The 60,948-nt window shown below is 27.4% G+C and overlaps 5 protein-coding genes across 5 annotated transcripts; 4 read left to right on the forward strand and 1 right to left on the reverse strand.

Annotated features, from left to right (window-relative positions):
* The first annotated feature begins 6,273 nt into the window (after window positions 1-6,273).
* On the forward strand, window positions 6,274-8,257 carry Osi8 (Osiris 8). Its single transcript, XM_088191795.1, has 2 exons — window positions 6,274-6,883; window positions 7,283-8,257. Exons 1-2 carry the CDS (start codon window positions 6,467-6,469, stop codon window positions 7,634-7,636), a joined length of 771 nt encoding a protein of 256 aa, XP_088047921.1. The 5' UTR covers window positions 6,274-6,466; the 3' UTR covers window positions 7,637-8,257.
* A 33,748-nt stretch (window positions 8,258-42,005) lies between these two features.
* LOC148232176 (uncharacterized) lies at window positions 42,006-44,561 on the forward strand. The gene is made up of 3 exons (XM_088191515.1): window positions 42,006-42,334; window positions 42,402-42,663; window positions 43,960-44,561. The coding sequence occupies exons 1-3, from the start codon at window positions 42,197-42,199 to the stop codon at window positions 44,265-44,267; spliced, it is 708 nt and encodes a 235-aa protein (XP_088047641.1). The 5' UTR covers window positions 42,006-42,196; the 3' UTR covers window positions 44,268-44,561.
* A 5,014-nt stretch (window positions 44,562-49,575) lies between these two features.
* Window positions 49,576-51,569, forward strand: Osi10a (Osiris 10a). The gene is made up of 4 exons (XM_088192478.1): window positions 49,576-50,001; window positions 50,071-50,255; window positions 50,854-51,075; window positions 51,142-51,569. Exons 1-4 carry the CDS (start codon window positions 49,670-49,672, stop codon window positions 51,390-51,392), a joined length of 990 nt encoding a protein of 329 aa, XP_088048604.1. The 5' UTR covers window positions 49,576-49,669; the 3' UTR covers window positions 51,393-51,569.
* Window positions 51,570-54,147: 2,578 nt separating this feature from the next.
* Osi10b (DUF1676 domain-containing protein Osi10b) lies at window positions 54,148-55,306 on the forward strand. The gene is made up of 3 exons (XM_088193200.1): window positions 54,148-54,579; window positions 54,642-54,793; window positions 54,864-55,306. Exons 1-3 carry the CDS (start codon window positions 54,207-54,209, stop codon window positions 55,062-55,064), a joined length of 726 nt encoding a protein of 241 aa, XP_088049326.1. The 5' UTR covers window positions 54,148-54,206; the 3' UTR covers window positions 55,065-55,306.
* A 3,314-nt stretch (window positions 55,307-58,620) lies between these two features.
* LOC148232179 (uncharacterized) lies at window positions 58,621-59,844 on the reverse strand. The gene has a single exon (XM_088192117.1). The coding sequence runs from the start codon at window positions 59,748-59,750 to the stop codon at window positions 58,950-58,952; it is 801 nt and encodes a 266-aa protein (XP_088048243.1). The 5' UTR covers window positions 59,751-59,844; the 3' UTR covers window positions 58,621-58,949.
* Between the last annotated feature and the right edge of the window lie 1,104 nt (window positions 59,845-60,948).

A 60,948-nucleotide genomic window follows, 5' to 3' on the forward strand; every position in this document is an offset into this window, starting at 1 on the left:
TTTGCGGATTAAAAGTATTGTTTTCATAAGCGTGTTATATTATAATGGAGACTTATGGTGTATTTTTTTTATCTCGAGCTTTGCACCTATTGGCACATAAATTAAAGAAGGTTGTGTATTACTGTTAAATAAACATGCGACTTGCTCCTGTCCAGTAAATAGAGACAGGTCGTTTGTTAATATTTACCAGATCCAACATAGGAACAGACGATCTGTTCTTAACTACCGGTGGATCAAGCGTTTTATTTAATATTATTTAAATATATGGCTGATATAAGTGTATTATATCTTATTAAGTGTGGTTTTCTTTGAAGACAATATCAGTACAGAATAATTAAAAAATAATTACTATTTATTAAAATTGTATTTGTTGTAATTTTTTATTACACCTTAAATCTATTTTTAATCTAGTACTAGAATACATACAATATTTCCGTGATACATATATCTATATAATTTAATTTAATTTTTTTATTATATTAATAATTTATACATAAATAGAAATGTAGCTAATGTTAAATAAAAATAATATTTAAATACGTAATTATTGTGGAAATGTTGATTTTCTGAGGCATAAAGGGTGTTAATGTAAATTGAGAATTACGTTCAGTAAACGATCAAAGGTAAATTTAACTCAATTCAAGAGTTCCTTGGGCGGTATTTCGTTGATTATTATTGGTTTGCATGGAGTATATAATTTTTGCTTGTTCATTCATGAATGTTTTATTGAGTTGAACGCTTATCGGCAATTTTCACGTATCAAAATTCGGCCATCACTCCATCATAATTTGAGCAGCGGCGAATTCACCGACCGAATAATGTAATTATTTTCAAGATGCGCTGAAAAAATTACAATATTTGTTACGAAGAGAAATATGGTAAAAAGGCGGCCTCCGATGGCAATTAACCCACAAAAAAGAAGCTGGCGAAGAAGAAGTGTTAATCTTATGCAGTGTGTGGCCATGTGAGATAAATAATCTTAGTTAGAGTCGAATAAAGGAAGGCAAGGTACTTATCAGAGTGGAAAAACGAAATAAAAGTTACACTTGAGAATAGTAGTCTAGTCTTCGACACTTTTTCTGCGTCAGTTACTATTTAGACTTTTACTTTTCCCTCGTAATTTCTCTGTCCATCACTGGAAACTGTCCTGACTACTGAGAAAGCTCATCGCTTATCACAAACATCGCTAATTAGATAATTGAGTGAAAAAATCACAAACTCGTGTATACATTATTGTTTATGTTAACGCATTATAATTGATTGCGCTGATTATATATCGCGGATTAATAATTACAGCACAAGATTATGCAAAACGGCGCAATGTTAAAGCTTACTTACAATAATAATATTATCGGTAAACAAATACACGATAAAAAAATTAGCATCAATTAAAACATTCACTGTAGAAAGTTCATAATTTTGCTCAGTACTAGTACTGTATTTAAAATTTGATATACACGACAGCTATTACTTTATTCATAACTCAGATACCAATAATAATACAAATCATATATTTATGTCAATATAGAAGCGAATATAAGGTGTTTATATGCACAAATCAGCACGCAATATAACTCTATGAATGTGCTCTTTCTACTGAAGCTCTACACGCTCTATTTCGAACACGCTCCTACGTACGTATTAAATTATAAAAATAATAATAAAATTTATGAAACTTTTTCACGCGATCACAAAGAAAATATGCTTTAATGTATAAAAAGCGCATTTATTATGAAGCTTTTGAAAACAGCGCACAAAGAATTGATTAATATTAATTTATTTTAATTTAAAATATTTAGTTTATATTTCATTGTAAAAACTATATATACATATATTTTTGTATATTATTTCATATATTGATATAATAAAAAAATATTAATATTTCAATCAAAAATATATCACTGATATTTTTTTTCGTCCAATTAGATTTGTTTTTGAGATATCTATGATTATGTTGTTAAAAATACTGGGCCATATTAAAATAACTTTATCATTGATTGAGATAAAATGGAACACGAACCATATGACAGTACTTTATTTGACGTAGATAATTATTAATTATGATTGAAGAATTTATACAAATATATTTAAAACCTAAGAACAGAGAATTTTTTAATGTGCAATATTTAATTGTAGAAAACTTATATAGATAATAATTAAATATAAGATTTCAACAATTACCATAGGTTTATTTTTTAAGATATTATTTTAATTGAGGTATTTTATAATACAAATATTTAATATATATTTTTTTAATTTTTTATAAGATTTCAGTTTAAAATGTATTTTGATATACATTAGTTATTAAATTAGATAACTTACATTTGTAGATAATATCTGTTAATAGACTTTTTTCACCAAAATTTTGTTTTAAATATGTATTAAAAATAATATACTTAAAAAATGCAGTTGAAATACCTTAATGAGTTTTTGGCTTGAACTAATGTTCTGAAATATATTTCACAAAAAAAAATTTAAACCATCATATTATGAATATGTTATTGGTGTATTTTTTTCGTATAGCATTTATCGTTCTTTTTATAAACTAGAAATAATTTTTTGTAGGACTACGTGTGACGTGTAGTAAACTTAATATTTATTATAAATGTAGGCAATTTGTTATTTATTTTATATGAAGTTTCTTTACTTTTCATAAAACATGTGTTGCAATTGATTTAAATTATTATGTGTATGTGATTTAATACCATATATACTGTAATTTACATATTATATATAGTAAAAGTCATGAAATCTGTATAAGATTGTATGTATATTAATTAAGCACATCTTTTTAAGTGACTTTTTATACCCAACATAATTAGGGTTTAATATATATTTTAAATATAATATAAAATATTGGCAAATAAATATTAAATATTTTTATTTATTAGTCAGAAAAGTGAGATTTTAGGGAAAGATTAACTTATGTTTACTAATGAACGTAATACAACGTTGTAAATTACCTTCTACAAAGCTACGAATAATTTATATTTTTTGAGAAATATAAAAACTGTGCCATAAAAAAATATATTTATTTTAAATATCGAGATTAGGGATTTCTCAAAGAGATTTATTAAAAAACGAATTATTCTTATATTTAAGTCGTTATTTTTGTGAATATTATTTATTTACTTTTTTGCTAAAAATATGATTAGTGTGTTTAAATCAACATATATTAATACATCAATGATCACACAACTCTTTTTTATAAAAATATGTGACAATATAAAATCAACGCTCGTGGACCTAAACGAATTTTAAGTTCTTTAATTTTTGGTCAACTGTTAAAGTAATACAGTACAAATAATAACTAAAAATAAATCTCTGAAGATTAATATACAAAAAAATGCGGTTAAAACCTTTCTAAATTTAACTATTAAGCTTAAATTAATATAACCATATCTAACATACGCATATTGAAATAAAACAGTTAGAATATCATTTGATTTTTATTACATGATACTTTATAAACCGATTTTATTGTAGCTTAACCTAATCTACAAACCTCATATATATTTAAAAACAATCATTAGTTTTTAAGGGCATGTTTTACACAAAAAAATACTTATTATACTGATTTCAGGACATTTAAAATGTTGCGCATAAGATCCAAACTTGTAAAAAATAGTTGGACGGCTTAAGGGTTAAATTTAAAATATTTTAAATCTAAACCCTAATTTGAAAAATATTTGCTTTTAATAAGATTTAATGTTATTAAATTAATTATTCTATTTAAAGTGTTTGATTAGTTTTATAATTAGGCTTTAAAATTTTACACATCTAATGCTCGTTAACCTGTTAAATATCACAGTTAGCTTCATCAAGGAAGTAATATATTGATCTCATATTAATCACGCGATTTCAAATACATATATTCGTATTCCCATTAAGTTTTAATTGAAGTTTTTATTTAGTTTAACGATGGCCGAAAAGCGTATATAATAAGTTAACTACACAGTTTCTAAGCGGCTCGGTTAATTCTTCAATTCATATGGATCGCATGCAGCCGGTAGAAACAACTGAGATATGCAATGAATTCGGCGTGCAGCGAATTAATTTCAGACCTGAATTACTCTAGTAATTGTCATTTTTTTACATTTAAACCAAGAGTTGTTTTCTACAGAATATCTTTATAATATGCCAAAAGCCGTATGTGTGTTTTCAGTACGCTAGTATGTAAATTAAATCGATGGTAAAAAAATTAAAGTCGATCGAATACAAGTGGGAAAAATTTCTAACATTGTCCATAATGTCAATGTGTGTATTAAGCGTATGTTAGACTTTCATATGAAACTCACACTCGTCATTATCGTTTTTAACGTGTGAACGATTTCGAAGATTGTGATAGATCCAATTCACCTGTCAACTCTTGGCCGTCATTTTTTGTTAGGTTTGCATTTAATATATATATAATTATGTGTGAAACGTGTGTGTCGAATATGGTTATCTTATTGATTGAGGAGTTTTTATTGTTTTTTTTGCGATATATCAATAAAATAAATGGTAGGAAATAAAATGTTTTATTGTCTATTTCTATCATATAAACGTGGTTTATTATCTTACTGTTTTTATCATAAATTTTACATGAGGCAAAATTTGCGGCACTCAAGAAAAATGATCACTGAAAGAGAAATACTTTGAAATCTATGAATTGGATTGTGAATATTAAAAAATATTATATCTATATGGTATTATTTTTAACACTACAGTATTTTATATAATATTATTAAATTATTATAATAACTTACGAACATATAAAATATCCTTAATATTAAAAAATTATTTAATATACACATGTGTTTATAGTTAAAAATTAAAACAAACTATTAGATTTTTAACACAGTATTTTTTGCAACGCAAATTTTTATTGTGCCTTATTTTAAAACGATTGATTAGAATAGTGACTGAAATTGAAAAATAATGCTTAGTACTTCATATCTTTAAAGACAAATTAAGATTTGATTATGATTATTTTTTAAATTTAATCTTTAATATATATTTAATTATACCTAGTTAGATATTTAAAAATATAGTTTGCACAAAATAATATTTATCTAAATTTAATTCAATTCAATTTTTTTTAATAATAATGCAATATATAAATACATATTTAATTAAAAAGTACAATTTTGTATTTTAAATGATAATAGGAAATTTTTCAGATCACTTTAAATATTTTTTGTAACGATAATTTTAGATGGTTTATTGTTTTATAAGCTTGTTATCATTTTTAATTAATGTTATTAACATCAAAATGTACTGCATGTTTCTTTTATCATTTAAATCAATCTTACATTTAATTTATTTTTAAATTATATTTCATAAAATTATTTATGATTTACTAAACACAATATTTATTAGCTGTATTTAATTTTTTAATTTAAAATAATTAATGCAATATTTTATTAAGAGTATATTTTAACATTATTTTAAAAATCTACATTTGAAAAAATAAATTAATAATAAATATCTTCATTTTTAATGATACACGTAATTTTTATATTTAACCCTTTAAATGCTATGACGATAGTTGTTGAAGTCATAATAATCAAAATGTTAAATAAAGTTGAAAACTTGAGCTATTGTATTTTTTTTTTGGATATTTAATCTTATTGTTGTGTAGCATGAACTGATTAATATATGATATAGTAGGATTTTATAAGACATCGTAGCAGCTAATGATCAATATCACAAAACAGTAATTACGCAAATTGTGCTTATAAAATGGTAAAATAAAAATTATATAATTTTTACCTAGGTTAAGGTAACATTCGTGGAAATTATGATCAGTTGTAAATTTTTTTAACGCTTAACTAAAGTGTCGTAGTAATAATAAGCATACATTACTTTTTTTTTAAATTAACTATAACAAAGATTATGTATTATTTATTATAAAAATACATATAAAAATTTTAATTTTACTCAAAAGACTTTAAAAATAAATTATTTATTAAAATATTTTGATAAAAAATACTAATTTTGTTTATATGGTTTGATTTTTAAGATAAGTAAGTGATAAGTTTATTAATTTTTTAACAAATTGCACCTTTATTTAATATCACGTTTCAATTTTATTTTGTTGTCAAAAATATTTTTTTATAATTGTATTCATACAAGTATAAAAAATAGTATTTGCATAGAAAAAAATTGAGTGTAATTAACAAATTAAGCAAATTTAAGTAAACAATAAATAACATTATTCACGTGAAATATAATTGAAATACTAATCACAAGTGTGTATATTTTATCCCCGCACAAAGTCCACTATCCACTGGTCCAGTGAAACCGTAAGGCAACCAGATAAGCTGAAGTGTACAGAGAAGAGGGGAAGGGGGGCCTGATATGCGACAAACCCGCGTATAAAATAGCATGTATTGCCTTCAATCGACACAGTCAAGTCCAAGGCTTCGAAACAGTAACAACTGTATTACGTGGTGGAAAGTAGACCATAAAAATCTCAACAATCATGTATCTCAGATGTTTTGCATTCTTTTGCTTGGCCTCCGTCGCCATCGCGAGGTCCGCCCCCAACTCTCAGAACGCCATCCCACAGGATGAGGCCCGAGGAGCTGAGTCTTACATGGGAGACTTCAAATTCTTGTTCAGAACGTACCAAGAGTGCGCCGCCAAGGACCTCTCATCATGCTTGAAGCTTAAACTCGTGACCGCTTTGGACCGCGCCTCCAGGACATACAGTGACGTATCTGTGATCGACGGAGTGACTTTAGTCAAGGACGCCGATGTTCCAGTAGAAGACTCTCCTGTAAAATCCGAAGTAGAATTGGAAGCCACCCTCCCAAGGAGCTTGAACGAAAAGGAAGACACCTTGAACGGCTTGATCTTGGAAAAGATCGGAAGCTTCTTCAGCACCCACACCCTCCAGGTGAATATCGTAACATTATCTAACACGCCATAACTATAATGTAAATTGCTTTTTATGTAAATCGTTACGAAATTATATGCACATAATCCGTGATGGCCCGCAGCGCTTTCGCCTAAGACGGGTTTGGCGCTTAGCATGCGTTCATCTCACTCGGTCATTTTTAGCGTCCGAAAAGCAATTAAACTAATTAGTTTGATAATTCAGAGCGTTTGAGTCACGCTTTATAGAGCCATTATCATTATTAATCATCGCAAATGATACGTTCTAGTAAATTTAGCTTTCGAGAAACACGATCGAATTAAGCTCGCATCTGAAGCGGTGCACATCTGCATACGTAATTAGCAAGATTGAAAGCGCATAAGAGCGATTAATATATTTGTATTATTATTTTAATTACAGGTAAAGCTCCCATCTGTCGATGAAATCCAACGTTCTTTGTCCGAAGAAGGCCGTGGCAAAAGGAAGAAGATCGCTCCTTTCGTAATCATGTCCTTGATGATCGGTGGTACTTTGATTCCCTTGGCTTTCGGCGCTTTGGCCCTCCTCGCCGGTAAGGCCTTGATCGTTTCCAAGCTCGCATTGGTCTTGGCTTCCATCATCGGATTGAAGAAGCTCGTTTCCGGTGGAGGACACCACGAGTCCAACCATGAGGTCGTAGTCTCAGCTGGACACGGAGGATCAGGATGGGGAAGGTCCGCCCAAAATGCCCAAAACAAGGCATACTCCGCGTACTCACCCAAGAACTCATCATAGAAAATAACCAGCCAGTGCCCCGTCGATTCGTATTTATTAAATATCTCTAAGTGAATACTTCGATTTTATCATATTTAAAAAAAAATAATATGTATTACATATTTAAAAAAGTATTCATAATAAGTACTTTAACCAAAAAATGATAATGAATCAGCAGCGTCATTAAATTATTATCTAGAATAGGGCGTATGAAGCAATTCATTATTTATTTATTTATTTATTGTATTTATTGTACATAAAATCCAAATATGGTTGGAATAAGTTTCGTTTAGAAAATTGCTACGCATCATCTCGATACTTTGTGCAATAACTTTCTCCTTACTCGATTTATGACTGACGATCAAGACGCATATGTACGTTTTTTATATTATTATTTTTTTGGTTTGACTTTGTTTTGTGTTCGTTTTTGTTTGTTTAAGTTTATATGTTTTAATTAAAAACAGTCATTATTTTTAGTTATAATGTTTATGCGATGCCAAACTTTTATTTTTAAGTTTTTTTTTTATTATTATTTTTATTTTATTTTTGTTTAACTCTTACCATTTTAAAGACGTTCTTTACTTATATATGTATCTTGATGTGCAATTATGTAAAATTAAACGATTTATAAACAAAATAAAACACCTCTTTCTATTCATTAATAATAACGTAACGTGTTGAGCGCCTAAACGGCAATTAAATCAGCAAGACAAAGTAAAATAGTCAAGATGAATTGGAGTAGATCAGAGAGCAAGTAGCCATACAACAATTTCCTGTTTGCCCACATCGACGAACAGCATCTACATACATAACTAATCTAGGTTACCCAAATGGCCATGTAAGAAACGCTCGTTTAGTTCAAGTTCTATGGCATGTGAGCTCCGAGAAGCGTGCCGGATTTTATTACACTCAATTGAAACGATTATATGTCGATTTGTAGTACAACAATACAAAAAAAATTGTCCAATGCTCGCGGTATCAAGAATCGCAGAAAAAATAAAGCAGATGCTAAAATCGAAAATAGAAATTGATTTGAAATTTCACCATGGATGATTTCATTAACCTATTTGTTCTTCGTGTGTACATTATAAATATTAATAATAATAATAATCATAATATCTAAAAAATGTTTTATTTTTAACTGCATTTATTATTGAGATATTAAACAGTTAACCATCCACAAACTGGTTTAAATAAAACTAATATAAAATTCTAGTTCAATGCTCACTTACTCAACGAGCGTTTAAAATGATAAAAAACGGCATTGTAAAATTAGTTTTCATTAAAATTCATTAGATGATATTGTAATGCAAAAGAAAGTAGTCGCGAAATTGGTACACTTTTTTTTCTTGTAAGGCGATTCGTAAAGCGTATTAGAAACTCAATTAAAAATGCTCTAGAATAAGAAATAATATTTCATAAAAAAATCTATTACATGCAATTAAATTAATTTACACATTGAACACGCTTAATAAAATTGTAGTAACTATAACTAAAAGATAAGATAATAATATTTAAATATTATTAAAAAAAGATCTAGGTAAACGAGCAAATTAAATTTGTATATTAGGTCTCCTGATTTTATATTATTGTATATGTGCATGAGTAAATAAATTAAAACAATACAAACTGAAATATTATATTTTGACTGCAGTAAAAAATTAAAACTATCAATATAGTTATAGAAAGTAAAACAATAATTTATTGTAGTAATAAAAAATATATTTTCTGTATACATTGTAAGATGCTTTGAAAAAAAGTGATGTTACAAAAGTATGTACAAAATATATTTTTATCGTATTATTTTTAAACTAAAAATATTTTAAAATTAAAAAATAAATAGTTTGATTAGAATTTTAATTTTTAAATTATAAAATAAAATAAAGCATAACTATATAAATATGAAATAATTGAAAATGTAATGACATCTCTTACATTTGCTTGATATTATAGCAACGTGGTTTGATTCTTTGCTGATAATAAAATATTTTTCTTACACGTTTGTATTTTTTTAAATATAAGATCATCAAATCATCTCAAAAAGGAACTAATAGATTATTATAGGTACATATATTTTTTTTACCAAATTAATATTTTTAATTAAATAAAATTTAATGCACTTCTTTAAAAAATATCTTAATAATTAAAATATTTTTGAGCGTTAAAAACTTAATATTTTATTTTAATTTAGTATAAAATATTAAATTGATTTTTTGTATATTTTATTATAAATGTATTATGTTTTTAGAATAAATTTCTTTGTATTTCTAAACAAGATTAATTTTAAGATAATTTTTAATAAAATGAATAGTTATAATCAGTGTGTGAAGAAAAATCAAATTATTGTTATACTTTTTCCTAAAATTTATTTATCTTGATATGATTTATGTTTTATTTTTTGTAAATATATTTTTAAATTACATATTTAACTTATTTTTATAACAAATATTTTCTCATTCACAAATTTAATAACATTTTTTATTATTATAAATAAATAAAATTTATTCTTTAATAAAGAAGTCATTTAAAGAAAATTTTATTTACAATGTCTATATTTAATAATAGTTATAATGAAAAGTTTATACGAAAGCAAATAATGTGTGTCACGTTTACTGGTTAGTGTTATACTTAGTTATGATCAATTTGCTTTAGAATTATCGATACTTATCTGCTAAGTAAATCGTAAAAAATAGATCATAGTATTTTTTTTTTTAAAAATATTATAATATTTATTATTAATTAAAATTCTAATTATTTTTATATTTAAAATTTAATTAAGGTAAAAAACTATTGAAAGTGATAATCGGTGCAGGTAAAAAGGCCTTCACGAATGCCTTAATACTGTCATCACGTAATGGGGTTATTTGAACGCGGACTTTGAATGAAACACGAGGAAAAAAGTGTCTAGACGACACACCGCACTCAAACATCGCATATATCACATACACACACAATATGTAATCATTTTCTATTTTAACATTTTCGATTCATATATTGGCGCTGATGAACTTGCGAGTACTAAATGTGAGCTTTGCGAAAGTGAAAGCTCCATAGTGAAAGCAGTGAATCTGGTGACTATAACATGTACATAATACACTATATCGCGGGCCGGACGTGCAAACGCGATATTTTATTGTTATAAAATCATAAAGGAAATTATTATATTGTTAGAGTGATCTAATGTGATTTTTTAAGTCTAGCAATGACGTGTTTTACTGGAAAAAAAATCTACTTTATCTATGGAAAGCAATTAAATTTCATAAAGGTGACTATAAATAAAATAATATGCTCAAGTTAACATTTTCTATATTCATAATAGAAATTTGCTTTTAATAAAAACTTATGTCATAAATTATGTAGATAAAATTGATTTACTACCAAAGTTCATTATTTTATGAGGTTTTATTATTAGGGCCTTGCACCTGCATTTTTATTTTATTTTATCAGCGATGATTTTCACTTATAACCAAATTTATAAAATTGAATACGCTTTTCTTATTATATAAAAAGATATTCAGGAAGCAAAGATAAACTTTCATTTTGGAATACTTACAAAACTTTATAATTTTAATGCATTTAGTTATTAACCGTTTAATGCCTATAAAAAATATTTTTTTCTTAATTTATTTTAATGAGGTAATCAGTATAAAAGGACAATCTTCTACTACTTTTTAATAATAACGTCACTTTTTTTTTATTTTAACATAAATTAGTGATAAACAAAAATAAAATAGTCATTAATTTAACAGCAGTTTATTCTAAACCAGCAAGCTTTTTTGTGCGGCCCAACATTCATAATCATTAATAAATATTTTCAAACATATAGATTAGTTTTCAAAGCCTTAAGTTGTACTGGAACAAACACTCCCTTGGACGATTAAGAATAACTCACCACCATAGTAAACACATAGAATTTGTGACTGTTAAAGGCTATTTTATAAACTATAAATTAAATTTCTTCAATGGTTGGATTGTCTTCAAAACATTTGCAAAGAAAAATATTTTGTCGTGCCAAATAAACATGGTATGGCGATTTTAATGTGACCAGACGTCTATCTCAAAATTTTTCCCTCCTTTGTCCTTTATTGAATATCCGAGGTGGAATTTTTGTAGAACCCGCAGAAATTTGTCTTTATCCTTTTTGAACAAAAATTTTAAGATGTCCTTTTAATTTTTAGTGCTTTTTTATATTTTCAAAACCTAGTCACCTAAGGCGACTTGCTTGATTTGCCGGGAAAATAGTGTAATAAAAAAATACATAACATTTTTCGTCACTATACCACAAAACACAAATCATTTAATACTTATTCTGGTGGACCCTTAAGATGTGAAAACTTAACTTTCTTTAAAAAGTCATTGCAACTACAACAAAATATTATGTCAGTGGTGATATCACACAATGTAGTAGTGACAAAAACCTTTTTGGTACATACTTGGTATACATATGAAGTCATTTACTGACGCAGAGATTCTGAAATAATGTTTTATTAATGCGTATAAATTCTACACCAGTTAAACCCATTGAAAATATTGAAAAATACATTTTTCATCGCATCATAAAATATTTGTAGCATTGTGAATATTTAAGTTTAGCTTTGGATTCAAGTACCGACTTTGGATTCAAGTTCATTAGATATTGCCAGGGCTAGCCCAAGAATATTCAGCGGCTTAGGGTCTAAAAAAATGTCATCGGGTATTCTTTTTACATTTAAATAAGTGACCAGATTTTAAAAATATTAACGGAAAACAAAAAAAAGGTTATCTGGAAAATTATGGTTCGCTTAGCAGGAGCTCAAATAATATTTTCAAGGTGACCATATATTTGTTTTTAGAACTCATAACTTTTTTGCCAGTTGAACGGTGCTGCTTGTGCTTATACAAACTTACCACCCCCATTCGCAGTACATGGCGCCCCATTCTAAGTACTTGGTGTCCCTCTGGCTGGCCCTAGATATTGCACTAAATAAAATTTAATTTATGAAAGATTTTTAAAAATTCTTCCTATGAAGAATCAGATCAATGGCACAAATTGTCTCGATATTATTATTACTTGGAAAAGAATAATATTTATACTTTTACTATTTTTTATCTAATCTTGTGATTACTATAAGTCTTATTTATATTTTATATTTCCTTGTAAACTAGAAAATGGTTTTAAATTAATAACTGAAACTCAATTGTTGAAGTAGGTATTTCATTGTATTCTTATTTTTGTATTGAAAAAAAAAACATTCTTATACAGTAATACAACATAAATTATATTTAATGTCTGGGTCGTAAGAAAGCTTAGCTTTGGTCTTTAACAATAGATAGTTATTAATTTAAACATAAGCACACGTCAAAATATCAACAATTATCTATGGCTAGTAAATATAAAATATCATCTTAATTAACCCAAAAAATTATGGCAATTTAACAGATACTCACAAGTATCAATATATATATAACTATAAAAAATTGGGTCTTTTTTTTGCTTTGAATTAACTTAAAATTATTTTAATATAATTTACTCTGAAATAGTAACTTATTTTTAATTCGAAATTTAAAATAGTTAGATTTTATTGATAATTATTTTAAGTATGGTTATCTTAAGTTTTAGTACGATGTGTCAATATAAAATATAATAAATTATTTTTCTCTTTGTTTATATTGAGATAAATTTTAGAATATTCATGTATATTTTTATTTACAACTGGACTTGTACAATTTTTTCCTTTATTTTTGTAAGGGCTTAAGTTTTAAAATTTATTTATTGTCAAATAATATATACTAATGCTTTAACAACTTTATTTAATGCTACAAACAAATTAAATTTTTTAGCGAGATTTTAGCTATAAGATAGCTTATCGTATATGAATGAATATTATTATTTTCCACAAAGCTTTGTTTTATTTTTAGTAGATTGAATTTTTAATTAGATGGTAATGATTTATTGTTTTAGACTTTGCTGTTAAATAATTTCTTTATTTTAAAGTAAAAATTAGTAATTCTAAGCACTTTTTTATACTATTATGATACTAGACAATAGTTTTTAGGTAAATTAATATACTTTAAAATTATACGGTGATTTTAAATATGTCATTATTATTTTGTATACAGTTTTACTGTTGTAGTTAAATTTCTTATTTATAGATTAGTATAACGTTTTATATTTACATTTTTTTGTTACAGCATCATAAAAAACAATTAAGAATGCAAAAATTATAGACATCAATTTTATAATGCAAATTTCAAATAATAAAGTTTGATTTTTGTGCAAAAATCTAATACTTAAAGTTAATTTTAATATACAATTTTCTATAAAATTAGCAATTAATAAACTTTTTTAATTTTATCCTAGTGTTTTAAAGGATAACGATAAGCAAGATTTATAAAATGGATTTATTACAACGAACTAAAGTGTGCTAGTATTATTTTTTGTATAATATTATATAACCTAGTATATAGATTATTGGTATAAGTCAATGACTAATACTTAAAATAACTAGGCTTAAATATCATATAAACTTGTTGTTTTCATATTTCTATTGTAGAAGACTAAACTTAGTAATTGTTGCTGATTTTAATTTTGATCGATCATCACAGTTTAAGTTATATTAGCTTTTTTTATTAAATTTTTGTAAACGTTATGATTAATTTAAATTAAGCTAGATCACACATAATAAGTATTAAAAGTTATTTAATAATAGGTTACTAAAAAATATCATGTCCTGTAGATTAAAAAATCACGTACCTAAAGTTATCAAAGCATATTTAAGAATATTTCTGGTTTGATGCTGCAACATTTTTAAATATCACTCTTAATAAATTATGCTTTAATATATATTTATTATGTTAAAACACTATATAAAAAAATATTGTAAGTAAAAGTAATTGTAAAAAATAAAATTAATCCTGCGCTCCTTCTGATGCTGCAATTTTTCATATAATTAAGCATTATTTTAACTAAAGAAGAAGTGTAATTATCTATTTTAGTGTATTTACATATATACTAACTACCAGGAAAACGATTTTTTGATAATATGGTGATGATATGTGTTACGATTTATTCATAAAAATATTTTCCTAAAAATTAATGAAATATATATAATTAGTTTTTTAATTAAATTATATTTTATATAAATACCGATTGATACAAATTTTCAGATTAAAAAAATATAATGTTTGTAAATATCAAATATATATAAAGTATTTACCAAAATTGTTTTGGTGGATTAGTAAAAATAATAGTTAAAAATAAATTGTTTTATTCTTTCTGAATAAATATATAAATAACTTACTAGATAAGTGCAACGGTTACATACATAAATGTGTAAAGCAAAGTAGTAGAAGATATCACAAACCATCGTGTTCTGAAAATAACAGAAAATATAAAATTAATCTGATATGTGGCAAATCTCAATATATAATGAGAACTATATGCAAAAATGTAAAATGCACTCAAGTGTTGAGAGTTTTAAAAAAACTCATATTTAATAATGTGGAAGTTGGTTTTATTACATTTTTAATCAGGTACAGCAAAAATATTTGTATGATTAGAAATTGCCTGTCTATTTAGTAGATATTTATATAATTAATATTTTTAAATGATTTTTAGATGTTTTTATAAAAGAAAATTATTATACAGTGCAATAATATCTGAAAATTAAAGCTATTGTTAAAAGAGTTTTTTTTAGATTATTGTAAGAAACTATTTAGATCTATGTTATAATTATATAATTCAGAGTCAGTTATTCCAATTTGGGTAATTGCATATTACACACCTACCACCAGATTGTAATAAAAATATTTACCTTTGCTTTATTATTCATTTTTGATATATTAAATATTAAATTGTTGTTATCATGCATATTTTTGAAACATATTTCTAGTTTTACTAAAATTTTAAAGTTAACAGACTTAATGATAAAAGATATAAATAATAACGAAATCCATAACAAGCAATTCTGAATTAATCATACTCCGCCATTTTGCAAAAATATTAGGAAAAGTCCTAGTATGCATAATTTTAAATCGTAGCAAGATATTGGTGATATAGAGATATTTATGGGTAATTTATAAAAAATTAACTTTATTAAGTTTAATTTTTTAACTTAATTATTTTGTTGCAAATAATCGTTATTTAAAAAAAAAATTAATAAAACTAGCTTTACAAGTAATTTAATTATTAGTTGTAATTCAACTAGATTATTTTTCTTAAATATATTTTTTCAGTGATTATTTATAAGTAAGCCCTTGATACGTGAAAAAATGAGCTTTATAGTAGCTCACGAGTAGTTTTGTAAATTCTTTTCGTATAATTGTAATGCTGTTAATATATAATCAAATATAAATTAATATGAAGATAATCTGCCTCTTCGATACCTGCCAAGTGTATAAAAACAATTTGCTAATTTCGGAAGGCTTGGAATGCTTTTAAATATATAATAAAAAAAAATCTAAATTTAAAAAAATAAGCATTATGATTTTAGTATATTGTCTAAAAAATAACTAGAAATTTACTTTTACATTTACTCAATTAATTAACTAAGCTGCGAATTAGTTAATCTGACTTCTGAATTTTTTGTTGAGTCTCCACGCATACACGCGTACGTATCATTTGAAATTTGATTTATCTGCACAAATATAAAAGCGTGAAAGTGGTCCGGCGGTAGTTTTTCCGCGTATTATTTTTTTTAAAGCGACCGAACGGGGTTATATTGACCCGGCGGCCTGTCCAATGACTGTTTGCCGCCCGGTCGCAACGGAAGATCCGGCAATGGCGGATGTAAAAGCGAATTAAGCGGCACACACCGATCTGCATAAGCGATTGGAGAGACTTGTAACTCACCTGAGCGATGATATTTAACTTATTATTAAACTTGTAACGAAATGGAGATTGGTTTCACCGCAAACAAGTTCCTCGCCGCCGCCGCCGCCGATCAATTTTAATTATGATTAATTACCGCCAGAAACAAGAGCGCAGGAGCCTGTTAGACATATTGGCGGACAGTGACAGGGTTTTCCAAATTAAATTTTACCTTTACATTTTTTTTAAATTTGAATATCGATTTACTATTTATAAATGCAATAAATTTTATACACTAAACTTAATTACAACTTGCAGGTTTATAACCATTTATACTCTACAAGAGAAATTTAGAAAAATTATATAAGACTTATATTAATAAAAAAAATACATGTAAAACAAAACCTTTTTCAAATTAGATTAAAAATACAAAAATTCCGGACGCGGTCGCTTTAAAATGAAACGCTCTACGTTTAATTTGTGATTCTGTTAATCGTACCGCTGTGTATTAAGAGCGTACAATAAACAATAAAAATATATTTCCTTTGTTTATTTTTATCAATTTTTATTTTTATTATTATCTTATATATAATTATATTATTAAAAATAAAAATTGAGTTGAAAATTAATTTCCGAATCCTTGATTATGAATTCTGTATTTTTATATTGAAGCCTCTCACTGTCGAACAATAAAAAATAAGCATTGAAATATAAAACAAGAAGGCCGACCGCTGAATATAAATATTCGGATTGCAAATAACTAGGTACGCTTTAACTATGAAAATAAAATTAATACATAACGTAGGTTAGGATTAAAATACATTGATTAAACTATATAAACAATCATTAAACAATCATAAAATTTTGAGTTCCTGCGACGGGCTTCCAAACCGAAAAGTGAGTTTTTCAATATATAATTCTGATGTTTGTGATCATATTTGAGCTTAGGTTATATAGTAATATATACACAAAACACTAATGGTAAGAAAGTAAATAATCATAAATTCTCAGAGTTTATTTAAACTTATCGTAAATGGTTTATTATTTACGTTATCGACGATTTATCATTGTACATTGTTTCCACATCGAATAATAAATAAATGTTTTTATTTTTATTTTTGCAACCATTTTATTGTAAAATTTATGTTTTAGTAAAATATTATTTATAAAATATTTAACTACAATCACGAACAAATATAATTGGAGAATTATTTGTGTAATAAATAGTTGATAAATCATGCGCTATTTTTGCCATATTTCATTGTTGAAAGATACAAAATTCATTTAGTTGATCTTAAAAGTCATACATCGAATAGACGTAACTATTTTATGTTTATTGAATCTTATTTACATATATACTTAATCTGTTTATATAAAGAGTAAGTTTAGTTTAAACGAGGATCAACGATCTTTGAGGTAAGCGTAACCGGTATTTTAAATTGCTTTTGAATGGCTAAAATCTACTCCTCTCATGCAAATATTGAATTTTAGATCTAACATTTTGTTAAATAAAATAATAACGGAAGTGATTTTATTTCTCGGTTGGTAACAGTGCTGCCTCCACTGGGGCCCATATGACGTAACAGAGCTTACCAAGACAGTCGCAGTGACCCTGTTGTTGCAGTGTGTGTTTAAAAAGGCAGTGGAAATCGCTAAGTCCACCAAGTGTTAACAGACGATCTATGAAAACGAATAATATACAATGATACTTGCAAGCTTGTTATATTATAGTTTTAAGAAGTATACTATATTAAAGAGCTAGCAAAAGTCTAGGTAATCAAAAGCATAGTCTTTTAGGAAAGAAGGAAACGAGCGCGAGAATTTTATGACGAAAAATAAATGTATTATTATTTAGTTGGAATATATAATGCCATATATTTTTTATTTTGATTTGTTGAACTACTTTTTAAAACATTCTTTTTCAGTCAAATCACAAAAATCTTTAATTTATTATTAGAAAAAATAATACATTTTTAATATTTAATTTCTTAAGAATTTGCGCTTTTTGCATTTTTTGATTAATTTTATAGACAAGCATTGTAAGTAAAGGAACTGAATAATAACAAATATTGTTAAAAAAATTGCACCTTCTTTACCCTTTGTTGAATACAATTAGTGCAAGGAAGGAAAAATTACAGTATAATAAATTATATTTAAATCCTGTCTAAATTGCAAGTTATAATTTCTTAAGAGAAACTGTATTCCATATAAATGATCGATAATAAAAGCATTGTGTCTATACATCTCAATAAATAATTAGTTAAATATGTAATGTTGGCTTCAAGTCACGTATATTTAATAAATTTTTCGATGCACATAAATGTCCTGATATAACGCTTTCTTACATGTTGATCGTTATTTTTTCAGGACACGGAACAAATAAGGCCATTGTGGTCTAACATTTTCTCTTTTTTATCTAGAATTGCGCGTATAGGATCTGGGACGACACTATGAGAGTCATGCGAATGACGTGCGGTTTTTTTATTCCGACATAGCGAATACATATTCTGTTATAAATATTATTCAAACATATATTGAAGCAATGAGGTTATACATATATATTTAAGTATTGTATTATGTTACTAACGATATTCATAAGCGAAAATGTATGTTGAATATATGTACACTATCTAAATATACCTATCTATACTATTAACCGTATTAGCATAAAAATTGTTACATAAATCTATTAAAATATTTTTATTGTTAGAATAGTTAATATTTATAAAAAAAAATTAACACACACAACAAAACAAAATATTTTGTGTGAAAAAATATGACACTAGTTTTTTCTCATGTTATAATACAATCACATAATCTTTTCTTGACAAGTATAACGATAAATAATTTTAATTAGTAAAGTTGTTCTACATTCACATTGAAATTTACATTTTTAATAAATTGTAGCATGTATATTTTTATAATTAAAAAAATATGTTAGTTGAAAATACAATTTTATAAATGATTTTTATTATATGTAAAAAAGTGACATTTTAATATTCATTTTCACTTTTTCTGTAATTCCTTAAATTTTTGCGAAGCCGGTTTTTGTACGATAACAAAAAAATTGTCTATGTGCCAAATATACTATTTTCTAGCTCTATAGGTCAAATGTTAATTATCTCGTTATATTGTTACAATATCCGGCGATAAAAATTGTAATTTTTCTAATACACTTTCTCTTTCAAGTTCATATTATAGTACTCCAAAAAATACATATTACGTGTAATACATTTGCAATAAAACGATAATAAAATTATATAAAAACATATTTAATAAATATATTTATTAGTATTTTAAAGCAATGTTATAAAAATAAATACACACTGGTCATTTCATTCACAAATTTCATCATGTGAGCTTTTTGCGTCATGAGTGAAAGAATACAACTTTCTTTCTATATTGAACGCCAGTGATAAAATCGATAAATTTAATAGCGTTATCATTTTTATTAAACATAGTATATAATAAGAATATATGTATTTAATTGCTAATAAAGTTATTAGAATATGTAGAAAAGTAAGAAAAAAAAACATAAAAAATTTATAATGCCTTATTTATTTATTTATTAAGATAAAGTTTTCTTATTCCAAGTTAGATTTATTAAGACTCATTTATGATTTAATTTATTAATATTATGATATTATTCTAAATTGTATGTCAATAACTATTATATTTGTATTTAACTATTATATTTTATATTATGTATATATATATATCTGTTAAACAAAGAAATAATTTAACTCCAAGATTAAAACTGCATCAAGACAAATTATGAGCTTCCAATGTTTGCTGCACATATTTTAAGGCAAACCTCACTTAATGGTTACATAGAAAAAAAATAACAATGTCATTTGGTGTTTCAATTGTGTGGATCATGTAACATATTGTTATTTCAGCCTTACTGACGTCACAGGATTCTCAAGTAAAAATAAAACATTTTGTATCCGAACCTTCCATCTGCAATAAGACCAGTTTTACACAGTTCTGACATACCAGTGCCTAGTTCACCATTCAATATCAAAGATATTATTTTTCATAAAGAACCTATTGCTTCTACTTGAGAAAACTGTCATCATCATCGAGCGATGAAAGTTATGACGACAAAATAAAATCACTTTTAATTCAATAAAGTTAGCTTAATGATCTGGTAAAGGACCTTAATTTATTAAGGCAACAATCTGCATGGCTAGGCTAATGAACGATGAAATTTACTTTTAACAGAAACTAGGATTACTTATTTTAGAAAAATAAATAAAAATATATTTTTTTATTTTGATATGATGATGGCATTCCAAGAAATGAACGAAGATTATGATCCAGGTGGCGCCTGTTCATAGATTCATCTTAAAGCAATTTTGTTCCATAGTGGTAATAAAAAACCATAAATTTCAATAGATCATACGGTCAATATATTCGCATCTTGACTTTTTTACGGAAAATCTGGGGCAGTAAGCGATGAATCAAGTGAGAGGTTTCATCAATATATGGCTATTACTAAAAACCGTTTTCAAGAAAAATGGAATGCTCGTATGATGATAGATAGCTGTTGGTTCCAGCAAAGGGAAACTAAGGAAACTAAGAAAATATGCAAAGAAGCATTTTTAATTCTGTTTTTAACCGATGTTTATCTGTATACGTATTTGATCATTTTTAAAATAAATTAGTAAATATATTACTCACTACTTTTACTCCATATTATTAAAAATTTTATTAAAACTTAAGCAAAAGCATTTCTAGCTAGCAATAATCAGTTCATGTTTAATGTATGGGGTCCATACAAATAATATTTTGAATGTAACATCAAAATTTGATTACCATAGATGTGTATGATAAACTTAGTTTAAATGAGTCATCAAAATCCTAGTTACAAAATCTTTGTTGGCCAGTGTAATCAAGATAAAAAGCATATTTTTACATAAAAAAAATCCGTAAATATACGTAAATTAAAGCAAACTAATTTTGGAACAGTGGTTGTTAAATGTTTTTCCTAATTTCATATTTTTTTTACTTTTTGTAAAGTTGAGTTATATATTTTAAGAATTCAAATTATTAAATTAAAAATGTAATTTTAGGTGAAAAAAATAATTGTAAAATGTGCACTCAGTTGCCGTTAGCAATCAGAAACACTTTACAAACATATTATTTTAATGATTTTCTAGTATTAATTGCAATAATATAGTTAAATATTGTCATAATCAAGGTGATTGTAAACTTTTGAGAAAGAATGGCTAAAAATGAGTTTAACAACGATATAGAATATTTTGGAAAAATGACTATAGTTTGATTTAGTAAAGTTAGTTTGATCCACATTTAAAGATACATATTGTATTATTAATTAAACTGAAACTTTTAATTATTTCACCTCTTTGATTCAAAGATAACATTTGTGGTAAGACTTAATTTTAAATTTACGATTAACTGTTTAAGTAAGTACTTTACTGGCTATAATAAAAATTTAACTACAAATATTTTACTAATAAATTGATGTTCTTTGCATTTATTTATGATAGCAAATCGTATGAAAGTAGTGCAATTATTTTTAAGAAATAATAATTTTAATAAATAATTTAAGATAAAATTAGTATGCAAGTGAATGCATTTATAAAGTAAATACGTGTACAAAACATATATCAATTACTTTAATTAATAGTTGAGAAACAATTGTGGGCGTGGCCATGATAAAATCATAGAAATATCATATATTAGTACAATCAGGATGAACCCAATTTTTAAAATTTATTTAAAGCCTGAAATATATTTAAATTAAATTGTATTTATAAAGCGAGGCGAAAAATAGGCGTGCTGTGAATGTATAAAAAATAGCATTGATCATGATTAAAATATTCACATCCTCATCGTCTCGTCGGAATTCCAGATTGCTTCGAGACCTTCCGCTATGTTTGCCCACCGGTGGCCACATTCTCAGCTAAGGTTTGCTTTTGACATACGACATGTTCGTCCGCGCCAGAAATTGGTCACAAACCGGCGCAGAAGTGGGCGAGTCTGACTTACTGACCGATTTGGCTGTGTAGCTGACCTTGCACCGGTCATAGTACCGTAAGCTTGTATCAATAGATTTCGATTAAATAATTATTTAACTAATGAATTATTAAAAAGCACAGCTACAACCACGACGAAGCGCCGGCTCATTAGGTTTAATTATGCTAGCTTTGTATTTGGATAAGCAACAAACACGATGTATCCATTCCACAGTTTGCTTATAACCGCTCCATGGGACTTTTTGGGTATTAGCAGTTACCGCAAAAAATATAATAATCAGTGTTCTACGTAAACTTTTCTGCATTTACTCACAATTATGAAGATAAAAATATATTATGCTATGAACATAGGGAGTCGATTTATTTGGCAACAAATTACGCGGCACTGACGTGGTGGCGGCAAGAGCAACACATTATTAAGTTGACCACGTCGCCTTTCTACTGATTGAAATTTTAACATTGAATAGTTATGCAATGTTATAAATGAGTAACATAGTTGTGTAACTATTGTAACTATACCTCAATAAATTTTAAATGTCTAATTACTATCCGTCACCATCCGTCCCCTAAAACATTGTAAATTAAAATTTATTTTCAAAGATAAAGTAATAATATACTAGTGATAGGACACTTTTCTGTAGGACTCCAACTCTTAATTCTATTAACTCAAAATATTTGTTATTTTTTTTAATTCTAAATTTATTAAGGTGAAAAGATTTCCTAATGATAAAGCTGGGAATCTTGAAAGATTTTTTGTAGAGAATTTCCACCTGTTCTTAAAATTAATTCTAAGATCTTTAGTAGAAGTTTCTGTGGACAGAACATTCCCACAGATATTGTAAAAATATTCTAATGGTGAATGAGATCAGGAAAATTACATATTATGCCATTTTTTGACACTAAAAAGCAGATGGTTAACGAAAGTTCATTTTCATGGAGAACATAAATAGTCCAAAATATATTTGAAAGTTTTAAATTTATGTTATTATTAAATAATAAAAATAGCAGAAAGCCCAGATTGGACCCTTAAGGAACTCCCGAAGTGGTAAAATATTCTTTCTGAGATTATTTTTTACTAATAACCTATGACAATCTTTATCGAAAGCTTTTTAAAAATCAATATAAACATCTTCTATTGTCTTCCCGCGTTAAGGGATTTTGTCATTGTTTCAGTGAAAGACAAAAAATTAGTTGCTACGAAAACTTTGATGTTGGCTCAACAAAACTTGTTGAAAGTGATTGAAGATTTAATAGACTATGGATAATTACTTTGAAAACTTAATCATAGGCGAAAAACACCAACTAATATATAGTTCTTGATGCACAATATGTCACCCTTTTTATAAATCGGGGTAACTTTTTTGCATTTACAAAGATCAGAAAATAAGGAAGTGTTAAGAATCAAATTTTAAATTTGCTTTAGAGCAGCAGCACCTTCTGAAAATAAAATAAATCCCTTATAGAGATTTCGTCTTCAACTTCTCAAAACCACATTTAAGATACGATTGCTTAGTTAGTACAAATAAACAACATCACTGCAATATTACCTGTCACTGATGCTTTAAAGAGACTTTATCGGAGCTAAGTGTAGTCTAGTTGGAGTTTTAATAATTATAAATATGGCCTGTGATAGTCTTTGTTTACTGATTTCACCTCAGAATCGGATGTCAAGATCTCGGAATTATTTTTCTGTCGTCTTCTTTGTTCACGAAAAATGCTTTGTTGATTTCCATCTTAGCAGTTTTCCACTTAGTCTAAACAAAAATATATTTCAACTCGGCTAATTTATGATCGCGATTACATTAAATATAATCGCGATTTTACACTAGGGCTTATTTATGCATTTTTTGTTGTTCTTTAAATGATGTATAATTAAAATATGTTTTTAATTATACATCATTAAAATTATTGTGCAACACTATTAAATATGTTAAATAAATTAGATAAACAAATGTTGCAAAAATTACAAAATAGGGCAATGAGAGTAATCTTAAATAAAAATAGATTAACTAATTGTAAAAGTATGATTGATAGATTAGAATGGTTGAATGTTGAAGAAATATTGAGTATGAATGTTTTAGTATTTATATATAAGTTAGAAAATAATATGTTACCAAAATATTTTAATAAGTATTTAATAAGAAATAAAGATGTACATAAATATAATACTAGAAATAAAGAAAATTTAAAGATAATTAAGTATAAGAAAACGAGTACGGCTAGGGGAATTATGTATGGAGGTTTTGATTTATATAATAGTCTTCCAAGAGAAATCCGAAACAGCAAAAATATAACGGGTTTCATAAATGGAATAAAAAAACACCTTCGTACATATAGAAATAAATTATAATATTAAGACTTTATTATTGTATATTTTTATTTTTTATTTCTGTTATGTATTTTTTATATATTTTTACATATGTTTACTAAATTTGTTAGATGTAAAGATTAGCTATTAAGCTAAATAAATTAATAAAATAAATAAATAATAGTTTTTAAATGCTCTATAATAATATTATTTTAATATAAATTGGTCCATTCTTTTTGATACGTAATAAATTAAAAATAAAATATTGAAAATCGTTGTTTTAATACGCATTAAAGCTATGAAATGGGTTTTAGAATCGCCAATTATAATTTTGTATGGAAATAAGTTATTAATAGAAACAATAATATTTTATTTTATTTTAAAAGACATTAGCAGTAAAGTATGTCTAATTTTATATGCAAATAAAAACTTAATAAAATACATATAAAATAAAGCAATATATAAATTTATTTACGTAATTAAGCAAAGTGTACAAATAAATTACGCATATTAAAATTAAATAGTAACCTAATAATTTGTATTTTTTTAAAAGTATTATTTTATATCAATTATAATAATATCTATTAGAGTGAAATAATATTTGCACAAAGTTGACAAAACTTTGTGCAAAAATTAAAATCACTGTGATTTTAACTATACTATTTTAATAAATATATTTTATTTCTTTTAGATATCATAATTTAAGCTTTACTTTTAAGCTGACATTTTGTTGCATCGCCAGAGATATTGTAAGTGTATGTAATTAAATTATTGTAAAAGTTATATATCATATATGTAACTTAAAGAAATGGTTATACAAAAAATAAAACTAGTTTTCAAATGCTATATTTTGGATAAATTTAAAGCTTTTTAACGATAACAAAACCTAACTGAATAAAATATTAGTCTCACAGTGATATTATCCAAGCGGATACAAAAGGAGAAAATACTAAAAGTTATTGAACTTTATAAAAACTCGAACATCTATTCGACTATTGAACTCCTCAACCATAAGTGAAAGTCTTTCCTTCTTCACTCAATGCATATTTTTACTTAAATGTTTATTGAGAAAACGGTCGTTTATGCCAAATTAAATTAAACAAACTCGCACTTGCGTGTTTGTTCTTAAATGATATTTGCTAACGTTTATCCCATTAGCACTAATTGTCCTTCAAGTGTAAATGCACATTACTGTATATTTTAAAATGAGATAAAGTATAACCAATTAAATTTGCCTAACGGCTGACCTTTAAAATGCTCATAGGGCAACGATCCAACAAATAACTATGTAAATCAGACATATTTGTCCCATTGGTATACATTAAACAATTAGCATAATCTTAAGTTAAAATATGAACAGCTCTGCAAATGTGGATCATACATCATTTGGCAATAAATAATTATCGATCACTTGACTCAGAGTACTGTAGTTAAATCGGTCAATAGGTTACAATGGCATTAGCGTGGCAATAGCTAAATACGTTCAACAGTGAATCGAGTAGAAAATCAGCGACATTACAATCCTCAACATTAACTTCTTGTTTTCATTTATACACTGAGTGCCCAGACTAGAGAACTGTGCTTGAGAGTAGTTAAACGCCTAATAATTAGAGGCAATCAGATTATTACTTCATTGAATATATAATGAAAATTATTTTACTTTCTCTACATATTAAAAAAATAGTTTAATAATGTAAATGGTTCATCTTTATTTTATTTTATTTTATCACACGTGTCATTTGTATACGGTTTTTTGGTATTTTGTTAACTGCACGATCTCATACTCGACTCAGTTTACCGTTATGCATTATGCATCAAAAAAAATTTCGTGACTCATATATGTATGTACATATATGTGGACTCCATGCCATGGAAAGTGAGATCATTAAGAACAATGCCCCGAAAAATTAACGCGTCGAATTTTTATTTATGAAAATAATGCATTGTTTCGTATTGTAACTTACACCATAGCCCTTTCGTTCCATATTTTAAATATAATCATAAATAGATGGCGTGCCTAAAGCAGAGATTTGTAACTTTAGTTGAATAATGTGTTACAATATTTCATTATAAGATGAAAAAACGTCTTCCAAGAACCTAGCGTATCATATTATTTTCTTTAAATTGAAGCTTTATTGAATGTGTATTTTTGATTTATTTCAAGTTACATTAGGCCCTGTATGTATACCAATTATTGATTATCGCAATAAATAATTATTTATATAGTAAAAAAAAATTGATTTTGCTTATATTAGTAATAATTTGATAACATATGTACGTTTATGTCTTATTATGAAATACAACAATATTTTTGAAGAATTTACAAAATGAGAGTTTTATATATAATTAATAAATTCTAAGTTGATAACTTTATATTTATTATTTCTTTATATATTATCAAGAAAAAAATATTTAAATATATTCAAAAATTAAGAAAAAAAATATCAACGTTAAGTTATAAGGATGATTTCGTATACTTAAATATATTTAATTAAATAATATTATATTATATAATTAATTTTAGCACAAATAAAAATATGAAACATATACATATGATGACGGATTTGTAAACCACGTGCCAAATATGTAAAAAATTCGCAGACAAATCGTCCTTACCGTAAATTGAAAAAGCGTACGCAGTTTTCGAAAGTAAAATTCTGCGTTCGCACTTTGTGGCACACGTATTATTGGCATATTGATTTAGCATACATCCGTCAAAAAATACCCAGCGTTCGAGTGTCGACCATTATTCTTCAAGAAGAGAGAATAAAGAAAAAAAGACGCCCATGGGCTCTTCACAACATGTACTTGCATGGCCCAAAATCTTCGAACGTATCAAATGGTTATAACCACACTCCCACGGTTTGGGCATATAAACTCTGAATATAGCAAGAGTTAAGTTTACTAAAATAGAAATGTGTAAGATTGCTCGGTATGGAATTTTCACCATAAAGGTCTCAAGTTCAACGTACTTCATTAAAGGTGGAATATGATTTTTTTTACGAAATATTCATTATTCATTTTACATTGCCAATTACTGCAAGTGATGACTGACAAACGGTATTTTAATGAAACGATAAAAATTCTGCACATTTAAAAAAATAATTGCAGTTCGCGTGCCAAAATGTATAAATCACTGGATTAAACACTCGTGCGTTTTATAGTGAGCAGCATAAGTGAAAGCTTAAAATGTCTAAGTTTGTTCAATATGTACACTTGTATGAAAATATTATTTACACTGTGAACCAAATAAATATTTTATTAATATTTTGTATTGTTATTTATTTAAAATAAAATATAATATTTGTCAATATATCAATTATAGTATTTAATTTAATACAATTAAATAAAATTAGATTTTTGATATAATATTTATAAATAAATGAAAATAATAATGCAGAGAAATAAAAGTAAATATCTCTAATATTTTTTAGGATTTTACGCTATGTACAATTTAATACATAATATATATTATCAGTTATTTTATATATTTTTAAATACCATATTGAGATTATAATTACGTGTTTCTAAAGTAGTAATGGTATTTCGTTTTTCTTGAAATTTAAAAAAAAAAATTTGTAACATTTGTAATTTAGGATTTTATCATTTGTAATTTTATGTAAATATGGTTTCTCTCTCTTTTTCATTTTTCAAAAATTCAGAATTCTTAATTTATCTTCTTGATTTTCTCAAAAAGTTTATCAATTTAAAATATGTATGTAATATGCAATATTTAATTATAATAATACAGTATATTATTGTAGACATTTTTATATTATTATTGAACAGAGAACTAGATGAAGAAAAAAAACTTCAATAGAAATGCAAATAATCAAAGAAATAGAAGGGATTGCTCTACTTCGATAGATAATGATGAAATTTTTTACCTGAATCGTAAAGATAATTATAAAATATAGTTGCGGCTGCTTCACATTTTCCATGTTTCGAGCAAGATAAGGAAAAAAAACTTATTGGATTATTGAAAAATGAGATATATGTATGTTCGCCTACAAAAAAATTATATGGCGTAACTTTTCCCATTCATTTTTGTAATCAGACAATTATCATAAAAAGCGGTATTTTATTATTTGATTATTATTGTTATAATTAAAATCAATGAAAAGACAGATTCAAGTAGTTGTAAAAAATCGTAAAATTATTTTGTTTTTTAAATAGTTTCAACCTCATACTACATACTTTTAAGCATCTGGAACGGACCTACCCTTTCTTATGCAACGATTCAAAAAAATAATAATTATTGATAAAAAAATGCTGTATGTTGTATATAAAGTTTCGAAAAATTTGCTGATATCTCGAGATTTTCCATACAGTCTTATTATTTTATTTTTTATTTATAGCGATTAATTAAATATTTATTATAACTATTTTATATTTATTATTTTGTTTTATATTTATTTATTCTTATTTTATTTTATTTAATATTTATTTTTTTATATCTTATTTATAAAGATTTTCCATACAGTTTCAAAAATTTTGCTGATGTCTCAATAATTTTCATATAGTCTTATTGGTTGATTTTTATTTTGGCACTTTTAAGTTGAAAGCTCTAATGAACAGCGTGCCAATAACCAATCACGTGCTATACTGCAACATGTGCCAATGAAGCAGCTAAACGAAACCGAACCCGAACAACGACGATTGATTACGTGCTACTGCAATTTTACGTTTTAAAAAAATGGATTATTGACTTTTCAATATGTTAATGCAAAAATCAATTGGAATAAATAAGAAAAGTACGTCAAAAAAGGGTGCACTTTGCTACTTTTTATAACAGATTTTTTGTATGTTACTAATCTGCTCTTTATTTTAACTTCACATCCACACGTGTTGTGCTTGCTTTAAATGTTTAAATGATACTCTTAATGAAGCGATTAAAGACCCGAATACAATAACGAGTATTACCTAGTCTGGTTTTTGTTTTAGTACACTATGTAGACTAACGCTAGAACCGATCTCCTACTTGGGCTTTCATTAATGACGTAAAGCTGTGTTTAAGTAAACCAGCAAGAAACTTTTTATGGTCTCTAGCATAAATAAGCAATTTAAGTATTCCTCGTACCTCCAAAGAATCACTTCCAGTAATATAACAAAAAACGAATTTGTATATTAAATCATTAAATCTTAAACTGAAAAATATAATAATAAATATAAAGCAAGAATAAGTAATAATTATAATACATAAAAAGGTAAAAAAAACATTTATTAGGGCTAATAAAGTCGTTCAAAAATTTTATTAGAAATACATTTTGCGAAGTGTCCATATTTTTTTATTATATTTTTATAAAATGCATTACGTTTAATTGTAAAAATAAAGGGTTGTTTTAAATGTATTTTCAGTTAATGTAAAACTTTGTTTTAGTATAATTTCATGTATATTAAATTCGGCATATCCCTGGTGAATGTATAATTTTTTTAAATTTTAATCACCATGACTTTTAATACATATTCTAATAGCAAATCAAAACGAAACGATTTACAGTAAATCACAAGCGCATCACACAAAATCTGACGACTATGGGAATTTCTTGTTTTCTTCCAAACGTAAATCAATAAGGTCAGTGGAATTTGGACCATGTGAACCCTTTCGAAGAACGGATCCCATAGTGTTAATTGATATTAGTAAGCCGAACCAAGAACAATTCGCAACGAGAAACAGACGATGCTGCTAATTAATATGCATATTATTCCGGTTAAAGCTGATCTAAAAGTGAACATCAAAAAAAGCACACCTCATACATTCACAGAACGAAAATCTTACATTTGTCGTCGGACGCTTTAATTGGCTCCGATGTGTGCGATAAATACTAGTGACCCTAATAAAGTTGTGTTCAAATATTAATCTTATTTGGGCTAACACGAGTGGTCAATTTTTAAATACCGTTTTTGACACCATTCATGCACATTTTCTTTAATTTCATTGAACAAGAAGTGCTTGAAATTCCGTAGCTTATTAATCATATGCCGAGATTCAGATTTTCTCTTGAAGCTGCTCGCCTCCTTGCTGGTATCGCAGATGACACAACCGAATTCTTATAACTGTATACAAATACTTTTGATTTCGGTTAGTCGTGTGTTATATTTATTATTATTTTCATGTATACGCAGACATATTGAGATTTGAGAAAGTTCAATAAATATTTAAAATTTATAAAGACACAAATTTATATTTTCTAAATGTAAATTGTTAACATATCCGTTATAATAATGTATGAAAGTAACATATGTATTTTAATAACATGAATGACATTTTTACAATAATTATACTTACTAGCAAGTGGTTATAACTTGGGTGTATTTTTATTGATAATAGGCAAAAAACAATGTTATAAATGATTACAATATCAAAATTAGAGTCAAATATATGTTTGTATTACAATTAAATTAAATGTACAAAACTTGTACAGATGTAACACAGAAACATAAAGAAAGGTGTACATATGCAAGAAACGAGCAATAAGCATGGTTCAGGCTATTAAAAACTATGCGTGCGTTGGGTGTTGTTGAGTCAGCAGATGCAAAATTTCTTAGACGTTAAAATCACGAAAATTATCTCCAGACCTTGAGGTATTTAAGGATATTGATAAAAATAAATCTAGATGTTTATAAATGTGAATACAAAAATAAAATATATTCCGGATCAATATATTATTTTAATTTTAATATGCACCTTATTATAAATGTATATTTATATAATAGAAGTTATCAAAATACATATGTGTATTAGAAAAAAAAACTATTTTTTTAGTCTTGCAATACTAAATGCAATAAGTCTATATAAGTCAATCGGAAAATAACATGCTTTAGACATATTTTCATACTTCATACTTTATCCTTTCTTAATTTTTTTAAAATAATATATAAATAGTACAAATAGTACAAGCACAAAAAAACACAAATATCTACTACTTCATTCTTGTTCAATTAAGAAAGATGAAAGCGCAACACGCATAAGCACACTTGATTTTTTTAAAAATGTGATCTCTAAAAATTTCACGCAAAAATATTTATTGTTTCTTAATAAAGCCGTCAAAAATTTATAGAAAAATTTAAGTCCTTTACATTTTACTATAGAATAAAACTAAGCGATACCTAGACGAAAATTTTGTTGTAATTTTCATAAAAAAAAAATATATATATAAATGAGATTCTTAGCTTATCCTTATTTTTAACAATAAAATACTTTACATAAAAATTTAAATAGCCATAATTTTATGCACTCTTTTTGGGAACAACCTAATAACAATGAATATAAAATCTTACGATTTGAATAAATAAGTAAACCTACACAAATTCATTCAGGTCAAATTTTTCCTGAGGTTATTTTTAAATCCGGTAAATTTCAATTACTGAATTTCCATAACAATAAAGATGTATTTATATACATATATGGCAGGATTAACCTCGCAGGTAAAAATGGCGTATAAACAGATTTCTAAATAATATTCTTATTTTTAATATTATTGTGAATCTACCGCTATTATTTTATATTTTATTGTGATACAATAGAAAAATCAATTAATGAATAAACTATTTATTGTAAATGCATATTACACTTTTAATGGAACACGGTCATCCTAAAATAGACTTGATTAAAAAGAAGAGAATAGTAAAAAAACATGAAAACCCTATATTTTAGATAGTTTGCGGTCTGTTTTTATCGTTATCTTATCTCAAACTTGTGGCTAATACTTGTCTCAGAAACACTTTAAAAAGAGAAATTTTATATATTATGATCTTTTCAATGCATATAATAATTATTGTATTATTATATATTTATGCGTGCATTTAAAAAATCCGAGAATAGCTCCCTTCCTTTTGTTTATCCTGACACTAAAGATTTAAACCCTCGTCTTATCTAGATTCATAGCAAGCCAGCAGTACAGCGCCATCAGTCAAGCTATGGTCCTTGGCCAAACTACCCCATCAAGGCCTTCTGAGACTGTACCTTTACGCCGCGCCGTATCGACTATTATATTACTTTATATGTGCTTTAGCGATTCACGCGTATAAAAAAAATCTAATTTAACAACTAAAACTATTATGCTACCATAAAACTAAATTGAAAATGACTATGATATTATATTAAAAATGACATTGTAGTAATAAAAATAATGGTTCATACTGATAAAAATATACGTACTAAAATATTGAAAAAAAAAAATATATAATTTTTTTTTTTAATTCTATTGAATTATAACTTAGAGCCCTAATAATGAGACTAGCTTAGTAATTAATTAAGTTTGCATTATTAACATAATTATAAAATAAAATATTAAATTATAAAAGCTTATTTAAAAACATGACTTTAGCCACAAAAATTGTGTTGTATAAAAGTAACGAATTTTATCGATTTTTAAACTAGATAAGTCATTTATATTTAAGAAACAAATAATGACAAATTTAACATTACTGTGCAATATATAACTATTATTTGTTTATTATCTTCCATATCCGTATTTTTATGAACGTGCCTTTTTTGGTACGCTTCATTGTATTCTCTGCATCTACACAATGAAACACTATTTGAAGTTACTAGAAGATGATGTCGACAATCCATAAATACTCGGCCACTTTTAGCTGCCAGATTTAAAGTGCCTTAGAGAGTCACGATCGCGTCCCTTATTCTTGCTCATCGCAGTCAATCACTTAAACATTAAGACATAATTTTTGATTTTATTATCAATGCTTTTTATGAAAGACATATTCAATAAATATTTATTTTATTGCCACCACATAAAGTTATATTTGCGTGAATTTTTGAGAAATTTCTGTTTTTAAGTATCATTGAGCGAAAACCGTGTTACTTTACTTTAGGTTAGTAACTATAAAATGCACTTTTGCTACCAACATTCTGATATTTATATAAAAATATCACGGCTCAAATATATTAGGTATTCGTAAAAATTCATGTCACTAAAACCATCACATTTGTGTAATTTAACCTTTTTGTTGCAGACTTTATTAGACAAATAAAGTTGTCAAACCATCAAAACAATTTGCTTATAAATAATTTGATTTAAGAAAATGTGTGTTAAAGAAAATTATTTTAATTAACTTTAAATATACATAACTCTTAAATAGGTGTTTTATAAAAATATAATATTTATGGTTTTAATTCATCGCTTAGATACTGACTGGTTTTGAAGTATTTTCTTACGCTGTGTATACATATAATATAATATATTGTAAAACCCCCCTCCTCACATTTTTATTAGCCCTGCAGCGCGTAGTCTGTGAATAGAAAAGTGTTAATGAAAGTTGGCATAAAAAATTCATTAGCATTTTTGGCCAAAATTTATTAGATCAAGGTGACGTAACAGAATCTGACGTATTGCCTGGCGAAAACGCATAGAGCTTTCGCTGCCAGATTTTCAGGGTGACCTGACCGAGGCGTCACGTGACCGGTCAGTAGTTTCAAACCGGTGTGTCGCGCCAGTAATTCTCTCTCTCTCTCTCTCTCTCTTTCTTTTTATCTCGTCTCTCGAGTTACACTTCTTCCAACTTTCTATTCAATTCGAAGAAGACACGGATGTCGGTCCAAGGTCATACACAAGGCGTCTCCTCACACGTGCCCATAGCGGATACGCTTTGAACTTGCACACGTGTACCACCGACCAACGGGTGTGACGCATTTTATATGGTAATGCATTAGAATGCATTACCATATCAAATCGAGATTCACGCGCCTCTTTCTCTTCTTTTAATGTGAAATGGTGCTCGTTGGCGGTGACCGAACTTTGACCTTTAGCAAATGCTGACCTATCAGATGGACAAAAGTAAAGGTATAATAAATCGTACTAACAAAAGGCTTGTACTGTATATATTAGGTATACAAACAAGGTTTAGGTTTTATATTTTATATATAATGTTATAGTATATAAGATACGATTGACGCTAATATATCTATCCTCAGATAGCTCTACAGACCTCAAAATTATCGCCACTAAAATTGTCAAATCAGTGATTTTTACACTCTTTGCTGTTACATCTCATTCATCATTGGAAAGATTTTACGTCCCAAGCCATGACTTTAGAGTGAGTTCGCATTTTTTAACTTCTGATAAAAAAAATGTTTACTCACTTAAATAAGCACAAACATACTGTAGCATAGTTTTGTAGAAATACAACCTGTATAGTTCAGTACACAAATAAAAAAAGGAAAGGAAAATTTAAAATAACTGATGAGATGGTTGCTGCTGTTTGCGGTCAGTAAGACTAGTTGTTCTATGGACAATCTTAGACAATACTATTATGCTATGATAGTATTTTGTGTCTGATAATCCAACCGATTTCTAACTTTCATCTTTTTGCTGACAATATTAAAAAACATAGATTCACAGATAAAGTTTGTCGCAAAGTTAATTTCTAAATAGTTAAAAAATATTTTCAGGCAAATGTAAAACTTATATAATGATTTAATTAATTTAAAGTAGAACTTATAAATTGCTTATTTTCCGTTTACTTTTGAGTAAATAAATATTTGGATTTAACGAAATTATTGCAATGAATTAAAACATTACGTTTAGCCAATTTATGTAGGAAAGAAGAATTTTTCAAATTAGAAAAATTGCTTTTCGGCAAATGTTTTTACTTCTGTATCTTAAATTCAATTGATAAGATCAATAACTTATAATATATATTGAAAGATTGAGCAATGATACAGTGAAATTTCTTTTTTATACCTCACATAATTTTATTTTCTTTCCTTCGAATAAATAGAACCTTAGTTTTAAATTAAATAATACTAATTAAAACGCAAATATAGGTAAATAAAATATAATTAGAAAGTAACGCACATTTATTAAAAAATCTGTTCATTGTGAAATAATTTTAAGGAAACGAATGCGTAGTTTTCTTGTCAGAATTACAGTTTTTAATTAGTCATCGTAAATTTCTGTTTTGTAAAGTTTATATTAATCACTACGTTGTGTCTTTAAAAGTTACTTATTTTTTTAATTTATCTAGGTTTCTAGATCGAAGAAAAATTATGTTACGTGAAAAGAAATCAATAAAAAAAAAGCGCAGCACTATTTATCAAGTTTTAACTGATGTGCCGCGACGTGGCTAGAGTTCTAAGTAAGCAGTTTTTAAATTGTTTTTAATTTTTTTAATTGTATTTATAAATATACAGTTTTAATTAAATATACCAGATATACAATTAGCATTCAAATATAGTTTTGTTGTATATGTGATGTAACTTGCCTTAATTTATTGTAAATCTTCCGTCGCAATGTTACATGCGTTAGTCCAATGCGTTACAACGGGGTAAATTTAATAATATATACTAACTTAGAAATGAAATCTAAGTATGTAATTTATTTTATATTATATTTTAATTAAAAACTAATATTACAGCTCATCATTTACTACGTAAATCAATTATATTTCAATAATTAATCACGATATTCATATGTGAGATTAGTAAAATCTATGAAAACCTTATCTGCGATGATCGATCAGAACTAAAATAATATAATTAACACTAATTTTGATCTCATAGACACGATATAATTTTAAAATACTAGGGTCTCCTTCACCGACTATCTGATGGTCTATCGTGTAGTTTATTAATTTATTAAATGCTAGTAATAACATTTTTAAGGCCCAACTTATTTATTTCACTGTACTAGATTATTTCATTTATATACGAAAACAGAATATTTTTTGCGCCTGTTATGTGAAACATTATTATTTTTTGCAGTTAAATTAGGAATTACAAGCATATATTATTATTTTTTAATCATACGAACGATTGTGATAATAACAAAATACGATATTTAATAATTTAATTAATATTTTTTAATAAGCAAAAATGATTATTTTTAAACTGTATTACAATATTAAAATTATATTAAATTCATATATATGTATTACCCATATATTTAAAAGATGTGCATGGTAGTTCTAGTAAAGTAATTAAGCAAGAAAGCGTCATAGTCGCAGAGCAAGGTAATATTTTATTTTAATTGTTTTTTTATAAACCATAATAAAAAGGTATTAACATATTTAAAACAATTCTTGTGTATACATGATCTATTAAAAAAAACTCGGCAACTCTGTAATAAATTGTTTAGAATATCTAATCGTTATTATAATGTTATTCACTTTCTTTAACGACTATAAGTTAAGTAATTATTATGATTACACGCACACACACTCAACATATACTCGCGTGCGTTTACCTTCGAAGTTCTGAATGAATGCTTTAATTATGAATGAAACTCGAGTGTCAATGATACGCTAAATATATCAACGTATGTATCATACATACGTACATTTTACAAACGTCAAAGCTACTACTATTCTACTACTACGCTACAAACGTATTGCATTTATGAAATTACAATAATTATTTTGTTGTTAAATTAGCATATTACTGCCAACGATACATGGTTATTATTTATTATGTTTGATGCAGTTGAAGTAACTGTTGTATAAAAAATGAGCCCACATGTACAATATATATAATACCTATACACACATAAGGAAATATATGTCAGTACAATGATTATTTTACATATGTTATTTCACAAATTGTTATTACATTGTGAAGTATTATTTAAAATTATGATTTTTATTATATCAATTAGATTAAGATTGATACAAATATATATTTATAATTTATTATTAAAAATATAAACTCATAAAATAATATTGTATATTGTTTAATTTAACTATTATATACTTTTAATAATATTATTAGACTTATCATAAATATTTATGCACTACCATAAAATAATGGTTTATTTAATAATGAAAAAACGTAAATATTTATAAAATGAGTCTAATTGATTATAAACGCTTGAATAAATTTTTAAAATGTATTATTATCTGATTTGGTAAGATTAAAAATAATTTGCTTTATATCCGGTAAAATATCAACGAATAGTGTTTTTAATGACTTTTTAATGATAGTATTTTTAAGATGTTTGTAAGATTTGTAAATAATATTTAACACGAAAGTTTGTAGTATGTTATTACAGAGATATATTTACAATTCAACGCCGATTCTAAATTTGTTCCAAATTTATAACAGTACTATAAAATATGTCTAATAAATTATAAAGTTCACTAGTACAACAATAGTATACTTTTTATATATAATAATTTATACCTAACGTGTAATATTACATATTAAAGGCTATTGAATCTAGTTGCAAGAAATATTAGTAATTTTAATAAAAATTATATTTTACAATACTATCTATAGCCGTAAAAATAAACTGGTTATTAGCAACTAAAAATATGACTATTGCTTGGAATCAGATTTAAGTGAAAAACGCTTAGCTTTTGGAAAGAATTCAAAGAAAATTTCTGAGGTATATCTACAAGTTGTACAAGTATTTCTATTATTAGTGCCTTTTTGTGAAGAGCGTTGAGATGCAATTTATTGCACTCTCAACATAGCGTCTATTTAATAAAGCATTTTTTAAGTTGACAAAAGGCAGTGTCGACAACCCGTCAATGTTCGCTGACTTTAGAGTGATTTAGTGTCACGATTGCGTCCGTTATTCTTAGCCATTGCGGCAAGGACATCAGTGCTTGAAAATGCGTAAGAACACATGTCTTCTCAACGAGCTTGCTGAACACAGGGATATTTTTGGCGATAGCTAGGAGCTGGAAACCTTTTTTTATTTTTGTGATTTTTTACTTCCATTTCTTACGGGCAAATATAAGAACACCTAAGGTTTGCAATACCGGTAATACCGGTAGTAAATCAAAAATTGCGCTTCGGTACCTGTATTACAAAATGCAATGTTGGTAGTACAAAAATATTTTAAATTGTTGAAAACAATATCTTCATGACTTAGAACTATGAAAACTTGAGAGCAGAAGCGAAAAAATAGATGCTTGTTGTAATAGAATATTTTTCGGGGTAGGATATTAAAGTAAAATAATAATATCCATCTTAGTCCCAGAGAGCAATTTTTTTAAAGTTATCAATATTTTTGTGATATGTGCGATGTGTCATCATAAAAGAAATATATTTAATTTATCTAAGACAAGTCTAATGGTACCTATTAGTTCCCAGTTCTTATGTCATGTAAGAGGCGGATCATTTTTTATGATAGGGATGGCTGGCGAATGGAAAACAAAAACAGGTATCGCAAACACGAAATTCTTATTACTGTTTGTACATTTTTATCTTGACTCAGACATATTTTTACCCAAATAATCCACGAAATATGCTTCACTTAACGTATATTTAATAATAAATGTTAGCAATGAGTGAGTTGCAATAATTATATTTGAATAAAAATGTGTATTTAAAAAGTCTATGCATTTTTTTTATTGAAAAATAATGCAATGGTATTTTTTTTGTAACCAGCTTAAGATAAATTGTAATAGACAATTTAATTAAAATAATACTAATTAAAATGTGTTGTTGGATGTTTTTTGGTATCAAACTTAATTTATCTTTTTCATTTTTCAAGTTCATAAATATGAAAATATAATCTTTTTTCAATGTTGTAACAACACAATATTATAGTTTTTAATACCTTACATCATTGAGATTAACCAAAAAAAAATTAAAATTAAAAAAAATGCATTTCAAAGACTTAAAAAAATCATTTCTATAAAATTGTTTGGAACTTAAAAGACTATGCAGTATTTACGTATTTTTTATTCAATAATATTGTATTCCGGTATTTTTGCAATCCTTAAATACACCTATTTATATATATGGCTTTTAGTATTAATTAGTGTAGCGTGAACTCTACCTTAAGGTGATAATTTATTTAATACTTTGCTTACACTACTTATATTATACAAAGCTTAAAGTTTTACCAATAAATGTTGTTGAATAATTTTTTTAAAAATTCAATGATAATTTTAATGACTTTTAATCACTATCAAAAATCACATTAAGAAATTGTGTTACACTCAAATATATTTAGAGTTGATTTACAGCATTTGTAGAACGTGTATCCCTCACTTATTCACTACTGTTATTTACTTATGTAGCAATAAAAAAAGCATTTTTCAGTAATTTTCCAAATAATCTTTCTTTGTTCCCATGAACGCTTCTCGCAATTATGGCATTACCATACCGCTCTGACACGGCCAACTACATTTTATAATACGCTTCACGTTTCGTCTTGTGTTTGTGTATTATATTATACGTGGTCATGGCCGTCGGATGATCCGAAAAGTACTCAATATTTCTCACGCGCCGCCTCTGGTCGTGTAATATACATATTTCAATAGCTTTCTTCGGCCATTGGGCGTTAATTTCATGACCACTTTTGAACCATGTTTAATGTATCGAGGTGTACCTAGAGCCGGTACTCGAAAACACACACATGCTCACACTGCCTCATTTTACTTTAACCGAATTTTACTGAATCGATCTATCGAGTACAGTCGATCGAAAAGTTTGATTCGGAAACCGTTCACCTGATCTTTATCATTTACAAGGGTAATTAACGAAGACTGATTAATAGCATGACTTAATTTGCATCTGGTACGTGAATTAAAGTATTAAAAGAGAATGCACAAAAATTTTTTTTAGATGCGTTTCTAAAATTTATTGCAATCATGTATTAATTAATATTTAAATATTAGCGAAAGTTTATTAAATTAATTTTAAAATTATGTAAAAGTATGAAAAATGTTAATTTAAATTCTAAAATTTATAAACTTAATTAAAATAACATGGAAAATTTTAATATATGGCTTGCATGCATTTAATACTATTTTGCTTTTAAATTAAATCATCAATAGGGAGATGCTTACATGTGGCAACTAATGATAATCACCGTATACTTTTAAATAAATCGCTATTAAGTGTGATAATAGTGATGTAATAAACTAATAGCTGCACATCACAAAGCTGTAAAAAATTATCAAATCTAATAGATACTTAATACATCACAATAATATGTAATTTGTAATGAAAATACTACTTAATTTTTAATTTTTAAAGTAATAATTATAAACACAACACTCAATTTTACATGTTATTGAATGCAGACCATTAATCGAATTTAATACAAAAAAAAAATATATCTAATTAATAAGATGATATTGAAAAATTAACATACTGCTTTTAATATTATTTAATTACAATGTGTAATATTACATATTATTTAATTATCTTATTGTTCTGCAAGCAAAAAATAGACCATTATTGAATACATCAAATTAATTTACACAATATTTTACTTTTAAGCTATAATAATTAAATTATGAACCATTATCAATATAAATTTAAATATAAATATTTTATTGCTATATTATATTTATTTTACATAGGTATTAAAATATATTATAGATGTTTAATTCATAAGTGATTTATTTTAAATAAATTATATATTTTTTAATATGTAAAAATCAACTATAAATTTAACGCAATTAAGTTTGTAAATATAAATTGTGTTGATTTATGATTTAAAGTAAACATAAAGTATGTATTTAAAATGCTTATATGCAGTTCATTTTATAGAAGTTATATAATATAATATATGTATAAATTAGATGCATTATAAATTCAGATCAATTAATTCAATAAAGGGTATTACAGTACAATAAAAAATAAAATATATATTCAGTATTAATTTTTAATAGTATATAAGTATACATTTATGTCACGATACGTATTTTACTTAAAAATATAAGAGAAAATTTTAAAACTGCATATCGCTAAAAATGCTTTAATATAATATGTTTGCATGTTTTTTAATATCTTAATTCTTACAAATTTCTCTCTGAAAAAGTTTTGTCAAAAGTGTATAAATTTTCTTTGTTAACTGATAATGTGCAATGGTGTGTGGTATATTAAAACTTTTATATAATTTACAATCTGTAAAAATCACATTGCTTAATTTAATAAATATTTTAAATACATTGTGAACACTTTTTTATTTAAATATAATTTTTTTCTAACAAATTCACTATGAGATCATATTTATGATTTGCACAATATTTTATCAATCACCATGTTTGTTTATATTGATGTGAATTTATCACATGTTTTCAAATTTACACTGATCTAATGCAATTTAAAAGCGCATCGCCCATTAGCAAACAGATTAGCTGAATCTTTTCAGATGACACATTCACGACGCGAACACCTTTTTCGAAAGCGCGCGTGTGCTATGGCAGATGAATGCAAAAGACATCAAAATCAGGGTCACACAACACTGAAAGATGTCCGTAAATCGATAATTCAGGTAATTGTCGGGTTGTGCTTAATCGCTTCTGGCTGCCCGCGTCCGCGGCGACGTCCATTGACTACAATAATACACACATCCCGGCGTGTACGGTGACCACCACCTTTGCTGGAGAAGAAGAAGAGCGCCGACTCTTGTTGGTCACCATCCGGTAAGAGTCACGTGTGTAGTGCCCCTCCTCGCCGAAGTCGGAGCCCCAATAAAACCCGGCCCGGGTCTCATCATCGTCACAGTCGACTCAAATTCGTCAAAGACAACAGTCAAAGAAGCGCGTCCTCTGGAGCAATCATGAAGTGTTTGGGATTAGTTCTGGTGGTGGCCACCGTTGTGGCGTCCATGCCCACGGAGAACACGGACGGTGTTGTGTCCTCGGCCTTGAACTTCGTCAAGGATTGTGGCGAAAGTGACATCTCCTTATGCTTCAAGGTTTGTCTGATCCCGAAATATAGAGTGAAATAGTTATAAATAAATCTAATATTATTCAATATTCCAGGAAAGAGCCCTTCGCTTCGTAGATGGACTCAACGGTAACATCGACATCGCTGAAGGAATCTCTCTAGTCTCATCCCCAGATCAATCGGTCCGCGGAGCCAGAGCCTTAAAAGACGAACCCTTATCCGAAGATGTCAACGTCAGGGAGAACCAAGTCGAAGGACTCTTGGTCGACCGCGTCGCCAGGTTCCTCGAAGGACACACTCTCCAATTCAAAGTACCGAAAGACTCCATCGATGAGATGAAGAGATCCATGGAAGAAGGTAATAAAAATCTCACTTTCAATCATTGCATAAAACCTTCACTCTCGCGGTTAAAAAACCTTTTTATTTGAACTTTTTCGACCGACATAACCGCGGCGCGCAAAAAAGAACGACATTGTTACGAGCGTTACATAAAATAGGCTCCTCGTTTAAATCGCGCTGATTAACCTACATCTCAGGTTCAAAGTCGCGACGCGGAAAAAAGTGGCTTAGAAAATTGTCACCAGGACTTTCTAAACAACTTTTTTTATTGACCATTTAAAGAACTCGTCGACCAATTACGCCCAGGTTGAATGAATGGATAATTGTGGTCAGCGGATAAGTGGGTCAGAAGGGTTCAGAAACCGGTTTTTTTCTATACGCACTTAACAGTAATCTTTGATCAGAGTTAAGGTCATGGGTGTTTGTTCGTGACCCGAAAAAAAGCTGCCACGTAACATATGCGCGCTTTCTCCCCTTTGTTAATCAAAATTAAAAAAAACCGTTTGTTATCTTACCCGTAACGATAATTAAAACACGAGAGCATGATTTGGAAAGTTTTTTTTATTATTATTTTGTTGCTGTGTGTGCAGTGCCTTACGGCTCTCACGCCTTCCGGATCTTTTGTAGGTCAAGGGAAAGTGCTTAACATCTCTCGCGAAGCATATGGTAGTAACTCTGCCGGTTTATGTTGAGACTTTCGAGGATAATTTATGCGCACGCGTGAGCTTTTTTTTAAGGTCATTTAACCGCTAAGTCGAAATCAAGATCGCGATTGAATGTCAATAAGAGTTTCGACACCGTTTGATCGGTTGTAGAGAAACGCATTCATGAATATATTATACAATTTTCGAATCAGCAGCAATGAGTCGATCGGTAGTTCCGACACACAAACGCGAACAATTAGCCTTAATCCGCGAGCTTTTCTCTATTGAATGAGCTTTATTGTTAACTGCTAATTGCCGCAAAACGCCGACAAAAGCATTTTTTTGTCTTAATGACATCAGTGGGTCATCGGTGTCCGAGTGTTGAAACCTTGTACTTGAACGTTTCGTCACGCGTGAGCAAGTTCAGTTGGTTATTTACAACCTTGTTTGACCTACAAAGAGACCACATGCCTCCGATGCACACTTCTCGAATCCAAACGAATAAATCTACTGACACCAATTAACATTCTATCGATGCGTATATAAACAACACACATGAACAGTTATTCATTATCAAAATTTAATAATATTCAAAAACCGTTAGTAGTACATCTTTCTAGATAATAAGGAAACCAGTTCTAATCGCGCCGATTTTTTGTTCTCTCAACAGGTCGCAAGAAGAAGAAGAAGCTCCTCCTCCCCCTTTTGCTCCTCTTGAAGTTGAAGGCTGCTGCCCTCATCCCATTGTTGCTCGGATTCCTCGCTTTAGTCGCTTTCAAGGCTTTGATCATCGGTAAACTCGCCCTCCTCATCTCCGGTATCATCGGATTCAAGAAACTGCTCGACTCCAAGAACGGAGGTTCAAGCTACGAAGTCGTGTCTCATCCCCATTACGCCGAGGAACACCATGGCGGTGCTGCCCACGGATGGGGAAGGTCAGCCCAGGAATTGGCTTATGGAGCACAGAAACAGGAATAATCAGCCAAAAAATCAATCCCAAACACACCGACCAGTCTTTTAATTTTAAACCATCGAGTATATCTAGTTTAATACTGCGCGATCTTCGATCGATCCGAGAAGATCCGCGAGTATTATTGAGTATGTCATATTAAAAAACCGATCCTCACACGAAAATTAGAACGACTAGAGCCGCGTATAGTGTAGTGTCTTAGTACACGCAAAAAATCAATTATTTATTATTCGCAATTATTTATAGTAATTTATTGAATTGTTTGTTGTTTTAAAATATAATATTTATAATTTAAAAGTAAACGTATTTTCACGTAACTTAATTTAATAATTTATATAAAAAACGGTTATTCAACTCATTCGTAGTATTTGACGCGACGTTATCTTACAAATATAATACAAAGTGTGACTTCAGACGGTTTCATCATAGACTTGACTGATTTTATTTTTATTTTATTTTATTTTATTTGTTACTTCTTGTGTTCTTTTTTATCCCACGATCTTGTGTAAATACTTCGCCTCTTCACGATCTTACTTCACGTCTCTAGCAATTAATATTTTTTGATACTCATCTATCAATAGATCTTCGTGTTTTTTTTATATATATATATATATTTTCTAGTTAAGGCTGTATAATTTATTTCGTGCCTACATGCATACCTGTTAATTTATTTTACGTTAACCAAATGTACCTTTTGTATATAATATTTTATAGTTTTGTTTTTTAAGTGTCTCTATTTTTTTATGTTTATTTTTGTTTGTTTTTATTATTTGTTATGTTTTTTATTTAGTTTTTTTTTATATACAAAACTTTTGACGACAGTTTGTAATGAAAACCCGAAACCCGAACAGACAATACATACGATTGATAGAATAAAAGAAAATAAAAAAATATATATCGTTTATCAATCACATTAACATTCCTAATACACACACAATTGGGTTATGTACACCCACATTATTGACTATAAATAACAAATGGAAAATTACCGAGTCACGGACGTGGCTGTCAATCTTGATGGCACAGTAATCAAAGACGAAGAGAAATGGTCAACGATGACTGTAAGAAACGCTTTTGATCGTTCCGATCAATTGGGATGTGAATGATGAGCTGGATACCGTTTAATACACCTCTCGGGCATATGGTGTACCAATTTAAAAAAATAATCACACATATGTAGGACATAATCAATTTCAATACCATTCAGCATAAAACCGAACTTTTTCTGCGATCACATAAAATATATTAATACATATCTAAATAATTAAGAACAATTCAGGTTTGTGTAGTGTCCGCTCATCGATATCTATTGCAGTTAATTTAACTGGCGAAGAAGAAAAATGTTTTAAGTGGCTAATTTAACTGCTGTATTGACAAATAAATTATCGTTTCCATGGTTGGTATGTAGAAAATATGTAAAATTTTGAGACACACCCACGATCTTTGCTTACCGGGTCAGATAGTCACACCTATTGACCCAATATCAGGACACTTGAACAAAAATGCTTAATTCTAAGACCAGCTGTTCTTAAATATATGGCTTTGTTCGATACGTAATGTAAAGTTTTCAATAAACTAGGAGTAGTGAGTAAAAAATACAGAACAAAAAGAGCTTTTCACCGGGGATGTTAACTCCTTGCTGATAATGATCGAGTACATGTGAAAGTGGAGGGATTCGTTCAAGCCGGATGTTCAGATTTCTCTTTTCATCGAGTTGTACTGATGAATTTCATATTCTCTTCAAGTGTTTAAATTGTGTAAAAATAAATAAAAGTATAGCTAAATTAAATAAGGCTCTTACATGATCTTTGAAACAATAGATATGTTTGCTTCTCAATAAATAAAGTTTTGCTTAAATTTTAATAAACAATATTTATTTAAATAATAAAATAAGTAAATTTATATACAAAAAAAAATGTAAATTGCAAAATAAAATATACATGTGTTGGTAAAAAAATATTTATTAAATATACACTATATATATCACTAATATATAAATTTAGCATTTTTTATAATAAAAACATTTTTTTAGTAAAATAAAAGTTAAAAAAAATATTAGAGAACGGCAACAAAATATTTTTTTACTAAAAATTTCACTTTTTTTTTTTTACAAAAAGCGTAATTACGATTTTAAATATAAATTTTAGTATTTAATAAATTATGAATGCAAAATGAATAGTAAAAGTGTTTAAGAAACTATAAATTTCATGGTGTTTCAAAAAAATATCAACAAATCTAATTATAAAATCAGCGATAATTAAAAAACAAGATTAAAACAATTTGATGTGAATTTATTTAAGAAAAATTACAAAATCAAATTTAAAATTATATTTGTATACATGTTGATAAAACAACGCATCAAAAATATACACTTTATAAATTATTACCAATAAAAAATATTTTGAAAATCAATTAAAACAAAAAACGTAAAACAGCAACATAACTTGTATTTAGCTTAATCAAGTCTAAAAAAGAAAACCATAAAATTCACAATATTAAAAAAACAATATTGTACAATTTCTAAGCCAAATTTTATAGAGTATATTTATTTGTTATTAAAATAATTCAGTTACAATTATTTGAACTAGAAATAATACAATTTTCTACAAAAAAACTTTTCACTAAATATTTTTTTTAATTAAAGTCAATCTTAATCTGCAGATCTGTTAATTGGATATTTTAGGATTTCTATACTAGAAGAATTATATATTATATTATAAAATAAGTATTATTAATTTCAATGCCATCTTTGGAAATATTTCAAACATGAAACAGTCTGGTAATATTGATAAAACTATAAAAGAAAATGTTTCTTAAGAGAGCAGAAGATTTCGCTGTATTTTTATTATTCACCTATTTTAATATTGAATTCTATATATATTTTTTTCAGTATAATTAATATATTATATAAATTAAATATATATTCCTACCATTCGGTATATTTCAACATGAATATTTATATTTATAAATTAGAGTATATTTATTTTTCATCTTGAAATTTGATATATTAATATTAACAATTTCAACTGCGTCTCTAGACTCAAAATAAATTGTTTCAAGTCTTACAAAATAAAAATCTTTCTTAAGAAATTTCTAATAAAAATAACAATCCTTCTTTATTAATATTATAAATACCTATATATATTCGTATTCAAGAGATATTTTAAAATAAGCCTTAATATTTGGTTGATTTATCGTATTTTATAAATATGTTTATACACATAATTTTTTTATTTAATTTTATAAATATTCGAGTAGAAATCTGTTCTTTAATAAAAATGTAATTTCTACTTGTCTTTAAAAATACTGTCTCATCATAACACACAACTTTATTATTACAATCTTACCGTCAAGGCACAAGAGCACAACAAGACGAAAGGAAATCACAAATTTTCCTTTCCGTTCTACACCTTTTGTTTCTTGGTCACATTGACTCATCCGATTGTGCATGGTCGAATGAATGACTTTCACTCGAATTCATATATTTTTTTCTTCTTCTGATAATAATGAAAAGGTCTACCGTAACAGATGACTTCAATGCCATTGTCGTGCTATTATTTCAATTATTCACAACATAATATTTACGTTTAATGGGCCGCAAGAAGCGCTGCTTCATATTAAAACTTGCATCGATGATTTATTGTATAAAAATACTGTAATAAAAATCAGACCAAAAACCATAAACGCAATAAACGCGAGATGCTCACATTGCGTTTTATTTTTTGTTTAAGTTTACATTAGAAAGTTTAAGATTAAGCTAACTCACTCGTTTGCAATTGCATAATTTACCTAAACAAAGCAGAGCTATGCAATTGAAGGTGAGAATTTCGTATTCAATAAGATAATATCTTTTCGTCTCTTTGTTAATTCAATAATGATTCACTTCCTGGCTTATGTATTTTACTAGATTAATTGCACTTATATATAATAATTAGCAATGAGAACGAATATATTAACTATAGCTCAATCTAAATATATAAGTAATATGAATTTAAAACAATTTATAAGATTTTGTTAAAAATCCCTTCGTTTTAAATTATAAATAAATAGTACTAATATATGTTAGTAATTCATAATTAAATTTATCAACCCAAAAGCTCAAAAAAAGACGATAAAAATAATTTAGTTGTGTTTATTTTAAACGAAAATTTCGTAAACCTTTAATGTTGCTGAAATTTTATAAAAGCTAAATTATAATTACTATATAAAAAATAAAAAAAATATTCAGATAAATATAATGTACTAAACAAGTAGAGCTTTTGAAATATTTTAATAACAGCAAAATAGACCAAGGACATAAGTCTATGACTAAGATTTGAAAGATCTGGGTTCGAATCCCTAATGGGCACTAATGTTTTTTAATTTTTATTATTTATGGAAAAACGGATTAAAGATAATTATATGAAGATAATTTTTATTTATTATTAGATATGCGGTCTCTTTAAAATTTCCTTATATCACGGATGAATATTAAGATTATTAATTTAAAAAAATAGAGTTAGATGAAATCCATTGATGTTACTCCGTTGTGTCGCATTGGGCTAGCACAATCTTAGTCAAAAATAAATCCAACACTTGTTTGATCGTGCATAAAGATTCTTTCTAATGTGAAAATATATGTATTGGATTCTGAAGATACTAAGGCAAGTTAAGTATCTGAAAAATGCAGAATAATGAAAAATTCAAAATGCTTTAAGAATGTCAATCGGGAAAATATCGAGAAGTGGTTTAATAAAAAAAATATATGTACATAAGTATTATATTTAATATTTAGATTTATTATTTTCTAATACTATTCCGCAGAGTGATTACATCTGTTACTTTTAGTTATTGCTTAAAAATGTAATTATTCTTATATTTAAGCTGTTCAGAATTAATGTGGGAATTTGTAGGTACTTGGCACACTGTTATGTTATATATTATTAGCATTAATTATAGATTTTGCTAATTATATTATATAAGTTTTTTTATATACATTGTTATTAAATAAATAATATTATTATCTATCTAATAAATTATTTGTATCATTTAATATTTTATATTGACATAGAAATAATTCAACATTTATTAGAAATATCTTAATTAATATAATGAATTTATTGGTTATATCTCGGTTCGGGAAAACAATCACTACTGCAAAATTGAATGTCAGTTTCGCCAAAATCAAATTTCGATCTACCATTGTTCCTACAGTTAAAAAATATATGCGTGTGAAACAAAAAGTTTCTTGATCTCACTTTCTTTGATGAAACAAAGGGAAGTTCACTGGATCATGACTGAGAGAATTTTATATATAGACGGTGAAAATTTGCAAACGGAGACTACTGCGAAAAAAGTCGTAGACCCCGACACATCCCAGTTGAAGTGACAAAGTTCAAAATTATTTAAAGTGCTTTTTTATCGTGTTAAAATGGGTAGCAGGCAATCGAACAGATCGAATTGCTTTAGCATAATTTTCATCGTCATGTTTCTAATATCTTTCACGAGACCCGTGCAATTACCCGGTGAACCTTCGAAGCAAACAATATCGAAATCAAGCAACATCAACGTGTGCCTCAAACCTGACCCCTCTAGACCCTCAAATGACTTGCTGACTTGCCTGGGTCATCAAATGCTACAGAAATTGCAAGACCTAGAAGAGAAAGATGATTTTATGCTGACCGACGGCGTTAATATGAAGCGAGATGAAAGCGGACCTCGAGACATAAGCAATTTCTTAGATAAAGATCCTATGGATTTCAGGTTATTTTTTATATATTCTTATATTTTATAAAAATATATTACATATTTTTAAAATTATATGTCAATTAGAGCTATATTGGAAGGCGCTAGTACTTTAATGCAGAGAAGATCAATGCAATGGGATATGAGTTTTATACAACCTGGTTTAAATTTGAGGGTTGGTCCGACTTTGACAGGAAATGGTGTTCTAGAGTTTGTTTTAGATCCGAAAATAAGGGACACTAGAGATTATGAGGTTCATGAACCAAGTACTGGTAAATATTATATTATATAAAAATAACAAAATATATATTATACGTGGAGTGGGTTAATTGTCAGGGTAGTTATTAGCTGGTTATTTGTATGGGGGATTATTTGTACGGGGGTTTAATGTCCAGGGGGTATTTGAAGTGATACTTCTACACCATATTTTGACTAAGAAGTACAATAAAATGAATAATATAAAATGTTCAGTTAATTATGAATAAGAAAACCATCCGTCATCACTGATTGATTTAAGAGCAGCTTTAAATATTTTTGGGTTTAAAACTGCTCTTAAGGAAACAGTTACTATTGCTTTTTACTTTCTGAAACTCTACATAATTTTTTATGACTTTAGAATAAATAAATTCGTTATTTAGTTAAACAAACGCATTAAAGTTAAAATTGATATTAAGAAATATTAAAATTGTAAAATATTATTTCAGCTATCTTTGATTTCTGAATATTTATTGTATATATAAAACATTTAATAATTCTGCTTCGATAATTACATATATATGTCTAATGATTCTAAGATAAAAAGGTAATCGTTTCTGTGAATTTATATTCCATGAAGTTAATAACTATTTTTTTTCATATACCAATTTTCAGCACGGTTAATTACAAGGCAATTGCTAGTGCCGTTCCTATTGGGATTTAAATTTCAACTGGCCACACTTTTACCTCTTCTCTTTGGGTTCATGGTGATATTAAGTAAAAAAGCATTGATCCTTGCCAAAGTGGCTGTTATAGCTTCCACTTTCTTCGGTTATAATTCATTGTTCGGAGGAGGACAAGGATACGGACATGGATATGGACATTATGGAGGACAGGGTAAATATAATTTCAAACAAATACGATGCATCTATAAACATAAACTGATATGAAAAATATTTTCAGGTTTATCCGCGTATGGAAACCGTTACAGTGATCACTTGTTCAAAAATAACGATCCTCGTGCCGAACAGTTTAACAACGAAGGAATTGATCCTTATTTCGTATCATCCAGTAATGTTCATAGTCAGAATAATTACAATACTGGTCCAGCCCAGACTCCTGATGATCTACGAGACAGATTGGAAAGGCTTTTTGCAGCTAAACATGGACAAGATAAACCTTTCAACGGAAGGAACTTTGCATGGAATCAATAAATTTTATTTACATATGTTTTATACGAGTGATATAAGTATAATTTGCCATAGGTTACGTGTATTATTTGCATTTATTGTATTTTAAAATGTGATTTTCGTTGTGTTTAATTATTTCTAAATAAAATATCGTTTATATACATTAAAAAAAAATGAAATAAATATACTTTATTACGCTTATGCTACGTATTTAGATTCTACATATATACAATCATAATTTTAATTACAAATTATATAGTAAAATATGTAATAATTTGCTCTATTATGTATATAGTATAAGTGTTAAAAGTCGATGACTACTACCTAGAGCACCTGGGTTTAAATCCAATATAGATCGTTGTGTTTTTCAATTTTTATCGTGTCTATATTTCCAGTTGATCATCAGAGATGGTATTTTAATAAATTTTCCTAATCTCACGAAATAAAATAAAATCAATATAGATCATGCATAGTGACACCTATTAATTGTAAACTAAATTATTAGTTTATATTTATTAAAATTAATGTCACTCATATACAAGCTGGATTCTCACTATTTACTTAGTATTTAATGATTAGGTTAACCTGTTGTAACGCATTAAGGTAACGCTTGTCTTGTTATTATAGTCGATTCAGAATAAATAAATATTTATATTGATTCACAATTTTTAAAATAAGTTACCATGCTTATTAAAATACAGTAGATTTTTGTTGCGTTTAAAAGATTAAAAATAAATACACACACAATTATTATTTTATTAGGATTTTAGTTACTTAAGGTCTTAGATTACCAAAGCAAAAATAATGGTTACTTGAGTAGTTGAATAAAATCGCTTTATGCCATTTAAATACTTTCGTTCTCTATTAAAGTTTTCTAAAACAGCAAGCTAAATTATGATCATCTGGCAAAGACCCACCCTTTCTTATACAGTGGTGTAAAAAAATCAGTGATTGTGAAATATTTAAAAATATTCGTACAATTTTTTTAACCAAAATTGTCTCAATGAAAATTCTGTTTTTTTTAAATAAAAGAGAATTAAAAAATGGAAATTCTCGGAAAATATTTTATGACAAAAAACATTGCAGTTTGACCAATGCTTTTAGAAATATTTAAATAAAATTTATTTGTAAGTATTTAAATTCTTTACTTTTCCAGATTTTTTCTATTATTGTATATTTGATTGTTTTTGTTTTATAATGCACCTCTATACATATTATACATATAAAAATCTAGCAAAAAAAGTATAAAATTATTTTAGTGCTTTTTGTAGTTTATCTTTTAAACCCAATTTAAATAATTTTATACATATAGCAATCTACGACAAATTTATAAAGAAATGTATATAAAGTTATCAAGTTTTTTAAGCAGACAGTAAAAATAAAATTGCTGAATAAGATACTGATTTAATAAAAATATATTTAATTATTATTATTTAAGAAATATTAATTTTTATTTTATAAAACACAGCATATGTAAGTACATACATATGTATATATATATTTTATTTTAAAGCAATAAATGTAGAGACATCTACTTCGAATGGTTAAAATTAGTTTCTTTTACAAATTCTATTAATCTAAAATTCTCTGCTATTTTTTATATAATTTAGTGAAAAAAATATATTTTTGTATGTCAGATGTTACTATTATAAAACTAAAATTTAATATAAATATTTTTTGCAATTCAAAATAATTATTTTACAAACACCAGACTGTATATAAAAAAGATGTAAATAATTACCATTTTCGTAAAAAAGTAAGACTAGTGCGTATAAATGATATGATCAGAGTAATTAGCACGGAAATTGCAATAAAAAATTTTTTTCACAGAAAATCTGTTCCTAATAATAGTATTTTTATTCAGACAATTTACATCGTACTGAAAAAAATCTATCACGCTTTCTTTTAATATTGATTATATTATATATAGCAGACAAATTTTCAGCCCATTGTTTCGGTAGATATCAAACAGACAACAACCCAAGAAAAAAATACAGATAGATCAAATATATTACATACATTTTTTATATAGAAAAACAGTAAAGATTTTTTTTTCCGGTTGGGTAACTCACGTACCAAAAATGGAAATGTGTAATAAATTGAATGTGCAGACATGACTGTTATTATCTCTCTCAATTATTTTTTACAGTAGGATTATTTGTACCAAAATTATAACAATATTAACACATTATGTTGTACAGCCTTTTTTGATAATATATAAATTTTATTTGGGAAAATATATGTATGTATAAATATATTACTGCCTACTAACAAACATATAAATATGATAATTATTAATCATAATATAATTTTAAAATTTATATTAATCAAAAATAAAATCTATAGTTTCATTGATCATTTAGCTCATTGTAGTTATTTTTAAGTGATTTAATTTTACATAAAATTCATGTTTATTTATGAGCTATATAGATTTATACGAGTTATAATTAAGTATCATAATTGTTCACGCACCCATCTGCCGATTTGTAAATCAAAACCACAATCTTTTCCGATCGTGCCATGAGATGAAAGTTAAAAGTCGCGAGTCAATGTTCCACTCTATAAAGCTAAAAAAACAGTCGTCATTTACTTTATGAATAATACAATTAGCCGACCATCTACCTGCTATGTATGTATGTGGAACTCTGAATTTTAACAACATAGCATTAACCCGTTAAAAACTCTAATTAAAAGTCTCATAAGATTTTTTTTGGAGGATACGCTTCGTCGTGTGTGAAGATTTGACTATAAAGCTTTAACTTTCCCAAATTTCGTCGTAGTTTTGTAACGATCGTCGAAAAAAAAGCATCTCTAATCAAAAACATAATAATTGACGAGATGAAGTTCGCTATTGTTTACATTTTTGTTGGATTGGTGTTTAATCAGGCGCTATCTTCTGAAGTTAGTCCATTTGAAGATGTTGTTGATACTATGGCGCAATGTTTGAGGCAAGAAGAAAAAATGGATTGCATGAAGAGGAAGATCATCAATAAATTAAACGAAGGATTAATCAGCAATGAAGCGATTGAAATCAGCGATTTGATTTCAATCAAACGAGATCCAAAAGTTACTGAAAAAGCTCCAGAGAATAGCGGAAGATCTATAGATGAAGCAAAAGGCTCTGCTTTAGACCAGATGCTGTTGAACAGACTCAACACCTACTTCAAATCAATGGTTCTTCAATTCAAATTCAATCAATCGCCTGATGAAGGTAAGTTAATAATTTAATTATATTATTTTCGTGTATTTAAAACCATTATATTTTGATTACAGGTAGAAGAAGAAAGCACAAATTCAATAACTACTTAATGTACGGCGCTTTCGGAGTCGCTAGTATTTTGACTCAACTATTCATGGGAAAGTTAGCTCTGGTCGCCGGTACCGCTCTTCTAATCTCGAAAATTTCGTTGATGATCGCTTTTATTGTACGTCAATTACATGGAATAACTGATCGAGTTGTAGAAATTCACTAAAAATTGATTTATTTTTTTCTAGGCCGGAATCAAAAAGTTGATTAGTGGTGGAAACTCAGAACACGTCGTTTATACAGATCATGGAGGCTGGCACAGATCCGGCGCTGTAACTAGCGAACTTCCCTACAGAGGATATGGAAAGATGAAGAATATCGAAGATATACCGTCTCAGCTGGAATATGCATTTTACCCTAGTTTGAAAAACGACTTAGAAATACATTAGACTGATATGTACGTAAATATATTAGATGTTAGCAGTAAAGAGAACATCATGGTTTTATCAGTACGTGAAATATTTTTAATTGTTTATGAAAAGATAATTTATTTTGTGAGAAATAAATTATTAATAACAATTTTAAAATATGTCTCTTGCGTTAATGTGAAACATTTGTTATAGAAATGTATTATAAATTATTTATTTAATGGAGATTATTTATTTAAAAATAAATAGATGAGAAATAAAAATGTTTTAATTAAATTTAGGGCTTATATATATAGTATATATTAATAAACCTAATAATTAATTAAAAATCATTTATAAAAATATATAAATGCTGGGCTAGATTGCTGGAAATATTATACAGCAATTACTCTGTGAGTTAAATTTTAAACTGAAATTTTTGGATATTTGAGGACCTAAAAAATATATATTTATTAGTACATTTTTCGTTCTAATATGTAATAAAAATAACTTAAAAGGTACTAATAAATATATTTCATAAGTTTTCCAACAGTTAAAAATTTCATGGATACGTTTAAAAAAAATATTGTATACTGTGACTGAATTCCCAACCACTCATGGACCGTCAGTTTTACCTTTTCGTCGGACTTAAATCACTTTCGACTCATTGCGAGTATGTGAACTGAATACAATCATCCATTTTGTAGATATAAAGAAAATGCAGGACATTACAAATATCTTTAGAAGTAATATTTTTTTTTATCTGATGCTACTACCAGATTTTTATTTAGGAATGTTTCGACTACTTCTAATACCGTTTTAGTCCATTCGTAAAGACATTTGTATATTTTAATTTAATTTATTTATTACGAAACTAACCAATATAAATTGACAGGTTCACCCAATTCGTCATGATGACCTAAAATTATACGTCAACTTAAACATACATTTCCTTACAGACAAACACGCACCTATTTTTTTTAAATGTACATTAAATGTTTAACCTTATCAATAAATATTTTCAAAAATAAAACTTAAAAAGACGTGCACCACCCTAAAATATAGTACCCTAAAATATAGTGCCGAAAATATCTTTGTGTTTGGCATGCTCGTCGAGAAGCTGGATGGCTTGTGTAATGGGAGTGTTCTCAAGCGCTGACGTTTTGGCCGCGACGGGCAAGAATAAGGGACGAGATCACTACTCTAAGGCACACTTATGGAACATACGATACGCCAAGAATTCAACAAATCAAATTCTAACGTTCCTTGCATAAGACACTACACAATTATTCAATGATTACTCTTCAACAACATTACGTACTATGCTTTGCTGGGATTAACCGTACTTAACAGTACGCAAATCTTCAATTAATTACATCGCGCGCGTAATGAGAGCTGAGAATTCTCGACGCCCTATCCCAAAATTTGGCAATATGCGTAAACAATCTCTATTCCTGCTTTAACATTACTCTAAAACCGTCGACGAAAGTATTTCGGCTTTGAAAAGTTCTGCCCAAACAGTAAATAAATTCCATAGGGCAAAGATATCTGAAAAATGTAAGAATCTGACACTTAGTAATGCTGAAAAATAGCTGGAAGTTGTTTGACTACTTTCATAGTTACTCTTGGTGTGTTTGAAAAGACCAGAAATCTGTATTTGTGCAAAAATTCCTTAACACTCTCAGATCTTTAACATATAATAAATATTCTAAATTCTCAATTCATACATGATGCCGTTGATAAAGAAAAAAAAAACAGGAGAACAAATTTGGAACCCTGTGGTACTCCAGAATGAGTGAAAACTCTTAAAAATAAGTTTATGTTTATTGCTTTATAAAAGTTATTAATTTTAGAATTAAGGAACTTTGTTACCGCCTTTAAAATATTGAAACGAGCGGACAAAAACCACGTTTTTGGTCAAATAGCGTCCTTCTAAAAAGATTCTGTATATAAATTGTAACAACATATATTAAACAAGAAGCTAATATTTTAATGCCATAATGTAGTGGTCTTCAAATTATTTTTATCGCATACCTCAAAGACAATACAATTTTGTGGGCATCCCCAAATATCATATACACATAAAATTTTGCTAAAATATTTTGTGTCGCCGCACTATTCTACAAATATCATTCATATAATCAAGTAATTGTCGGTTGGCATACCCCCAAATATCAACTCGTGTAACTCTAATGCATCATGAAGTTGAATTTTTATTTGTCGATAAATAACAATGTATTTTACATATTCACTAAAAAAACTTAGTGTAGTACCAATATCAACGCTTTGTGTTGCATGCTTGATTCGTACTGTTTTTGTATAAAATTGAGCAGTGTTTTGATTTTTGTATCACATTTCTTATAATTTTAAATACCTTATTTATAAAAAAATAGTAAAAGACAGATTTATATTTTAAATAATTTAAGAAGTAAAATAAATTAATATTACAAAAAATTATAAGCGTAATAAATTATAGTGTTTATTAAAATATTTATGTTTACTCTCTCTATCGTGCAAATATTTTATTCAATGTAAAATTATTTATAAGATTTATATCTTATGCGTGTAATTAAAAGCATATAAAATTATACAAAATCTAAAAACTTTTTTTACTCGATCTAAACTAATATTAAATACTATGATGTACATTTTTTTTTTAATACATAAATATATTGTTTTAGGAATTTTTTTAGGAATACTTACCATTTATGTGCACAGATATGAACAATAAAAATAATTTTCTTTTCAAAATTAAAGGAATTACTAGAGCGTTTAGTGAGAATATGCTAAAGACTAGAAATTGTTAATTATGGTTTATTAAAATATTATAAATGAATATATTATTATATTAATTAAAATCAGCGATTATTAAACATTGCTTTTACTTAGCATAAATTATTGAATAAAATTTTGAGATATGACTATGATAATTAATTAATAGGTAACTAAAAATAAAATTGCGTAAAAATCTTTTTATTTATATTTATTATAAAGCATTTTTAAGATATATTTTATTAATTTTTAAAACTAAATTTCTTTCTATTAAATATTTTTCTTTCAATGATTTGTTTTAAAAATGTTTCTGGTTTCTGAAAGTGTATATAATGAAAGAAATCGAGTTAATTTCGGTTATAGGCCTTTATTAGAAATGTTTAACATGACAATAAATACATTTATTCATCGTTCACAAATTAGAGAAAATTAATAAGCATCATATATGCAGAGCGTGTTTAGAAATTACTGTCATGCATGGCATGAACAATTTTCGCGGTCTGGTAAAGCGGAAAAAATTTACGCACACCAATTGCTTTATGTGTCATTGGGCGTGACACACTTACTATTAAAGGTACATATGTAACTACTGAGCCGGCATTACTTGACATATGACATATCGGCTTTTGATACAATAAATATATATATAAATAAAATAAATTAATACATACATACAAATATTCTTAACATGAGGCAAACCTATTATACAAATTACGCCCTTAAAATTACAATAATTAATAAGTCTTTCGAGAGGAGTCACACGAATGTTTGTAAAAAGGTACCCTTTTATAACAACTAATGTGAGTAATTATATAAACTTAAAACATATATTGCACGTCGTTGATTTAATTTTTTCCTAACGTTTTGGTATGCTAAATAAATAATAATAAATAAACTAAAATTGGACAAATTTAAATATAATACATTACAAATAAATATTAACGTTCTAAATTAATAAATAATTTTTCAATAAATATGCAATCAATTTACCGTGTCGTATCGCATTTTAGTCGCCTAATCGTGATCATTTAAATTGAATCTACACATAACATCGCAAGATATACTTTAACATTATAAAATTTTAATATGTACATAGAAAATATGATTAAATGTTCAAATATACCGTGCTATGAGTTGGTTTATCATGAGAGGTATTTAACTCCTTGGTACTTGAGCTCTGAAGGCACGCTCTTGGGCTACCATGTTATCTTCGAGGCTTCTGCGGTAGTGTCCTCCGGCTCCGCTGGTTTCGTAGTCTCCGCCTCCGAAGTGGGACGATGAATAAGTGTGACTTTGGGATACTTGTGGGTGCTTGACGATTTCATAGGTTGTCTTTTCATGAGCTTCTCCTCCGGAAACGAGCTTCTTGAGTCCGATGATGGCGCTGAGGACGAGTGCGATCTTACCGATCAACAAGGCTTTACCGGCGATCATGGCGATGGCTTGGAAGGCCATGGCTACAAATCCTCCCTTGATGGCGATGGCAGTTAGGATAGGTCCGATGTATTTCTTCATCTTGCCGCGTCCTTCTTCGATCATCCTGCTGATGCTCTCGCCATCTCCGGATTGTCCCAACATGTTAGCGACAGACATAGACACTTCATGAGTATCTAAGAATCGAGCAGTCTTCTCAGCTAAAGCCTCGTCCAAATCTTGAGAAGTCATGGTCTTGATTTGATCGTCGGTTAAAATAATAGAGTTGAAAGCTCTGGCGTCGTCAATGTCCTTTCTCTTGACTACGGTGATTCCATCTACGACAGGGATGTTTTGCAATTTTATCGCTCTATCGGTGATCTTAACTGCTTGCTCTTTGAGGCATCGGAAGATCTCCTCGGAGTTTTCGCAATAGTTGTAGATCTTGCGGATCATCCTGAAGCCTGAGTTCGATTGCTCCTGGTGAGCTAAGGCACCGACGACGCACAAGGATACGAGGAGCACACACTTCATGGTGAACATGTTGATTGCTGGTGTTTGTTTGTGTGGTTTGCTGTGCTGTGCGAGCTGTTGTGTGCTCCGATCTCAGATGCGATCTGTTTTATTGTTTGAGACGTTGTGTGGCTGAATTGATATGAACGGCGGCATTTATCCAATTTCTCTCAGGAGGAACTTGACCATAAATGTTTTAGAGCGTGCGATTGCTGCATTAAGCAGCAAGCGCGCGTGATACCAAGTGGTCATACATAATTTGTTGGAGAGCATGAAAAAAAATGGGATTCCGAGCGCTGCCCATCACGCTTGCTTGAGCACTCTCGATCTATTAGATAACCACGTGAAGAATACGGATTAACTCTTAATAACTAGGTCTATAATTTGCGCCTAGAAACACACATATTATTTTTCTATATTATAGACAATCGATAAGTATGATTGATTTTGGCTGATGTGGAAGCCAACATATTAATAAAGCAATTTTGATCTATGATTTTTAAGATCATGTAAAAAATATGTGTTCTTAATTATATATAAAAAAATAATATATAAAATTTATCGTTGGTAATATTTTAAATTAAAAAAATACTAAATACAGTCAATACAAGTTTGATTTCAGTACTTTTTGTCAGAACAGGAAGCAATCTATCAAAACCATCACTTAACTTATAAATAATTATCAAAAAATATAGTTTAAATATACTAAACATATATATATATATATAATCAGGCGTTATATTAAAAAAAGAAGTAGGTTTTAAATGTGTTAACTTTAAGGTAAACATGTCAAAGCTAAAATTTTTATACCATTTTTTTTATTATTATGGCAAAATTAGATTATTTAAAAAATCGGTTTTAGGAGAATAATTTTATTAGTTTTATTATAAAAATAAATTAATTCAAGCAAATCTAGTTAAAGTTACATGTATTGTAAAAAATAATTATTTGAACGTTTTTACTAAATATACATTTAACCAAAAATGTCAATCTACTATACTTTTTATAAAAAATATAAAATATAATACACATATTATTATTAAAATATTTTAATAGTAGCTGTAAGTATGAGATGTATGCATAGATTTATTAAGTAAGTAAATCTGTTTGACTTATCTAAATATTTTTAAATATAAATGTACTGTAGTTAAATGATTATTTTTAAGGCAGTCAAATATTTTTATATGTATGATACAATGTTTTTTTCTAGGAGTATATGTTAAAAAAC

This window comes from Plectrocnemia conspersa, unplaced genomic scaffold (genome assembly GCF_051122295.1).
Source record: "Plectrocnemia conspersa isolate PC_06_02 unplaced genomic scaffold, ASM5112229v1 ptg000009l, whole genome shotgun sequence".
Classification (NCBI taxonomy): Eukaryota; Metazoa; Arthropoda; class Insecta; order Trichoptera; family Polycentropodidae; genus Plectrocnemia; species Plectrocnemia conspersa.

Excerpts from the sequence above, each read along its gene's own strand:
- Osi8 (XM_088191795.1), top strand. The coding sequence starts at position 6,467 with ATGTATCTCAGATGTTTTGCATTCTTTTGCTTGGCCTCCGTCGCCATC. Across the intron at positions 6,884-7,282 it reads TCAGCACCCACACCCTCCAG|GTAAAGCTCCCATCTGTCGA; the intron begins GTGAATATCGTA and ends TTTTAATTACAG.
- LOC148232176 (XM_088191515.1), top strand. The coding sequence starts at position 42,197 with ATGAAGTGTTTGGGATTAGTTCTGGTGGTGGCCACCGTTGTGGCGTCC. Across the intron at positions 42,335-42,401 it reads ACATCTCCTTATGCTTCAAG|GAAAGAGCCCTTCGCTTCGT; the intron begins GTTTGTCTGATC and ends TCAATATTCCAG. Across the intron at positions 42,664-43,959 it reads GAAGAGATCCATGGAAGAAG|GTCGCAAGAAGAAGAAGAAG; the intron begins GTAATAAAAATC and ends TTCTCTCAACAG.
- Osi10a (XM_088192478.1), top strand. The coding sequence starts at position 49,670 with ATGGGTAGCAGGCAATCGAACAGATCGAATTGCTTTAGCATAATTTTC. Across the intron at positions 50,002-50,070 it reads AAAGATCCTATGGATTTCAG|AGCTATATTGGAAGGCGCTA; the intron begins GTTATTTTTTAT and ends TATGTCAATTAG. Across the intron at positions 50,256-50,853 it reads GGTTCATGAACCAAGTACTG|CACGGTTAATTACAAGGCAA; the intron begins GTAAATATTATA and ends ACCAATTTTCAG.
- Osi10b (XM_088193200.1), top strand. The coding sequence starts at position 54,207 with ATGAAGTTCGCTATTGTTTACATTTTTGTTGGATTGGTGTTTAATCAG. Across the intron at positions 54,580-54,641 it reads CAATCAATCGCCTGATGAAG|GTAGAAGAAGAAAGCACAAA; the intron begins GTAAGTTAATAA and ends TTTTGATTACAG. Across the intron at positions 54,794-54,863 it reads CGTTGATGATCGCTTTTATT|GCCGGAATCAAAAAGTTGAT; the intron begins GTACGTCAATTA and ends ATTTTTTTCTAG.
- LOC148232179 (XM_088192117.1), bottom strand. The coding sequence starts at position 59,750 with ATGTTCACCATGAAGTGTGTGCTCCTCGTATCCTTGTGCGTCGTCGGT.